The sequence below is a fragment of the Bos mutus genome, chromosome 19 (genome assembly GCF_027580195.1).
Source record: "Bos mutus isolate GX-2022 chromosome 19, NWIPB_WYAK_1.1, whole genome shotgun sequence".
NCBI lineage: Eukaryota > Metazoa > Chordata > Mammalia > Artiodactyla > Bovidae > Bos > Bos mutus.
In genome coordinates this window covers 9,763,493-9,833,762 of record NC_091635.1, presented here as the reverse complement: position 1 = coordinate 9,833,762, position 70,270 = coordinate 9,763,493, and the positions used below count along the sequence as shown (strand labels likewise).

The window sequence follows — 70,270 nt, the reverse complement described above, 5'->3', positions numbered from 1 at the left end:
TCAAAACTCCAACTGATTTCTATACATCTTAGGGTTCTTTTTTTTTGTTTTTTTTTCTGTTTAGTTTAAGCTAGAGCCCTTCAGTTCAGCCTGAGTCATCTCATTCACCTTTTTAGAACACACACTTCTCCAACAACCCCATCATCTGCCCTGGTCCTGGGCCTTCCCTAATCTTGGCCACTCTGCTCACCTGGGTCCCTCCTGGCCACCAGGTCCTACTGACCCAGCTATGCCCGAGTCACGCCATCCCCGGGTGTCTCCCCAACTCTCGGAGAAAGGCAGGCCTCCCTCCCCCACTCATCCCGCTGCGTGTTGTGTTTCCATTCTCGGCTCACAAGGAACCTGCAAAAAATATTTTCTTTGGCAGTCAATTAGAGAGTAGCAGCCCCAGACATGCCTTCCAGGCGACGTCCGAGCCTGGAGCGGCTGCTGCCCTGCCCTGCTGCCAGGAGACACGGTCAGAGACGAGGCCAGTGTTCTGACATCATCGCCTCAAATAGGGCTCTTGCCCCCATCAAGGTGTAAGCGATCTCAGGGCCCAGGAGGTGCAGCCCCCACAGGAATCCCCTGGTGGACCAAACCTCTCCGACCCAATGGCACAGAGCCATCTTCCTGGGTCCAGAACCTGACTGCCTTCTCCCACTACTGAAAGGTTCAAGGGTACGAGAGTCTCACCATCAGGGAGTCAAGGGCCCAACTGTCCCCTACCCCGAGTGTCTCCCTGGGGAGGGCCTGTCCACTCCAGAGAGGTGTCCCTTCCTCTTCCTCTTCTGGGCTAGCCTGTCCTTCAGACCCCAGGACCTGATACACAGGTAGTTGTTGTTCAGTCGCTACGTCGTGTCCAACTCTTTGTGACCCCATGGACTGCAGCATGCCAGGCTTCCCTGTCCTTCACGATCTCCCAGAGCTTGCTCAAACTCCTATCCATTGGGTCAATGATACCATCCAACCATCTCATCCTCTTTTGGCTCCTTCTCCTCCTGCCCACAATCTTTCCCAGCATCAGGCTCTTTTCCAGTGAGCCGGCTCTTCGCATCAGGTGGCCAAAGTATTGGAGCTTCAGCTTCAGTGTCAGTCCTTCCAATGAATATTCAGGGTTTATTTCCTTTAAGATTGATTGGTTTGATCTCTTTGCTGTCCAAGGGACTCTTAAGAGTCTTCTACAGCACCACAGTTGGAAAACATCAGTTCTTCAGTGCTCAGCCTTCTTTATGGTCCAGCTCTCACAGCTGTACGTGACTACTAGAAAAGAACATAGCTTTGACTATATGGACCTTTGTTGCCAAAGCGACGTCTCTGCTTTTCAATATGCTGTCTAGGTTTGTCATAGCTTTGCTTCCAAGGAGCAAGCATACCCAGGTAGTACCAGAAGCCATAGTCACTGAGCCAGGTATGGGTGTAGTCACCTGACCCTGCCTGGTCCTTTGATTCTGTACTAATAAGAATGATCTGGATAGAAGGGCCAAGAGGGTAGAGCAGTCAGGCCGAGCGGTGAAGATGCAGAGAAGTTTGAGGAGAGAAAGGAAAGAGAGGCAGGCAAATGGTTGAGATGAGCCATTCCTGGGAGTGAGAGAAGCAAGAGGGATAAAGTAGCTCTGAGGGCTCTCCATATTTCAGACGTCCAGGGGTTAACATGACATTTGCTGCACTGCCTGCAGAAAGCCCACTTTAGTCGACCCATCTCATCTGGGTATTTATTCCTTACAGCCCATAGATTCAGGGTTACACTGAGAGCATCTGTTTCCAGGTGGGAAAAGCTGAACCTCATCCAAGTGGAGGGAGATGCCCTCTCCTCGTCCCTCTCCCCACCCTCCTACAGGCTGGGAGACTCTATTTGCTGCTCATCCCCATGGGCCTTGAGTTCTTGAAGAAACCGCTTCCCCAGGACTCCCAATTCTGGTGTCCAAGAGAGGGGTGTTTCAGGGGTTCATCCAGATCATAACCAAAGTCACTCAATGGGCCCTAAAAACCACGCTGACTGGGTATGCTGACCATGCCCAAGGTATAAAGTAGGTAACAGGCTTTGGAGTCTGCAGATTAAGGTTGGTATCCGGGTTGCAGCAGCCTGCTAGCTGTGGGACCTGCTTTGTTTCTTGGTACCTTCATCACCAATATCATAGGGACCTGCTAGATGCCTTCCTGGAGGGTACTGTAGGCAGTAGTACCAGTGGGATCTCATTTTTCCAAACAAGGAAGCAGAAATGGGAAGAGGTGAAGCCTTGGACATAAGTCACACAGCTGATGATGGAGGATAAACCCCAGCTCATCTGATTCTGGGAGCTGGTTTTGCCCAAAGAGCAGAAAAAAGTCTTGTGAAAAACCCTCACAAAATGAAGTTAACACGCTTCCCTACCTGGGAAGAGAGAAGGGAGACCTTCAACAAAAATTGTCTTCCAGTGTTTACAGAGGAACTACGACGTCTGGGATTTGCTTCCAAACCATCCACGGGGGCACGTGTTGATGGGAGCAAATTGGATGAGCTGATCGTTTTCAAAGCTGAGCACTGGGGATGTGGGTGAGCATTACACTGTTCTCTCTCCTTATAAACATGTCTGGAAGTTCTCAGAATAAAAAGCTTTTTTGAATGTATCGAGTAGGAACTCAGCCAGAGTTGAGGAACGTTATCCGGCAGAGGAAGGCAAGGCACAGACAGTGGGCATCGAGAGAGAGCTGGGAGCCCGTGCCCAGCCCCGCCGACTACGCTCCCTCCCCACTAGTCTCCCTCTCGCCTCCCATGTGGTCCAGGAACCCTGGGCTGTGAGTAATGCATGCGCCTCTCTGCGGGACATGTGTTTCCAATCATTCTGCTCAGCAGTGAGTCACCACGGACAGCTGCTGGCTGTCTCGTCTCCCACCCCTCACCTCCAGATCCGCCCTGCCCCCACCCAAGTCTGAGCTCCTGCGTTCTCCTACCTCCAGGACCTTCTGCCTAGAACAGATGTCGTTGTTGTTTAGTCGCTAAGTCGTGTCCGACTCTTTGCTACCCAGTGGACTGTAGCCCCACCAGGCTCATCTGTCCACGGGATTTCCCAGACAAGAATACTGAAGTGAGTTTCCATTTCCTTCTCCAGGGGAACTTCCTGATCCAGGGATCGAACCCCCGTCTCCTGCATTGGCAGGCAGATTCTTTACTATTGAGCCACCAGGGAAGCCCATCTAGAGCAGCACTCCCCTTGGTCTGGATAATTGTGACCACCTCCGGTCTCTAGCCCAAGCCACCCAGACCTCGCTGGTGCCCTTGCTCCTCCACTGAGCCCCTGACACGCTTTGCCATCATCTCTGTCTTTATTTCTACTGAAGGGGGATCACGCTGTAGGAGGCAAGGCTCTACTTTTGTTCCATCCACACCCCCAGCACCTGAACGTGCCTGGCCCACAGCTGGGGCCCAACGCAAACTTGCTGAATGAATGAATGAGCTATAACCTAAAGAAGTCGGGAATCTTGGAGAAGGCAGACATGAAGATGAGTAACCTGCAAAAGAAAATGCAAGGGGTCTGAGAAATCCAGGTAAATGGGCTGCGGAAGGGCAGTTTCCATCTCTACCCTCCCTAGGGCAACCTGCTCTTGGCCCAACCCCAGCTGGGCACCTCCCTGGGATGGAAATCAATCACACGCCCCCTCTGGCTGGCTGGGCTGACTCCTGGGGCATGGTGAGGAAGCTCTGAGGCCGTGACCAGGCTCAGTGGGGAAGGAGTGCTGGAGAGCAATGTGTCTGGTGGGGGCCTGGAGTGGGTGGGTGGGGGGAGTGGACAGGGGGTCTCCTGGCCAGCCAGGAGGCCACATCTGGGACATCCCTCTGCTTGCCCCGAGGAGTCAGATCACAATTCAGTGGGGGACCACTGAGGGGGACGGACCCAGGGCACCCTCCACGTCTGCAGGAAGCCCAGCGTGCCTGGTGCTGGCTAAGACGCAGCCTCCGCACCCCTGGTGCCTTCTCTGTGGGCATCCAGGTGACCCGGCTCTGTGGTTGGTGACACCTGTCAGGAGAGGCTGAGCTGGAGGATGCAGGGGCCACTCAGCAGTGACTCGGCGTTGGCTGTGTTCCCAGGCCAGGGGACGCTGGGGCAGAACTGGGGCCGCGCGGGAGGAGGGGAGAAGCAGCGGGATTGGGGGGAGGGCTGCACAGGTGGTCGCACTTGTACCCGGGGTTGGCAGGCCCCGGGAGACGGGGTCCCGGCCACCTCTCGCCTGTGGGCCTGGGCTGCCGTCTCGTAGCTGAGAAGAGGGTGTGAGTGCCAAAAACCAGAGAGTCAACCAGCCAGACTCACAGCTCCACACACCAGCTGGAAATGGCGGTGGGATCCAATGAGTCACTTTCCAGGGCCTTTTTGCCGGCTCCACTTGCTGTCTTCTGATCTCTTTGTTGGTGACCAGAGCCACAAAGACCCTGATCTCTATCTTGTCAGATAATTCAGCTCAAGGTTGAAGGAGGGGCTGTAGGCATTCTGTCCCCTCGCCCTCACCCTGGACGCCATGGACAACCTCTAGGAGCTGGGACCTCATCCGTGTGCTCCGAAGCTGATCACAGAGGGAAGGAGGCGGGTTAGAATCTGAAGGTGATCAGAAACCGGACTGGGGATGCAAGGAGCTTGGTGATGCCGACCACCGGCTGGCCCCGCTGAGAACCTGAGGCACCCTCAGAGAAGAGAGACTTGAGGGGGCGAGAAGGCAAGGCAGGAACACAGAAAGAAAAATAGGATTGGGGAGAGGAAGCAGAGAGAGGAAATTCTTGGGCACAGTCCTAATCATAGCCTTGAAATGAAATTTACTGCTGCACTCAGCATGGGACGCCAGCCAGCGCCGCCAAACCAGCCCCCCTTCTGTTTGGATTAGTCGATGACATCATGGCCATGGGCCATCACTCCCAACACCGAAGGAAGAGCAGGATGGCGGGCGGGAAACCTGAGCCTCCTGCCTCTGGCTTCCAGGGAGGGGAACCTGAAACCAGGGAAACTCAACCGCAACCCTCCCCTGCTGAGCTGGGCAGCCAGTCCCCCAGCTGTCCCAACCCCCCCGCTCCTGGCCAGCCCCTGGTCCCCAGAACGCCAGCTGAGGCTGCTTCCGGGAGAAAGGCGGCGATGGAGGAGCACGGATCCCATCTCTGCTCGCTGGCCCTGCTCCCTAACCCGCCCATGAGAGGAAGCACATGACCGCATGCCCAGGGCCAGAAGGAAATGGCCCGGGCACCAGAAAATGCAGAGCAGCGCCCCGGAGAGAGCCACTGCTTAGCTCTCGTAGTCCTTTGCTTTCTGTGGAAAGGAAGCCTAAAGGGGGCTCCGAGGGGAGCCCATTTTGGGGATACCTGGGAGGCAGACAAGTGGGGAGCCAGAGGAGAAGGGCAGAGCTCCAGGGTATGGACTCCTGGGGCACAGACTACGCAGGAGGAACAGCTGTTAGGGAAATTAAAATGGACCAGGTCTTGTTCAAGGCTTCAGAAGCAGGGGAGCAGGCCTCAGATTTGTTTCTGAGCTGCCTGGACTCTGCCTGGATTCCACACCTGTCTGCAAGCACAACAGGCCAGGCAATACTTTAGATAAGAAAGGAAGTGAATCTTGGAATCTCTTAAGTCACCCTGGCCAGGTCCCCAGGTCTAAGAAGTGTTGTGACTCACAAGGTGAAACAGACAGCATGGTAAAAGTTAAAGCAGAGCTGCATTTTTTCCCCCAATGTGGGTGTGCTGGGTCTTCGTTGCTGTGTAGACTTTCTCTAGTTGTGGCGAGTGAGGGCTACTCTCCAGTTGCACTGTGTGGCCTTATCATTGTGGTGGCTTCTCTCGTTGGGGAGCACGGGCTCAGTGGTTGTGGCCCATGGGCTTAGTCGCCCTGTGGCATTCCCAGACCAGGGATGGAACCCGTGTCCCCTGTATTGGCAGGTGGATTCTTAACCACTGGACCACCAGGGAAGCCCAGAGCGGCTTTTTGCAGGCAAACTGATGATGATATCAGTTTGTGGCCTGGGATGATAAATAGGAGCCCTCAGAACTGCAATCTGAAATCCCACCTGTGGGGTGGACATAGCGCTGGGGGACCCTTTCCCAGTTGGGACTCCAAACTGCTATTAACAAGGGACCTCCCATCGCTGTTCAAGTCTGGATATAGGCTGGCTCAGCTTGGTGATGCATATGCTATTACTCGTCTCTATTATTTCTATTTCTTTTCCTTTAATGACTGTATATTGAAATCAAGTCAAATAATCTTCTATAAAAATTTGAAAATTGTTTATTTGTGTGTAGTGAATGGTTTCTTTTTTTAACAAATCCTTTGAATCTAAAAGGATTTTGGCTTTACCCTGGTGGCTCAGATGGTAAAGCGTCTGCCTATAATGCAGGTAGACCCTGATTCAATCCCTGGGTCGGGAAGATCCCCTGGAGAAGGAAATGGCAGCCCACTCCAGTACTCTTGTCTGGAAAATCCCATGGACGTAGGATCCTGGCAGGCTACAGTCCATGGGGTTGCAAAGAGTCAGATAGGACTGAGCGACTTCACTTTCAGTTTCTTTTGAACTTTCTGCTAAACAGTGGCTCCCTGGCCCTCCCTCACTCCAAGAAGGAGAGACGTGTCCTTGCTTAGAGGACTGGAGACCCCTCTGTGTCACAGAGGCAAAACATGGCCAAACATGGAGAAGAGGCTGAAAAGGCTTCCTGGTCCAGGGGTGGAACCACAGCTGTGCCAGAACCGCCTTCCTGGAAGAAGTATTTATGGGCTGTCCATCTAGTCTGTCTGTCTGCATACTTCAGATGTGGCAGTGTCTTCAAGCCAATGACTTACTTCACCGGCTTCCTGTTCACCACCTCTTTTCTTCTGAATCACTCTAGACGATCAGAGCAGCACGGTTGGTGTGGGGACTGTCTGTGAAGACTGTGCACAGTGGCGAGCAGGGGCTAAGGTGCGTGGAAGGGCATGCCCAGGTCAAGGCTGCCTTTGCCCAGAGGAGGGCCTGCCTGAGAGGGGAGGGAGGGGGTGTTGACAGGTACAGACGCAAGGAGTAAAGGAAAGAGGCCAGATGCCACCTTCTTAAAGATGTCTTATAGGATGGCATAAAGTATTAGCCAAGTGTTAGCCAAGGGTGCAGCCAAAAAAACCCCAATGGGAAGCATGAGTCAAGAGCAGTGCAGATGATGGAGCAGGGGCCCTGGGAAGCCAATGCCTGGAGGGCAGGTTTCGGTAGTGATGTACAGGAAGTGTAGAAAACTATCCATATTTCTGCCCCCAGGGGTTGTCCATTTTAGGGTCAGACCATCATCTGAAAGGGCTTCTCTGGTGGCTCAGTGGTAAAGAACCCACCTGCCAATGCAGGAGATGTGGGTTCAATCCTTGAGTCAGGAAGATCCCCTGGAGAAGGGAATGGCAACCCACCCCAGTATTCTTGCCTTGGAGATCCCACGGACAGGGGAGCCTGGCAGGCTACAGTCCCTGGGTTGCAAAAGAGTCGGAGATGACTTAGTGACTCAAGAACAACAACATAATCTAAAAATTGCTCTCCCTACACGACGAGCAGGATCTGACCTCTATCCTGTCACCTAAGTTCCTACCACTCAGAGACATGCATCACACTTTTCAGTGAACACATCTGTCTGCATCCCTGCATATGCATGCTGCTGCTGCTGCTAAGTCGCTTCAGTCATGTCCGACTCTGTGCGACCCCATAGATGGCAGCCCACAAGGCTCCCCACTCCCTGGGATTCTCCAGGCATATGCATACTTTTCCATAAATGAACTATCACACATTTGCTCCTGGACCCTTTTACTTTTTTTTTTTTTTCGGCTGTGTGGCTTGTGGGATCTTAGCTCCCCAACTAGGAATTGACCCTGGGCCCTCAGCAGTGAGAGTGTGGATTAACTGTAGTGCCAGGAAATTCCTGTGGGCACTTTTTAAACAACAATCTTCTTACTATTTCTTGCCTTCCCTCTCTCCCTGGAGAACAGGTGTGGGCAGAGTGCCATCTCCTAGCCTGTTCTCTGGGTGATACGTGGGTACAGGGACCCCCGCCCCCTCTGTATTACTATCTGCTCTACAGAAATGGAACCTTGTCGTTTATATCTTTGCGGTTGGTCTCAAGACCTATGGTTTTCAATCAGTTTCCCTAGTTGGACAGGGAATCCTGGAGTGCTGCAGTTCATGGGGTCACAAAGAATTGGACATGACTTAGTAACCAAGATCCCCTGGAGAAAGGAAAGGCTACCTACTCCAGTATTCTGGCCTGGAGAATTCCATGGACTGTACAGTCCATAGGGGTCATGAAGAGTCGGACACGACTGAGTGACTTTCACTTTACTTGGTGACTAAACACACGACCGTTAGGGGTTCTGCTGCCCCTAAGATGTTGGGCAATGTCTGAGGACAGTTTGGTTGGGGGTGGGAGATGCTATCACATCTCAAGGGGAAGACCAGGGATACTGCTCAATACTCCACCTGGCACAGGGACAACTCCCCCAGAGAAAGGTCTGGCCCCAAGGTCAACATTGCCAAGGCTGAGAAGCTGGCCTGGGCTGAAGAGGATTAATAATGAAATTAATGAAATCAAAATCAAAATGGCCTTGAGAGTGATCCTGCCTGATCACAGAGCTGCTTACGCAGACTGTGCAGTGACGTGCAGCCTGTCTTCACGCCGCACACAGCCCAGTCATCCTTAGTCACCTTCTCGTCACCTTTGGGATGTCCTATGATCAACAGCCCCACCACGGAACGGAATGTCAGGGGCTGAAGTCTGAGCTGGGTGGTACCACCCACCTACTGTGGCCATGAATCTGATGCCTGGATTTGACTGGGGTGGTGGCATGACCCCGATGCCAGCTGCCCATCCGTCTCCAGGGGCCGCATATCACAAACAGCTGGGGCACATGGACACATCTTCCACCCTTGCAAGCCACCCAACCCTGCTGACCCCATACCTTCCCAAGTGACGCCCACAGCCCATGGGGCCAATGTTAACTCTGTATACCGGAGTGCGTCTGGCTCTTCAGAACCTGCTGGAAGGAGTGTGGGGGCTTCATCTGTCTCTAGGGAGAGAGCACTTCAAGCTCAGAAGGAAATGGATCGTCTCCAAACTGGGAGAGTGGCTCTACCGAGAAGAGGCCCCGCTGATGCCCGTCCCCGTGCTGGGGGGACAGAACCTGGTTCAGCAGCGCCTCCTGCCTAGGGCCGTGAGGTCATTCTGACTCTGCTTACCTGCCAGGAGCCGGAAGGAGGCGGTGCTGGCACTTCCTCCTGGCCCTGGACGACGCTCACTCTGCCAAGCCCAGCCCAGGACATGCTTGCTGAGCGTGTTCCCATGTGGATGGGACCACCCAATAGTTCCGCTGGGTTCTGCCTTGAGACAGTCTCTTTAGGAAGGAGGCAGGGGCAAAGTGGGCGTTCCTGGTGGGAAATAGGGACCATAGGAGTGTGATCTGAGGGTCCTAGAAGCCCCTCCATCCCCAACTAGTCTGGTAGGTGCTGCCCCCTCCTGTCTGTCCTGAGTCCTGCCAGGAGCCACAGACCCAGGCCAAGGTCCGGCAGGCTGTGGTCAGCATGCATATGGGGGCCAGACTGGGGTCTCCGGTGTGATCGGGGTCTCCTGTTAAGGCTCCCCTGTTAGCCTGCCCCCTAGGATCAGGGTTGCAGAGGCTGGTTAGGAGAGAAGCCCACAAAGGGAGCTGTCAGCCCCAGGGTCCTCCTTCTTCCTGAGGCTGGGATGTGTCCTGACCCTGACCTGCCTCCTTGTGGCAGTGGTCAGAGTTGAGCCCTCTACCTGCACTGCCCCAGCGGCTACCTGAACTCACCCCCAGCAGCTGAGCCCTCTTGTCAGCAGAAAAGAGAGTGTATGAAAGGGCCACTGTTAAGTAATCTACTTCTTATGAGTATCTCTGGTAGATTTCTCATCAAAGGGCTCAGTTCCCATGGTCTGAAGATGGGAAGATTCTAGCTGGGAGCACAGGCAGAGGATAACGAGGAAGAATGGAGAGGTCAGGGCGGTGAGGCAGGGTGCCCAGCAGCCAAGGCCACATGGACACCATGAAAAGGCTGGGCAGGTCAGGGTGTGGAGAGCTTTCAGGGGCCATTCTGAGTGCCAAAAAATTGATGCTTTTGAACTGTGGTGTTGGAGAAGACTCTTGGGAGTCCCTTGGACTGCAAGGAGATCCAACCAGTCCATCCTAAAGGAGATCAGTCCTGGGCGTTCATTGGAGGGACTGATGATGAAGCTGAAATGCCAATACGTTGGCCACCTGATGCTGAGAGCTAACTCATTTGAAAAGACCCTGATGCTGGGAAAGATTGAGGGCAGGAAGAGAAGGGGACGACAGAGGATGAGACAGTTTGACGGCATCACCAACTTAATGGACATGAGTTTCAGTAAGCTCCAGGGGTTGGTGAAGGACAGGGTGTTGCAGTCCATGGGGTTGCAAAGAGTCGGACACGACTGAGCAACAAGTGGATTTCTGGGCATGCCTGACCATGCCCAGAAGGCTCTAAAATCTGGTGCAAGTGGTAGCTGACAGGAGGCACTGAACATTAAATGATTTATTGACTATCCCAAAGCCTTTGACTGTGTGGATCACAATAAACTGTGGAAAATTCTGAAAGAGATGGAAATACCAGACCACCTGACCTGCCTCTTGAGAAACCTGTGTACAGGTCAGGAAGCAAGTTAGAACTGGACATGGAACAACAGAATGGTTCCAAATAGGAAAAGGAGTACGTCAAGGCTGTATATTGTCACCCTGCTTATTTAACTTATATGCAGAGTACATCATGGGAAACGCTGGGCTGGAGGAAGCACAAGCTGGAATCAAGATTGCCGGGAGAAATATCAATAACCTCAGATATGCAGATGACACCACCCTTATGGCAGAAAGTGAAGAAGAACTAAAGAGCCTCTTGATGAAAGTGAAAGAGGAGAGTGAAAAAGTTGGCTTAAAGCTCAACGTTCAGAAAACGAAGATCATGGCATCCGGTCCCATCACTTCATGGCAAATAGATGGGGAAACAGTGGAAACCGTGTCTGACTTTATTTTTCTGGGCTCCAAAATCACTGCAGATGGTGATTGCAGCCATGAAATTAAAAGATGCTTGCTCCTTGGAAGGAAAGTTATGATCAACCTAGACAGCACATTAAAAAGCAGAGATATTACTTTGTTAACAAAGGTCCATCTAGTCAATAAAACAGAAATAGATGGTTTTCTGGAACTCTCTTGCTTTTTCGATGATCCAGCAGATGTTGGCAATTTGATCTCTGGTTCTTCTACCTTTTCTAAAACCAGCTTGAAGATCTGGAAGCTCATGGTTCACATATTAGGAAGGGGCTTTTATCCCCATGTTGTAGATGGGGAGGCAGAGCCTTGACAGGGCCACTGAGGCAGCTGGGCTGCTGCATCTCTGAGCCACAAGGTGGACCCTTTGCCCCCACTCCTGCCCATCCCACCACAGAAAGCATCCTTTCAGAGGGGATTGCTTTGCTCCTCTGCTGTAGAAGCTCTGACCTCAGAAGAAGATGAGATCCCCTCCCAGACCCTCAAAAGTCTCCTCCGTGGCTCCTCTCCCTTCATTTCTTTCCTCCTCCACCAGCTCAGGAGTCTCACTGGTCCAGGGATCGTTGTCTGTCCGTGGATGCCTGACTGTCCCACTCTTTGAACAGTGTCTGCTGTCGATGTTTAAGAAAGCACTCCTGATGGAAGGAAGGCCAGCCCAGGCACCTCCTTTCCTGCCTTGTGCCCAGCGTGGACCCTAATCCCCTCCTGTACCACCATCAACCTACCTGTAATGTACTTCTCATCCTCTGTGTACTTGATCATCTATGTGTCTACCTTGCCTAAAAGGCTGAAAGCCCCTAGGTTATCTATTTCTTTCATAAACTGACAAATGGATTTTAGCTTCTGTAAAGTTCAACAGCACTTTGTTCTACGTGCAATAACAAAGAAAGAAGAGGCCACAGACCGCCAACTTGTCATAATTTTCTGCATTAACTGTACTCACTGAGTTAGCATCAAACATCATTTCACAAATGATACTTTATTTTACAGAAACAGAAGCTGAAGCGCTGACTTTGGAATTGTCCGGATTCTAAGGTATTAATAACTGCTCTACCAGTTTAACTTTTCTCTAAGTTGTCTGTTTCCAAGTGATCCGGGGTGGCCACGGCTGCAATGGCTTGAAGCGGGGCTTTGGTTCCCAGCCAGAGATTGGCGCCAAGTCGCAGCAGTGAAAGTACCAAGTTCTAGCCACTAGACCAGTGGTCATTGACAAGGCTCTGGCGCTTCAGCTTTGCAGAAGAGAATCCCCACAAAGACAGAAAGTAGTGACTCAAAGGATTTATCATAAGGAAAAAGAGTACGGTATGTGCGGATAGAGACACGGGCAGACTCAGAGGGAAGGTCCCTGAGTTGCACCTTGTGGCAATTTAAATCACTTAAATGGGGCGTTTCTTTCTGGTTTCCTTTGGCCGATCATTTTGATTTGTCTGCTTCACAGTCTACATTTGGTGTGTCTCAGAATCCTTCTATATGGGCGCATGCATCTCTTAGCCAAGATGGATTCTACCAGGAAAACCTATGGGTAGCCTGGCATTAGGTTAGCATCACTCCGCTTTGACCTCCAACAAACCTTTCTGTGCCTATGTGGTTGGGAGATCTCCTGACCTCCAGAATGAGAATGACACAGCAGAGCCCAGCCTCCTCTCTTAATTATCCTGCTGTTCTCCTCTTGGTTTTCAGTCCGCAGGGAATGAATCTCCAATCAATTTACTCTGGGGGTGCCCATCTACTGGCTCAAAAGCATGCATAAACAGAAGGCAGCCATTTTTAAAATTTCTTTCAGTATTTTCCCGTTTCATATCTTAAGTCAGCATCACATAGTGGAGTGGACAATGATTGTTTGTGTCATTTTCTCAGTTTACAACTCCTGGGCTAGATGACAAGAATGAGGCCCTACGTGTAACAGTGCCCACCACAGAGGAGGCTCAGAGACAGACAGAGATCCCCGGGGGTCACATTTTCCATGCCATCCACACCTCTAAGACCCTCTGCCTTTCCTGGAACACAGAACTGTTTTGGATAAAGTATTTCAGCTTCCACATTTGTGGGCTAAGGGAGGAGAGCCCAGAAAACACCTTCATCCAACCTTCTTTTCTTCTGGGCCAGCTCCTCACTCTTGCCGGCTGGTCAAAATGACGGCCAGTTTATATGAAATCCTGTGTTGTTCATAGTACCCACATCCCCCCGCCCCGCCAAACTCCCCCCCACCCCCGCGCCCCCTGACTCTACTGGCCAAGCGCACTTAAAATTCTAAGGCCTCTAATTGAAAAAGGTGTTCTCAGTAAGTTTCAGGAGTCCACCCAGCCACAGGGGGAAGGGAGAGGGGCGGCAGAGAACGATCCGATCCGTGCTCCAAAGTGGCACATCCTTTTCCTCAATCCCTGGCCAGAATCGCAGGGATCCCAGGGGTGGAAGGGAATCAGGCAGTGTACACCTCCCGCGCCAAGCTGGAGGGGAAGGGTGATGGGTGGGTCGCCTGGTGCCCTGGAGAGGTGGACTGCGAGTCCCGAGTGCTGAGTCAGGGTCCACTGGGCGCTGTCTGCCTGCAGTGTCCTCCCTCCCCCAACCTCTGGCGATCTGGGAGGCTGCAGGGGTGCGGCCCCGAGCGGTGGGAAGCCAGGTGCGCAGCTGGGAGCCCGGGCCGTGCCAGGCTGGGCACAACAAAAGCCGGACTTGGGGGAGGGCCGGGAGGCGCGGGAGGCGCGCTGGGAGGGAGGCGGCCGAGAGCTCCCGGAGCCGGCATTGGCCGCCCGCCACCGGGGGGCGGAGCCAAACCGCCTCTGAGCGCAATAAAAGGCCGGCTCGGCCCGCACCCGCAGCGCACACATCCATAGAAGGCAGTGGAGCACTCGGGACCAGGTCCGCGGCGCGCGCACTCGCTCGCTCGCCGCCCCCCAGCCAGCTCTCGCTTCCGCGCCGCCAGCCGCGCCCCGCGCCCTCCTCGCTGCACCCCGCGACCTAGAGCCAAGAAAGTTTGTGTGGCGAGTGAGGGCCGGAGAGGAGAGCGCGCCCGCGGAGTGCCGTCCAGACCAGCGCGGCCCCGGCGCGAGAGGGGAGCGCCCCGAGCCCAGGCGGCGGCGGCTAGCCCGAGTCCGCGACCCCCGCCCCTCCGCCCGCCATGGGCGCCGCGGCCCGCAGCCTGCCGCTCGCGTTCTGCTTCCTGCTGCTGGGGACGCTGCTCCCCCGGGCCGACGCCTGCAGCTGCTCCCCGGTGCACCCGCAACAGGCGTTTTGCAATGCAGACATAGGTAAGGACGGCGACCCCGCCCCGGCCGGGCGCCCACCGCCCCCGCGGGGCGCGCGGGACCTCGAGATTTCGCCAGCGCCCCGCCCGCCCGCATCCTGCAGAGGGACCCAGCGCCCGCCTCCCGGGGGCCTTGGTGCTTTCTAGAATCCTGCAAGTTGACACCAAAATCGTACTTTCTTTTTCCCCATTCCCTCTCTCCCTTTCTTTTCCTCTCTGCCGAGATGCTTCTCAACCTCAAAATTCCACCGAAATTCCGCTGCATTTCCAGCCCCAGAAAGGGAGCCAGGGAACGGATTGGGTTTTGGCAGGCGGAGGGCCCCGGGATGCCAGCGAGGGGGGGCGGGGAGAGTGGGGGCCACAGCGCGGGGGTAGGGGCCCTCTTGACCTCGGTGGGTTGAAGGACGGGGGACCCCAGGAAGAAACTTTCACAGGTGAGATGGGACTTGGGCTCCTTTGGGCTTGGAGCTGGGTGGGGAAGAGCTACTCCGCCTGGGCCTCTGCCAGCAACCCCATGTGGGGTTCACCAGATCCGGCTGGGGCTGGATGGAAGCGTCCCTCCCTTGGGCAGGTTCCCCACGGGCTCAGTGGGGCAGCCGGAAAGATGGGCCCAGCCCCAGGGCCGGCTCCTTCCCTACTCTGCCCAGGAGGCACACCTCTGCAGGGACAGGCAGGATGGTCCTTGAGTGGGGACCGCTTTTTCTGGACATCCACACAAGCTTTGGTGACTGGAGATGGCAGGTAGGGTTGTCTGGCTGCCCAGAGTCCTCAGCGCATATCCTTTCCCCTCCAGATTCCTTGTCCCCCAAATACGAGAGCTGGCAAGGGAAAGAGAGCCCAGTTATTCTGAGCCACATAGGGGCAGGAGGCAGAGTGGGGAGAGAGAGCACCGCAGAATGGGGAGAACCAGCTGACCTTGGAGGTTTCCATCTAGTTCTGTCACTTGCGGGCCTCCACTGCCCTGGTTTTCCTGGGACAGGTTTCACCAAGACGACAGATGTACAGCAGGTGGGTCTCTGTGGCTCCCTCTCACTTCCACACAGGTTTATTTTCTGCTTCTAAGTCTCAGCCAGCCCCGCAGCCTGTTGCCAGGGGTGGGGAGGCTGGGCTGCCCTCACCTGTGCAGGCTCAAAGCCGGGGTCTCTGGGTTTCTCCCCTTGTCAGCCATAGTGCTCTGATCTCCCCACGACTCCTGGCCACACCCCAAGTGGCCCTTGGAGCTGCCACCACCACCTGCTCCAGGAAGTCTTAAGGTGATCCTACCTGTGCGAGTCACATAGCTCACGCCAGCCTGCACTTGGGGCCCGGCATGTGCTCCCAGAGTGGTTCCCTACAGCACCCCAACTGCGGGAAGCTCACCAATTTGGCTTCACTGCTCAGGAAGATTGGCATGGGGAAGAGAGGCTCGTGCCAGTGTGGGAGCCAGGATTGGCCCTCCAAGGGGTGTCCCCTGGGAGTCCAGACCTGTCCAGGCCCCTTGCAGAAAGAGAAGCTGTGTTTCTGGGACAGGATCAGGCCCAGGCCTGGAAGGAATCCATGAATTAGAAGATTCTAGGAGCAGGAAGGGGTTGGGCTTGGGACCACCTCACACTTCTCAGCTGCACAGAGAGGATGTCCAGCCAGCCACTCCCCTCCTTGCCCAGCATCAGCTGAGGCAGCGCTGGGGCTGTTTTCTGCTTTAGATTTGGATCAAGGGCAGCACAGGTCCTTCAGGGTCCAGGAGTGTCCATATGCCTCAAGGCTCCTTCTTGCTTTGTAGGTTGCCCTCTCTTCCACCTGCATCTCCTGGCATTTGTGTCTCAATCATTGCATCAGAGTCATCATAGAGCCAAAACTTTTCACCTCAGCCCAGCCCAGAGGTTCCACAGGGCGTTCTGATGCCAGGGTCCTGCTGCAGAGCCCAGTGTTTTTGGTCCCCATGGTTACTGTAACAAGTGACCACAAACGGGGGGCTTAAGACAGCATAAACTGATCTCTCACAGCTTAGGGGCGTCACGTCCAAAATGAAGCTGTTGGCCCTGCAGGTTCCTTCTGAAAGCCCGGAGAGAAAATCTGTGCCAGGCCCCTCTCCTGGTAGCTCCAAGCAGTCTTTGATGTCCCTTGGTTTGTAGACACATCACTCCCATCTCTGCTCTGTCTTCAGGTGGCCGCCTTCTGTGTGTGTGTGTGTTCTCTCCTCTTACTAGGATACCAGTCACTGGATTCAGGGCCCACCCTAGTCCACTGACCTCATCTTCGTTTGATCACATCTGCGAAGACTCTTATTTCCAAATAAGGTCACATTCACAGCTTCTGGGTGGACGCGAATTTGGGGGGAATGCTGCCCAGTCTTGTTGCTCGGGCAGCCCTTCTGTGCTCACTCAACTGGGGACATGTCGCAGAGACAGCCCAGGGTGTCAGACCTGGGTGGCTGTGGAGGAAATCTTGTCTTTCCACCTCCACTTTACATGGTACAAGTTCATGACTTCCTTGATGATGATTTCCTACTCTGACTGACAGCAGAATTGCCTGGGGTCTGGAGCTCTTTGCAGACACAAAATCTGGCTCAGACCTTGGCTTTTGTAGTTGTCAAGCTCTACAGGTGACTGCCACCAGGGAAGTGGGTCAGGGGTCCGGGAAGGGTGATGGCCTGTTGCACACTGGGGTTACCTAAAGACTGGTCTTCAATGCAGCGTCCCAGCTCCTTTCATTGTTGGCTGGATGCAGGCTTAATAAATGGCTTGGGGTCAGCAAGAGGCAGTTGGCTTAAGCAACAGTCATGTTTCTGTCTGCCTGTGTAGAGGTTACTGGGGGAAGGGTGGGGGACGGCATCTCCTTAGCTCTTGCAGCCTGTGGGATTGGAACTGGGGTTAGCACAGTTTGTTATGAGGTTGTGCAATTGAGGTGGAAGGGGTGGAAAGGGGTGACCGGGGCTCCTCCTGGGAGGCCCTGCTCCCTGACCTTTCCAGGAAAGTGGGAATGAGCCAGAAGCCTTTTGGGTCTCAGAGCCCTGCTCCAAAGTGCTGCTGGCCTGGCCCTATCTCATCTAATGGATGAGTCCTTCGCCATCTCCTGCAGGCCTGCATGGCTCCAGGAATCTGGCTGGAAACCAGCATTGGGCTTGTTCGTTGGGCAGTGCCACTGTGAAGGAGCATGGAGTTCCTTAAGCCAGCTGAGTGACTTGGCAGACCTGGGCTGCTCCGGCTGGTTTCTGGAGTCACAGGTAAATCCAGGAGCTCCCTGGACCCAGAGGGTAAAATCTCCACCAGTCCCCACCCACCCTGGCCCGGGTAGTGGTGCCCAGGGCCACTGTCTTCCAGAAGAGCGCCTCCAGTCCATCTTTCTCAGAACACTCCCATCTCCAGTCACTGCTATCTGCAGACCCTCCAATGGTCTCTAGCACCAAGTGGGGCAGGGCCTGCAGCCAAGACCACATGCTGGTTGCCAGGGCAAATGGGCTGGCCTGGGGCACACGCCGATGGGTTCCAGGTAGTGGGCTCTCGGGGAAATACACAGCAGGCACTCAGAAAGGGCAGTGCCCTCTCCAGACACGTGCTGGGGGAAAGCAAGGCAGAACTTCCTGTGAGCAGAGTGAGACCTTGAGTGCAGTGGGGGTGTGGGTGGGTGCTCTTTAAAGACACTGTTGGCAAGTCCGTTTGCAAAGTGTACAATCAGCTGTGTTTTATAATCCCAGTTTGCCTATCGGGCTTGCTCGTGTTTCAACAAGCAGTTACAGAGTGACCCGCTCCACCCCAGGGGATGGCAGGGAGATGCAAGGCATTTTCCCTGCCCTCGGGAGGGAATGCCAGGACTCCGGCTCCAGGCAGGGTGGAAGTGGGTGTAAGACTGTGTGGATCAAGGGGGACTGAAGCCCTGTAGACCCCCCCTACCCCAACCGACTGCCAGGGGATGGTTTAAAGTAAACCCGACTCCATGTGCTTCAGGCAAATAATGAACAGAGTAACTGGGTCACAAGATGAAAAGCATTTGGGGTTCTGAAGAGAGATTCCAAGTTCTGATGGGAGGAGGAGGAGGATACCGGGGCAGGGGTGGGGCACTTGAGTTCCTGGTCCTGGACAGTGTCCTTGGACGGATGTATTCTCCAGGGGGTTGACTAGAACCTGGGTTGGGAAGTGGGAAGAGATGTGTGCAGGGCTTAGAGGCTGTGCTGTGGGTGTGGCACGTGGCTGGGAGGGCGCTCTCCTACCATACATATTCTTCCCTCTCTGATCTGAGGGCATGGTGCCAGCTTGCAGCTTGGGGACTGCCGTGTCCTCTGCAATCAGTGGTCTTGGATGCTAGTCCTTGAGCTGCAGATGGGCTGGGATCCCACTCTTTGCCATCTCTGTTGAGTTGCCATATGTGTGGGTGTAGATGAGTCCCAGGCTTGGATGGGGGCATGCAGCCCTCCTCATCCTGATGCAGAGCCAGTGATCAATGCCCAAGGGGCTGTGGGAGCAGATGAAGCTCTTGGCTCCCAAAGCAGCTAAGAGATACGCTTGGAGGACCCCGGGCAGTCTAGACGATAGGCAAAAAAAAAAAGGCAGAAAAAATAAAAAGTGTGTATATTAACTGAACCACTTTGCTATACACCCGAAACCATCACAGCATTGTTAATCAACCATACACCAATGTAAAATAAAAAGTTTAAAAAATAAAAAACAAGTACTAAGGATGTAATGTACAACGTGATGCCTGTAGTTAAGACGGCTGGCTGATAGATAAGAAAGTTGTTATGAGGGCAAATCCTAAGAGTTCTCATCACAGGAAAAAAAATTGGTTTTCTTTTATTGTGTATTTATATGAGATGATGGGTGTTAATTTCATGATATATGTAAGTCAAATGATTATGAATGCTGTACACCTTAAATTTATACAGTGCTATATGTCAGTTATATCTCAATAAAGCAAAAAAAATACACGAAAGGAGATAAAGAGAAGGCAGACCGGGGGTAGGAGTGTAAATGCCACTGATTCTTCTCCCCTGTCCTGGACATGCCTCCACCCTGCATATATGCACACACACACCCGGAGCCAAGATCAGATGGTCTTGTGGCTAGGACGGGCTTTCTGAAAAGAGAAGGGCAGACTTAGGAAGCCAAGGTTGGAAGCATAAAGAACCCTAAAGTGGAGGATGGAGCTAGGGGAACATGGACTAGGCATGCTGCTGCTAAGTCGCTTCAGTCGTGTCCGACTCTGGCGACCCCATGGATGGCCTCCCACCAGGCTCCCCCATCCCTGGGATTCTCCAGGCAAGAACACGAGTGGGTTGCCATTTCCTTCTCCAGTGCATGAAAGTGAAAAGTGAAAGTGAAGTCGCTCAGTCGTGTCCAACTCTTAGCAACCTCATGGACTGCAGCCTACCAGGCTCCTCCGTCCATGGGATCTTCAGGCAAGCATACTGGAGTGGGGTGCCATTGCCTTCTCCGTGGACTAGGCATGGTTAAGTGCCATTTCATGGTGTCAAAGTAAACAGACAGGCTACTTGGGAAAGGTGAGAGTCTGGGTATATAGCAGGCTCTTGGGCAGCAGGGCCCAAGAGGACGAATGAGACTAGACATCTGGTTTATCACGTGGAGTTTGCATTCCATCTCGAAGGACCCGAGGAGAGGCATTGATGTTGTGCACCTGTGGCGACAGTGGGCATCGCTCAGGGAGTTTGCCAAAAGGCAGATGTCTGAATTAGCGTCCCATACTGGGGCTTTCCAGGTGGCTCAGTGGTAAAGAATCCGCCTGCCGATGCTGGAGACACGGGTTCCATCCCTGGGTCAGGTAGATCCCTTAGAGAAGGAAATGGCAACTCACTCCAGTATTCTTGCCTGGAAAGTTCCATAGACAGAGGACCCCGGCAGGCTACAGTCCATTGTAAAAGAATCAGACACGACTGAGTGCACACACAGACACACATGGGACCCTGGGGACCCGGGGCTTGGGCATTGGTATCTCACAGGGGATTCTGATGCCCGCCAAAGTTTGCACAGAGCATTCGTTTCCAAAGTGGGAACCAAGGCAACTTGGATTTGAGAAGAGAACCTCACAGATACTTGGTGTGCGGACTGACAGCAGCACTTGTGCCTAGTTTTAAAACGAGCGGGTAGATTTTGAGAGTGATTGGCTAGGTTTCTGTCTGGCTGCTACAGGGTCCGTAGACCATGAGACCACAGGGTGTCAGGGTACAGGAGGGGCATGCCAGATGCCCTGGGATGCTGGGAGGAAAGGCAGTCAAGGGAAGTGAGGCTGGGGAGGACTTCCAGCTTGAGAGATGGTCAGGGGCACCAGCATCTCAGAAAGGGCAGGAATGAAGCTGGCTTCCCCCAGCCCGGGGCCCACAGTCCCGGGCCCCCGAGGCCTGGTCTGGCTGGAATCTTGGAGCCTTTGGTGCCACCATCACTGCATGGATGTGCAGCTCCAGTGGAAAAGTGATAGAGACCCAGGGGAATACCATTTTGTAGCTGATAAAGTTGGGGTCAGCTGTGTGCAGTTAGCCTCCTGGGTTAAGCTTCTGGAGACCCCAGCAGGGTGGACTGGGTAAGGGTTTGCTGTAAAAATCAAATTGAGGGGCTTCCCTGGTGGTCCAGTAGTTAAGACTCCTAGTTTCCATTGCATGGGTTTGAACCCTGGTTGGGGAACTAAGATCCTACATGGCCTGCAGATCAGCCATAACAAATTTTAAAATATAATAAAAATTTTTTAAAAGTTTAAAATCAAATTGAGATGTTACCTCTAAAGAAGGGTCCTAACCTGGGGAGCAGGGAGCTTCCCAGATGCTGCAGTGTGGTAAAGAATCCGCCTGCAATGCAGGAAGCACACAAGACTTGGATTCGATCCCTAGGTCGGGAAGATTCCCTGGAGGAGGAAATGGCAACCCGCTCCAGTATTCTTGTCTGGAAAATCCCATGGACGGAGGAGCTTGGCAGGCTACAATCCATGGGTCGCAGAGTTGGACACGACTGATCCTTTGCATCCTTTGAACCCGGGGGGTGTGGATGTGTGTCCAGAGATGGGCCGGCAGGACAGCCTTGAGCCCTGAAGCAGTCAGCTCAGCTGAGTGTGTGCGTGCCCGTTTTTGTGGCTTCCACCAGATTCTCAAAGGCGTATGTGACCTCTAAAAGGTTGGCCACTGCCTTAGAAGGCGTTCTTATGGCCTGTGGGGGGATTAGGGGCTCTGGAACCAAAGGGTGGGCAGCCTTGAGCCCCAGCAGTGAGGACCAGGGTGAGGGTCTTTGCTGTCCTCCTGAGAGCTGTTAGACATGGCAGGGGGGGAAGAAGGAAGCTGCAGGCAGGAGAGCCGGGCTAAGGGGCTTCTAGTCACCCAAGTGAGCAGAGCAGGTACCTGATGGGGGACGAACTCAGGCAGGAGGGAGGGTGACAGGCTGGAGGGGCGGGGCGGGGTGCGTAGGGGGCCGCCTCTGGGGTCTGACCTCAGGGCTGGGGCCAGGCAGCCCCTAATGTGGTCAGGTGGTCAGCAGGGGTGCATTCCCTGCCGAGTTCTGCTGGGAAAGAGAGACAGAGGGGTCTCCAGCTGTAGCTCCAGCAGATCATGGGAATGAGTGAGGGGCTTGGAGGGAAGAGGCAGAGAAGGGGGTTGGGGCACGTGGGTTCGGAGCAGCGTGGTCAGGATGGCCGCTCTGCAGCCCACGCCTCGGTCCAGGGGTGAGACTTGGGCAGGTGCCCTGTGCCTCGGTTTCTCCATTTCTGAAGAAGCGATGATCCCTTCCTACCTCCTAGGGCAGAGGTGCAGTGCCTGGGACGGTGCCCATGGCGGCTGTCGGGGTTGGGGGGTATTAGCTCTTTTTGTGCTCGATGTTGTGCTGGGTGTGTAATCCTCCCCCCACCCCGAGAGCGGGCTGTGGCTCTCACACAGGTGTGGGGGGTGCAGAGACGCACAAGCTGGGCTCTGGTGCCTCCGGGAGGGCAGCCAGGAAACTGGGAGGGAAACGGCGATAGGTTTGTGACGGAAAAGTGACTGACAACGGTAACAGCAGCTGTCACCATCGGCGCTAAGGGCTCGGAACCGTGTTCACACAGTCTTCCTGTTAATTCACCTAATTTATAATTATCCCTGTTTTACAGATGATCAGATTGAGGCACCAGCTGATTCTTTTGCTCGGGTCACATGACTATCAAATAGCAGAGTAAGAAGACAGGGTTTTAAAATGAGACGAGGTGTACGGGGGAAGCTGAAGGCGACCATTTCGGTCCACCTTGGCTTGGAGGGGGTGGTCTCTGTGGAGCATGAAGGATGGAGGACCATGAAGGAGAACTCTTGAGAGCTGACCTTGTTCGGGAGATTTCCCCATCAACTGGAGATGAGCTAAATTAAATTAAGCTCTATCCTGACAGCAGAATATTAAGCAGTCATTTTAAACAGTATTATAGATTCATGATTATGACCTAGAAAAATGTTCAGAGTGCATTAAATTTAAAAGCCCAGTTACATCTGTATGCTTTTGCGTTTCAAACCCTGTCTAATATAATTTTTAAATGCACAGTGCATAACTGTACACTGTTAACAAAGTTATCAAGCAAATACTCAGGTTAAGAAAAACAAGACCCTGCCACCCTAAAAACTCTTAATTCTTCCTGGTCCCTAAGGAAAAGGGGACCTCCTTTTCCTTAGATAACCACTGTCCTGGGTTTTATGGTGAAAATTCCCTGGCTTTTTTAATGTAGTTTACTGATTCTGTATTTATCTCTAGTCTATTGTTTTTTTTTTTAATTATGCTTATACATGTAGAGAAAAGTCTAGAAGGATGTCTGTCAAAATTCTAGGCAGTGGGTGAGATCAAGGGTAATTTTTATTTCGTTTTGCTTATCTGTATTTTCTAAATTTTCTGTGATTAACATGTGTTCGTCGTATAGTTATTTTAAAGTGAAAAGGCAACAAGGAGACTGGGGTAGGGGTGTCTTCAGGATGGGAGAGGCGGAAGAGAAGGCCGTGAGAGCCCTGAACCTAGAGGGTGGGGCTCACGTCCAGGGCTGCCTCCCTTTTGCCTTATTCCTCCGAGAAGCAGATTCGGGAAGGGTTTATTGCTTCATGAAAAGAACTGTTAACCGTTTTTCTGCCTCAGAGACGTATGCTTTTTATCTGCTTTGTTGAGGTATGATTCTACTGTTCACCCATTTAAAGCGGGCAGTTCAGGGAGGGACTTCCCTGGCGTTCCCGTGGTTAAGACTCTGCATTTGCACTGTAGGGCGGCACAGGGGTTTGATCCCTGGTCAGGGGAACTAAGATCCTGGTATGCCGTGCAACATGACCAAAATAAATAAATTTCAGTTCTCCTTTATAAGTTATTAATTAATTTATAAATTAAATAAAGTGCAATTCAGTGGTTTTTTTAGTGCAGTCACAGAGCTGTGCAGCTTCACCACTATCTGATTTTACAGCATCCCAAGGACCCCTGTGCTGGGTTCAGTCTGATATTTCCGATGAGACTCAGGTAGTATGTTTCCACCTGGTGCTGCAGCAGCAAAGCCATGCCCTGCAACAGGACGCATAGAATGTAGCCTTTCAGGGCTTGGCAAACAGTACCCCCACTACCCCCCCGCCACCCACCTCTGATCCCCTATTACGGTAAATACGGTTTTACTGGAATGCACCCACACCCATTCCTAATACAAAGTCTGCAGCTGCTTACCGGCTGGAAAAATGGCAGCCTTGAGTGGTTGCAACAGAGCTACGTGAATTACCATCTTGCCCTTTATGAAAACTTTCCCTCACCCCTGGGTGTGAAATTCCTGGGGCCGACTCACCTCTCACCTGGTGGCCTGCTCCTTGCTTTCCAGAAAGATTGATGCCTTGGGGTATCATTCTCTGAACTGACCCTAAAGATGCAGTGAATCTTGAACCTATGAGCCCAAGAGAGGGAGAGATGAGTTTCAAGGCTGTAACCCTCCTGCTGTGAGACATTCTAGGGTGGAGAGTTCCCGGGGACAGAGCCTGGATTGGGATGAGTCTTCACTTGGCCCTTTCTCATCTGTGGTCTGGAGGTCTTGGTTGGGCTTCCTGGAGACCCTGTAGGGTCAGGTCATCTTCACGACTTGGCTCAGCACTCAGGCTCTGCATCAGGCTTTGCTTTGACTGACTGATGACAGTCAAAGGCTCTAGTTAGGAAGGACTTCAACAGCTGATTCTTAACCAAGGACAGGATGGGGAAGTGGACTGACATTTTAGAGGAAAAAAGATGAAGTACAAAATATCAGAGGAAAAGCCTGGGTCTTTGGAGCCTACTAGAGCTGGTTCTGAGCCCTGACTCTGTGCCTCTGTGAGCCTCAGTTTCTTCTGTAAAAGCAGAATTAAATGTCTCGGGGACTTCCCTGGTGCTCCAGTGGCTAAGACTGTGTGCTCCCAATGCAGGGGGCCCGGGTTCAGTCCCTGGTCAGGGAACTAGATCCCACATGCTGCAACTGAGTTCACATGTTGAGACTAAGACCTAGCGCAGCCAGATAAATTTAAAAAATATTTTTTGAAAAAAGAAACTCCTCAGGGCTGGGCCACAGCAGATGGTGAGTGAGTTTCTGATGAATGAGTAAAGTGTGCGAAAGCATGGGAGGGACTCAATAAATGTCAACCCCGCCCACTCCATCTAGATTTCTGAGATCCTGGATAATGCTTCTGTGAAACCTTGTGGGCCTCTGTCCCCAGAGCTCCTCAAGAAGAAAGTCATGTGCATAAAAAAAGAAATAAACCTCCTCTGACATTCCTGGCCCCCTCTGGTTTTTTTTTTTTTGGCTCTTCCTTGTTGTTCAGTCACTCAGTCGTGTCTGACTCTTTGCGACCCCATGGACTGCAGCACACCAGGCTTCCCTGTCCTTCACCATCTCCCAGACCTTGCTCAAACCCATGTCTATTGAATTGGTGATGCCATCCAACCATCTCATCCTCTGTCGTCCCCTTCTCCTCCTGTCTTCAACCTTTCCCAGCATCAGGGCCTTTCCTAATGAGTCGGCTCTTTGCATCAGGTGGCCAAAGTATTGGAGCTTCAGCATCAGTCCTTCCAATGAATATTCAGGGTTGATTTCCTTTAGGATTGACTGTTCTTACATGGAGAAGGAAATGGCAACCCACTCCAGTGTTCTTGCCTGGAGAATCCCAGGGACGGTACAATGTGGGAAACTCAGCCTGGTTTTTCTCTTCGGCTCAGCTCACTTCTGCTGCCCTTCCTTTGATCCAGATCAAGAATTCAGGGCCCCTGGATGGGTTTTTAGTGCAGGCACGTGATATGAGGGTAGTTGAGAATTCACTGTGCAGAGTTGGTTGACACGCCCCAGACCACTGTGACCTCACATGGGGTCACGTGACACATGAGGTAGTGAAGAACAAGGACCGGGAGAGGAGGATGCCAGGGATGCATTAGACACGGAGATGCGTAGGAGTGATCCTACAGGGCCCCAAGTCTAGAGCGTTTGCACACACACAATGAAGTGAGTGCCCCAGGCGCTGGAGTCCAGGAGGCTGTCAGCAGCGCTCCAGGGACTTCCTTGGTGGCCACTGGACCACCAGGGAACATGGAGTCTCCCAGGGCAGGGACCAGGGTTCAGTCCTTGGTCAGGGAACTAGATCCCCGCATATCACAACCAAGAGTTTGAATGCTGCAACTGAGACCCAGCGCAGCCAAATAAATAAATATAAATAAATATTAGACAGTGTTCCATGTATCTAGGAGAAAAGACTGGGGGTCACTCATGGACTTCAGGTCTGTGTGGATTTTTCCACTCCCAGGGAAGCGTCCCTTTTCAGAAGGACTGTTGACCCTGTGACAGGACGGCTTTGAGGGCAAACACAGTTCTCTCCTGGGAACTTTTCTCCGCAGCCCCTCCAGCATTTACCCTTTAACCCTCAGAAGCCCCTGCGAGAAATGGCCCCGCTAGGCTCTGCCCAGACAGAAACCAGGTATCTCGGGAAGAGAGGCATTGGAGCGGAGAAGTGATGAGCACGGCTGATTCTCTGTTGTGATGAGCACGGTCTCTGATTCTCTGTTGTGACGTCTTGGCCTCTCAGGCCCATTGGCTCCAGGAGGGGGCTTCCCTGGTGGCTCAGATGGTAGAGAATCTGCCTGCAATGCAGGAGACCTGGGTTTGATCCCTGAGTTGGAAAGATCTGGAGAAGGAAATGGGCTCCCCGCTCCAGTATTGTTGCCTGGAGAATCCCATGGACAGAGGAGCCTGGCGGGCTATAGTCCATGGGGCCGCAAAGAATCAGACACGCCTGGGGGACTGACACTAGGGAACAAAGGAACACGTTTAAGGAGGTGTTTATTTCTTATGCGCCAATTCTGGAAAGCAGGGAAAAGCGACCGGCAAATAGTCTCCAATCAGAAGTCCCTTTTTTGGTGCAAAAGGACTTTGTCTCTTCCTGTTGACAAGGACTCAGGAGGAAGGTGGTAGGTCAGGCAGGTGTCCTCCCTGTCTGGATGGGGAACAGTCGATGACTCACCCAAGGTCTCGTGGTCGACTCGGTGCCAGGACTCTAATGAGCCAGAACCTGGCTCAAGTCTCTGGAAACAGGTTGGACGTCACAGCTACGGCCTTTCCATTGCTCTGTTCCACGTGGCCAAGAAGCGTGTTGTCCTTGGAAGGGCTGACTCTAGGTGGGTGTGTTTTATCTTAACCTGAGCAGTTTAGAAGTTTGAAGGACATTTTGACAGCGCCGGTCTACAACTTTAAGTCTCCCCTTGAATGTAAATTGGTTCAATCTCTATGGACAACACTGTCGAGGTTCCTTAAAAACCTAAAAGTGGAGTTGCCGTATGATCCAGCAATCTCATTCCTGGGCTTGTATCTGGAGAAAGCTGGTTTGTAAAGATACATGCACCCCAGTGTTCAGAGCAGCACTGTTTGCAATAGTCAGGACATGAAAGCAACCTAAATGTCCAACAGATGAATGGATAAAGATGTGGTTTGTTTATACAATGGGGTACTACTCAGCCGTAAAAAAAGAATGAAATAATGCCATTTGCAGCAACACGGATAGCCCTAGAGATTATCATACTAAGTGAAGTAAGTCAAAAAGAGACAAATATCATAGGATGTCATTTATATGTGAAGTCTAAAATATGATACAAATGAACTTATTTACAAAGCAGAAACAGACTCACAGACGTAGAATGCAAACATGGATGCCAAAGGGGAAAGTGGGTGGACGGATAGGTTATATAAACCACTATATATAAAGCAAAGTCCTATTGTAGAGCACAGGGATATATTCAACATTCTGTAGTAAATCATAATGGAAAAGAATATAAAAAAGAATATATGTATAATCACTTTTCTGTATACCAGAAACTAGCACAATATTGTAAGTCAACTATACTTTAAGAAAAAGAAAGGGAGAAAAGAAGTCTCCCCTTTGGGCAAGCAACTCTAAATCTAGAAATTTTTCTGCAGAAAATAATAAAGGATGTGTGCTAGCATCTCATCACAAGGGTGCTCACCTCCATCTTGTTTATCTCAGTGTTAGATACATCATAGCCGCAGATGCTCTGCAGGACCAAAGGTTGCAGATTTTTTTTTTTTTTGGCCAAGCTGAGCGGCATGTGGGATCTTAGTTCCCTACCAGGGATAGAACTTGCGCCCCCTGCAATAGAAGCATGGAGTCTTAAACTCTGGAGTCCTCCTCAAGGACTTCTTACTGAATTGTAAAATGTTCAGATAAAGGAGGAGGAATTAGACTTGCTTCTGAAATATGGTTTTCTAATTTTTCTGTGTTGAACTTGAATGACATGTGTTGTTTTTAAAAGAGTTTGCTGAAGGATGGGTCTGATTGTGGGCAACAGTGGGATGGGGCCCAAACTTTTAAAGCTGGTTTGGTCCACTTTCAGTGATGGGCCCCATGAAGAAGGGCCCACTGAGCAGAGCAGGATCATCCAGAGGGTGGGAACCATGTTCTCGGAATCACTAAGCTGGAGAGCCTGGGCTTGGGAGAAATGCCTTCAATGCAGGATCATCTGCAAGAGGATGCCAGTGGTGGCTGTGCTGGGACATTCTGGAATGCCATCAAAGGCCCCACAGGCTGTAGGTTTTAGTCGTATTATCTGCCCTCCCCCCTGACCCCACTCCAAACTTGTCCCATGCTAAAGGTGAGTATCCATGACCTTGCTGAGAAGAGGCTAACAGACTGGGCGCTGAGTATGCTCTGGGGAAGGAGAAATAGACATAAGATTTTTGTATCTAGGGGGCCTGGAAGAGGGACCCAGAAAGTGGGTGGGGTGGGTTGTGGTTGAGGGGTTCAGAGGCAGAAATCCTCCCACCACGTGCCGGGTCAGGGACCAGATGACCTCTCCAGAGCCCTTCCAGCCCCACACAAAAGAGTTTCGTCCTTGGATCTGCTCTGCCTCCAAGATTCCAAGTTCCTGCTATTGACTTTGTCAAGAAACCAAACCCTGAGATCGGTTGCCATAACATCTCGGGACCAATATCACGTCCTCCAAACTAAATTTCTCAATTGTCATATTTGTGGTGAGTGCCCTTAGTCCTAGCCGTGAGGTCAGGCTTGTATGATTTCTTAATTTGGGTGCTCAGTGGGGGCCCCAGGCCAGCATTCCATCCTCCCACCTCCAGTCAGCTCGGCTCAGCAGTGGATCCTGGAGGGGCAAACGCCCCCAACCTGAGTGGGACCAGACACCCTCCCTGTGGGAGGAGGGGTGGCCAGTGTTGTCAGGGAGCGCTGACCTTGAGGTGCCACAGCTCAGAAGAGAGACGCCCTGACGAGGACCACTGTGACCATGCTGTCAAGCTGGAACAGGAAGGGTTTTCTCCCTGCCAGGCCGTCTTTAAACATCGAAAGCACGCAAGCGCGCTCTCAACAGGCATCTTCATGGTGCCGCTCTGCCATCCCTCTGCCCGTTGCCATCCCTCTGCTCGTTACCGGGCACTTCCCAGGTGGCGCTGTTGGCAAAAAACCCGCCTGCCAGTGCAGGTAGACATAATAGACATGGGTTCAATCCCTAGTTTGGGACGATCCCCTGGAGAAGGAAGTGGCAACCCTCTCCAGTATTCTTGCCTGGAGAATCCCATGGACAGAGGAGCCTGGCAGGCTACATTCCATATAGGGTTGCAAAACGAGTCAGACACAACAGAAGTGACTTAGCACGCACGCATGCTGCTCATTGCCCCAGCTGTTTAAGCCAAGTCTTCTGTGATCAGTGGACCCACAACCGGTGTGCTGACACATGCTCACCCTCTGGCTGGCCCATCACTGTCCCTGACTTCACCCCTGCTCTGATGTCACAGCACAGCAGCTCTGTCGTTTCCATGGCAGCGGCTGCCAGAGTTCACCAGCTAGGGCGGGTGCTGGGCTGCTGGCGAAGGTGGGGAGCTGCGATTCCAGCCAACTTTGGTCAGTGGGCCCCGGAAACCCTATGCAGACCACCCAGGGCCGAGGTTCTTGGGTCCGGCACCTTATCCATTGTGGGGGCGGTGTTCTCTCTGTGGCCAGTGGTTTGGTGAGCCTCTGAAGGGGGCCCTAGGAAGTGGGCCAATAAGGATGTCCAGGCCGCATGTCCAGAGGCTAACTGAAAGTCCTTGCACCACGGGGCTCTGCATCTACAGTTCGACTGGGGAGGATGGACAGTGGAAGCTAGTGGGACAGGGTTGGGAATGAATGTGGTGGTTTGCCGGGGGCGGGGATAGGTCATTATACAACAAGAACAGTTGTTGGCATGGGGGACCCCTGACCTAGGCGGGGTAGCCACAGTCATAAGGTCAGAGGGAAAGCGATTGACATTATCAAGTGACATTTAGCTGGATCAGCCATAAGCAACCCCCCACGCAGCTAGCCTGGTGTCTCCCGTAATTTTGGAAGAGTCTATGCCTTATGACTCTCTTAATGAAGCTGGTTGGGAAGGTAACAGACACAATGACCGAGGCTTGTTCTCCTAAGAGGTTGGCTGCCTGGCCATCTCAGCTTTCTAGAACTGTCCTGGTCCTGAATGTGCATCAGGGAGATGGTTAAACATACAGGTTTACAAACAGCACACCAGGAGAAACCTGTGGTGGGGCCTGGCCAGGACTCATGGTCTCTGTCCACGATCACCTCCTTGCCAGGTGATTCTGGTACAGCCGGCCTAACACCCAGCCGGCTTTAGGAACCACCACTTAACTGAGGGAGAGTTGGGAAGTGAGCAAAGACAGAAACTTCTGGGCAGGGAAGTGAGCAAAAGACGGAAACTCTGGGCAGCACCCGGGGTGTCACGAAGTGTGCTTTTAGAGGCTAGAACTCAGAGAAGTGGAGTTTAAAGATGTTTCTGATGTGTGTTTTATCCCGGCTTGACTTGGGTGTTGCCAGTGATGGGTGTCTCACTACCTATCAAGTCAGCCCAATGATTTCAAGACAGCCCTGTAGAAAGTGCTGCTTTCCATCTTGGCCAATTTCTGCCTCCCTGTAATGTGTTCTCAGTGGTCTGGTCCAGGCATCTGGAGACACGCACAGTAAGTACCACCCTCTTTTCTAAACAGCTCACCAAACTTGTGGGTGTTTCTGATAGTGATAAGCATCTGCCCAGATGGATGTTGCTGTTATCGTCCCCATCTTACAGGCGAACACACTGAGGCGCCTAGGGTTAAGAAACATGCCCTAGGTCACACAACTGCTCAATACTCTGAACCACCAGAGTATACTGTTCTAGACTTCTACCACCTGCAAGCATCCCTCCAAACATTCTTGGTTCCATAGGGCTTTCCTTCCTATGACCTGTTTTTGTCTATTTTTTTCATTCTCCTGAACTTTGAGGCCCTCCTCATCCGTAAGCATTCTCTGTCTTTCTGAACCCTATATGGGAAGAGACAGCCTCTCCCTTACTCAGGTTTTCTCCTTATCTAGTAAATGTGTCGTTCTTATTTAGTATTCATATATTTTTTATATATTGTTTTATTTATTTATTTAGGCTGTTCTGGGTCTTCGTTGCTGAGGGCTTTTCTCTAGCTGCAGTGCACAGGCTTCTTCTCGGTGCGTGGATTTCTCATTGCGGTGGCTTTCTTGTTGCGGAGCACAGGCTCTAGGCATTTGGGCTTCAGCAGTTGCAGCACGTGGGCTCGGTAGAGGTTACCGGGCTCTAGAGCACAGGCGCAGCAGTTGTGGCACGTGGGCCCAGTTGCTGTGCAGCATGTGGGACCCTCCCAGACCAGGGATTGAACCTGTGTCTCCTGCATTGGCAGGCAGATTCTCCACCATTGAGCCACCAGGGAAACCCTGCTGTATATTTTCTGTTAGGTGAATTCCTAAACATTTCAGTAATTATATTTTGATTTTGAAACTTCCGGACTATTTTGTTTGGATCCTCACACATCCTGTGGGGTGGGAATGGCGTGGGTATTCTTCCAAGCACCTATTTCACGGGGCTGGGCTGGATCATGGGAATGGCGTGGGTATTCTTCCAAGCACCTATTTCACGGGGCTGGGCTGGATCATTATCCTGCTTGTGTTTGGCACTTGTAGCAGAACAGGTAAAGATCACGTTGGCTGTTTTGGTGGCCACAGGTCTCTGCCGACTCTGAGCTCCTAGCTGGCTCAGACCCTCTCGTTTCCTGCTTTGCTTCTTTAGAAACTATGGTCTCCCACTTGGCACATGCAGGGTTGGACGTGGAGACCCACATGTGGGTTGTCAATGGGTTCCCAGGACACTTGGCCTTGTTAGATCTGACCAGGTGTTCAAACCTGTGCAAAATCTGAGCTGAAGCCTTGCATTCCAGCAGCATGGCTGGTGTTCCATCTCCTTGTGGGTTATTGTGTGCTGGGGATGTCCCATTCGGCGACAATGGACTTGGACTCAGACGCTTGTGCACTTGACTCATGGAAAGCCCATCAGAGCCCCAGACTCTGTTCAGTCTTCTGGCTTTAGACACAGTTTTAAGACACTTCTTTGTGTGAGTCCCAGTCAGTCCAGAGCAGTTTAGAAGCTGTATGAGAAAAGGGGGCTAAGACGCCGTCAGACCTCCCAGAAAGTTACAACTATGGAGGAAGCTGTGAAAAGGCGACTTAAATTATATTCTGGGGTTATTTCGTTCAGAGGAATTGTGTCATATATGTATGGTTTTTGATGTTGTTCAGTTCCCAAGTAGTATCCAGCCCCATGGACTACAGCCTGCCAGGCTCCTCTGTCCTCCACTATCTCCCCGAGTTTGCTCAAATTCATGTCCATTGAGTCAGTGATGTTATCTAACTATCTCATACTCTGTTGCCTCCTTCTCCTTTCGCTTTCAATCTTTCCCAGCATCTGGGTCTTTTCCAGTGAGTCAGTTCTTTGCATCAGGTGACCAAAGTACTGGAGCTTCAGCTTCAGTAACAGTCCTTCCAATGAATATTCAGAATATTCAGAAATGTTTTTTGAGGGGTCCTATGTATCTTCAAAGCCCTTGAGGGATTTTCTATATTGTAGTTCTAAAGGTAATCCAGAGTTCTAAAAAGGTCAAGTTATATCTCTTCTGTACACTCAGGAGACAGAGAAATGTTTAACTTTACGCGTGAAAGAGCTTTAATTACATGGAAAGGTTCTCTTTGGCCATGCCACTAATTGGGGGCCCTTTTATTTCTATTTTTAAATGTTTCAAAGAAAATGTGCTAAACCATGTCACCTGGGCGTTGAGTCTGTGAGCCTTGGGAGAAAAGCCAGAGCATTTTTCTCGTTGCTGCGGAAATCAGGGGCCACCTTGTCAGGGAGGAGGAACCAGACCAGGTCTGGGAAAGGTGGGTGGGTGGCATGAGGAGGGGTTCTGTTTGAGGAAGAAGGACGGGATTGAGCACGGTGAAGGCACTGGACTTGCGTGGGGGGCGTTTGGGATGGCTCGGAGCCTGGCTGGCTGCGGAGAAGGGGGCAAGATCATGAACTGCCGGAATGTTCCCAAGCCTGCAGATCAGGGATCGACCAACTGACTCTGGGAGATGGTTAACTGAGCACATTCCTGGGCCCCCTTCCCACTGAGGCTGGGGTGGGATCATCAGTCTGAGGCAGGGCCCCAGAATCTGCATTTTAGCCAGTAGCTCGGGCGACCTTGATGCAGGTGACCTCACATTCTGCTTGGAGACTTGCTCTGCGGACCAGGGAGCTGGTTGCAGATGCTGAAGGGACACAGCTGGCTGAGTCAGAACAGTGGCTGTAACCACAGTGCTGGGGAGGAGGGCAGGGGTGGCGTGGAGATGGGGGAGGTGACAAAAGCCTGGTTAGGAGGCTCAGGTGAGACCCTTCGATCCAGCCTGCCTGGCATCAGAGCCTCACCGCCTCCCTTGTGGTCACTATTCCTCCTCGTTGGACTGGGGTTGCCCTGGAGGCTCCGTTGAGGGGTTAGAAGGCAGGAGGGCTGCTGTGGGCCTGGGCACTTCCCGGTGGCCTGGGAGGGGGTCTGCCTTGGCTGAAGAGTCATCTGAGCCGCTGCCCAGGTGACCACCGAGGGCTGGCTCTGCGCACCAGGGACGGCAGAGGGTGAGAGGAGAATGGGCCCAGTGTTCCTCACGGCGGCTGTGCTGAGCGGGCCTTCTGTAAGGACGGGGCTGTGGCTTCCTGAGGGGTTGAGGGTGGCGGTCACAGCCCCGCCCGTCCCCCTCTGGGGGAGCAGGAGCAGAAGACCCAAGGGAGAACTGGACGCCCAGAGCATTCTGGTCTGGTCAGTGAGCAGGGCAGGGCTTGGAGATGAGGGCCTCAGGGAGCTGGGGACATGGGCAGAGGGCCCAGGTGCATCTGCCAGTTGCTCTAGGGTTTTCAGTTCCTGAACAAGGGAGCTGACTAATTTCTGGGCTTTTTCCCCAAGGTCACCATCCAGATGTTATAGGTTTTCATCCATTTGCATGTGTCTAGGAAAATCAACTGGCCTGCACTGGGGCGCCTGCCCCAGCCGCCCTGGCTTGGGCTGTAACGGGGTGATTGAGTGGGTGGGGGCCCTCCAGAGTGGGAGACGCTCGTCCAGGTTATGCTGATCGTCACCCGTTAGCAGTGCAATTTACGCTGTTCTCTCCAGCTGTCTTCCAAGATGGACAAAGAAACCTTCACAGCTCTGTCTCTCTCCTCATCTGTTTGGACACCCCTATGGGCATTCCTGTGCTGTGCTCAGTTACTCGGTCATGTCTGGCTCTTTGCAGCCCCATGGACTGTAGCTGGACAGGCTCCTCTGTCCATGGAGATTCTCCAGACAAGAATACTGGGTGGGTTACCATGCCCTCCTCCAGGGGATCTTCCCAAGCCAGGGATCAAACCAAGGGCTCCCTCATTGCAGGCGGCTTCTTTGCCATCTGAGCCACCAGGGAAGCCTGTAGCCATTCCTAAGGGTAGGAAAAGCTGTCTCTGATGTTTGGGACTCAGATTCAAACCCAGCTTGTCCCTGTGAGCTGGGACAGTTACTCAGTTTCTGTGCTTCCCTTTCTTCGTGTAGGGACATGATTTCCTTTTCCTTGGGCGTGTACTTAGGTAGATCTAGTTTTACCTTTTACTTACGGCTGCACTGGGTCTTCATTGCTTGGCATGGGCTTTCTCTAGTTGCAGTGAGCAGGGGCTACCCTCCAGTTGCAGTGCTTGGACTTCTTACTGCAGGGGCTTCTCAGTTGTGGCACGTGGGCTTAGTTTACCCCGAGGCATGTGGAATCTTCCTGGACCAGGGATCAAACCAGTGTCGCCTGCATTGGCAGGCAGATTCTTAACCACTGGACCATCAGGGAAGTCCCATACATTTACCTTTGTATAACACTGCGAAACTTTTTCAGAACAGCTGCAGCATTTTGCATCCCCACCAGGAACCAGAAGCCTGTGAGGGTTCCAATGTCCCCAGGCCCTCGCCAACATTTGTCATTGCCTGTCTCTTTCGTTGTAGCCATCCTAGTGGGTGTGAAGTGGTATCTTCATTTTGCATTTCCCTGATGAGGGTTGATGTTGACCATCTTGTTATGGGCTTTTATCAGCCATACATAAACCTTCTTTGGTGATGTGTATATTTCAGCCTTTTGCCCATTTTTAAATGGATTGTTTGTTGTCTTCTTACTGGGTTGTACGAGTAGTTTATACCAACTGATTCAGGTCTTTTGTTGAGTGTGTGATTTGCAGGTATTTCCTTCCAGTCCGTGTCTTATGTTTATACCTATTAACAATGTCTTTTGAAGTGCAAAGGTTTTTAATACTGATGATGCCAAACTTATCAATTTCTTACATTGTTTTTGCTCTTGGAGTTGTATCTAAGAATGTGTGCCTAGTCTGAGGTCATGAAATTACACTTCTGCTTTCTTCTAATTGTAGCTTTAGACTTTACATTAAGGTCTATGATCCATTTGCATTAATTTTTGTATATGATATACAATTTTGTATATGGTAAGACAGGGTCTAAATTAATCTTTTTTGTATGTGGATACCCGTGTCACTTTGGTTGAAAATATCAACCATTGTGTTTAACGCCCTAGCTTTCTCTTTCTCTCTCCTCTTGCTCATCATGGGGGTTGGCAGACTGGTAGAATATGGTATTAACCAGGTTTCCACATGTCTAACTGCATGATCACAGTTCCCAAAAGCTGGTGGCTATGTGACCATTGGTCAAAGACGAGATGTCTACCTGAGCAGCAGCTGCCACTTGCCAGCTGTGTGATCTGTGTCAAGTTTCTCAGTTGCTCCCTGCCTCAGTTTCCCCACCTGTGAACCAGGGGTGCACAGGTTCATTCACCCTTGCACCCTCGATAACTCCTTACCTCCAGGGTTACTGGAAAAAAGACGAGTGGAGGGCAGCCCGCACAGTTCACATTAGTTGTTCCAATTGATGCAGTGGGATTTCTGGGGACCACCATTACTTTGAGCTTAAATTTGCTCAGCCTGACTCCACCCCTCATACCCTAAGATGAAAGAAGGGAAGGGAATCCTACACCGCTGAAGTGGGCTCCGCCGTGCAGGAGGCGGCTCATGTAGCCCACAAATAATGGCGTTTTTGGACACCAGCTGTGAGTGGCCACAGGCTCCATACTCTTTTTTTCTGGTATAAATGCAGGTCCTTCTTTAGGAAGGTCTGGTGGAGCACGTGTCCCTGCCTGATGCCAAAGAGATGTGAAAAAAGAGATACCACCAGCTTAACCTCTGTTTGCACTGAATTTTAGTACAAACATTCGATCCGCAGTCATCTGTGCACCTCCCCCCACCCACGCGCACACACGCACACACCTTTCTTGCCGGGGTGTGTTCCTCCTACACTCCTTCCTCCTTTCATTTATAAGTAGCTCCCTCCAGAGGGCCAGGCATTTGCACACACCCCCCTGACCCGAGCCCTAACTCGTCTCCTAAGGTGGGGTCTTAACCTCAGCACTGTGGACATTGAGGGCCAGGTCCCTGCTAGTCGCAGGGCCACCGTCCTGTGCATCACGGGCTGTTTCATAGCAGCCCTGCATCCACCCACTAGATGCCTGTAGCACTGCCCCCTCCTCCAGGTGTGGCAACCAAAACTGTCTCCAGAAATGGCCACACGTGCCACTCTGAAGCAAAACCACCCTCTGCTGAGAATAGCTGCCCTGCAGGTCTTGTGTGGAGGCTTGTGAGACAGAAATCGGGAGCTGAGAACGGGCCCTTGCGGGTGGGGGTCTGGAGGACAGTCTGAAGGGACGGGTCACCTCCCCTAGGCACCCCCAGCCCGCCACACTCAGAGTCCCCCCTTTGCCTTGTCTCCAGGGTCTCGCTTTCCTTGGAACACTCAGGGCAGCTCTGTGCATCCTCCTTTTGGGTGGGCTTGACCCAGAACAGCCGTGGCAGCTGTGGCCTCTCGGCCCCTGGTGCCCTTGAACCTCCGCTCTCTCGGTTCCTACCACCTTCTCTCCAAAGCTGTGTGTGTACAAGTCCCTGACATGCGAAGAAGCTCGGAGAGAGCTGCTCGACAGAGCCCCAGTCCCGACAAGGAAGCCTGGTTCTCAAGGCAGAACCTTTCGGACAGATTGCTCCAGGTCCGAGAGAAGGGAGCCCTGGCCCCGCAGAGAAGACAGAAGGACCCCCAGCAGCGGAAGACACAGCTGCTCCAGCGCTTGGTCGAGGAGCTGAAGGCAGAGTGGCCGGAGGCCCTGGACCAGCAAATTCGAGGCCTGGGGCGGCTGTACTTAGCGCATCTGTTGGGCTCGGGGGGCGAACGGGCCGAGGACCATGAACCCGACTCAGAGGGCTCGGCCCAGCGGGGAGCAGCCAGGTTGCCCAGGGCTAAGGGGAAGCACAGAGTGGCCGCGCGGGAGGAGAAGGGACGCAGGGAGGAGCTGGCCCGACGGCAACCCTGGTGCGCCACGTCCCGGAGGAGAGCAGTGGACCGAGAGAGGCAGGGGGCCTCCAGAGCCACGGGCCCATGTCCCCCTTCCCTGAGCCCCCCGGAGAGGAGCAAAGGAAAACGAGCGCCTTCCACGAAGACCGGCGGGGGCTGCCGTCATGGGACAAATGTGGAGAAGCTCTTGGCTGCCCCAGAGGGGATCAAGCGCCTGGAGGAACAGGAGAGTGACACAGCCAGGGAGGGCAGGAGGCAGCTGGGGAAGCGGCCAGCTCGTCGTCAAGGCCCGAAAAACAACTGTCTGGATCAGAGCCCCGAAGGCAAAGCCGACCACCTGGAACAGCTGTGTCCAATCGGCTCGACCCACAGAAGGGGGGCCTCGCAGCCCGCGAAGCTCGGGAACAAGAGCAAGTGGCAGAGAGAGCTGGAATTTGCCTTCGAAGAGTTGTTTGATACCAACAGGAAGCTGAAAAAACACCTGACCTCGCAGCTGGATCTCAAGCCCGGGGTGGAGCAGAGCCCTGGGGAAGACCAGAACTTCAAGGAGGAGACGCAAGCACGGAGAAGGGAGAGCCAGAGAGAGAAGGTGGAAGGAGATGCAGAGATTCATGTGGTGTCTGCCGGGGAGCCCACGAATCCAGTGGGGATGGAAGCCCACCTGACGCCGTCCAGAACCAGCTTGCAAAAGTTTCTAAGCAAGCTCGAGAACCAGAAATACCATAGGATGGCCAAGGGCGTGGTTAAGAGCGACAGTACACTTTGGTCTCCTGGGGCAGGAACCTCTCTGGATGAAAAGGACTGGCTCTTCTGCAGCCCTGGATCCGGATGGGAACCGGCCCAACTGGATGCGCTGGTGCAGGGCTCCCTTCAGCTTCACCCGCAAGAACAGGCAGACAGGGTTGGCTTGATGGCAGCAATGCAGAAGCAGAAGATGCAGGTGGAGCAAAGAAGCATAAAGCAGCTGGACCTGCTCGAGCAGATCGAACACCACAAGGTGAGCTTGGAGGCCGACCTCCAGACGGAGCTGAGAGATGGCAGGAGGGGACAGAGGCAAGCTCGTCTGGTTCATCCGAAGCCTGACTCCCCTCCAGACCCAGAGAAGGAAGGCGGGTATGACCGCAGCCCCACTTCCCCCTCGGCTGCCATCGTCGACGATGACAAGCACAGTCAGATGATCCGTGACATTCAACAGCAGATTCTGGAGCAAAACAAGTTGCACAAGCAGTTTCTTAAAGAAGCCAGGAAACGCTTGCTGGAGTTTCAGAAAATATGTTAAAAGTGAGAGTCCCACCCATGGTAAATACATCACTGATAACTGGGCGTTCTGCCGGAACTGGTAGTACCCAAGCCTGTGCGATTGTATTTGCGTCATCTGCTCAGAAACCCATAGCCTCTTTAAAATGGGCCATCAGTCATCCTCCTGTGCTTTTGGCGCGAGTTCCTCTGCAGAAATCCTACTTACTCCCAATCTTGCCTTTAAAAACTAAGTCCTATTCGGAAAGAATCCTTAGCACGAAAATAAGAACCCGTGTAGGGCGCGGTATGTGGGTCTGGCCAGCGTTAGCCCAGAGGTGTGTCCTGGAGCTGAGGCTGTTTTCATGTACCGCGAGTGCAGATGGAAGTGCCAGGTACATTTAAGCGCTTCAGATGTTTTAGTCGAATAAACACTGGACTTTGAGGGGCATCCAAGGTCAGACGGGCGCAATTTCAAAAGATACATCATTGGTTGCTTAGCCAGTGGCTGAGATGTTCACGGAGAGGTCTAACGAAAATCTTTCCGTCTTTTCAAAGCAACGTCGTTTCATAGGACATCACTTGGTAACATTCTTGTAAATTTAATATTAGAAAGTGGCAGAGAGGGAGAGAAGGGGGTGGGAGCAAGAGGAAGAAAGAGGAAAGAGGAGAAAAGAAAGGGGAAATGCTTCTCAGTGACACAGCCCTACAGACTCCTTTGGGGCTGGCAGTGGTGGGGGAGGGAGGCGGCGGGGAATAGGGTGTCTGATCGGTTGCCTTTTTCCCAGCTGTACCCCTGACCCAGAAGCCTCAGTAGCCACAGAGACCCTACACTGGATGGGGCTTTATCTACCAGTTGCATACTTAAGGATTGGAATGGAGTGGACAAACCTTTTCTGCAAGGAGCTGAGAGTAGCATTCTAAGCTTCACTGGCCGTATCGTCTCTGTGGCAACTACTCAATGCCTGGAAGGCAGCCATAGACTAAATGAATGGGTGTGACCGAGTTCCAATAAGACTTGATTTACAAAAATAAGGGGTAGGCAGGCTTTGGCCCTCAAGCCAGCATTAGCTGACCCCTGGGCTTAGCATATCAAGGAGATGGGCCTCCCTCCCTCCCTTCCAGGAACCTCAGCTGTCCTGAGTAGGAGCCCCTCTTCAGTCATGGTATGTGGGCATCACTGGGCCATCAATGGCCTTTTTAATCTTACGTAGTTTTGCACCATAGCCTAGCTGTAGTGACCAACAGGGAGTGAAGGCAGGGTCTGTTGGGACCCCAGCCTGCCCACATGTAGACGGTATAATCATCACCTGTGAGCCCACCATTCAAATCTGAGATCTGAAATATTTGCCGAAAACCAGCTTTATCTGTGTGCCCCTTCCCTCTTCTGTATGCTGTTCCTCCTTAGCTGTATTGTGTATCCGCAGAACTTGGGAGTTGTCCCCACTTCACACACCAGAACACACCCTGTATTGTTCAGCTTTACTTACGCTTGACCCCTATAAAAAGGATGTTATAGCACATGTGGTCTTTTGGAAGCTTTTTTGGATCCAGCGTAGTGAGTTCGTCCATCTCACAGGCAGGTGTCAGGTTTGCTGCTGCGTCACGTTATCGTGGGAGCCTCTGAGCCTCCTTCCCACCGCTGCTTGTTTTGGGCCAGTTCCCGAAATGAGAATAACATCCCTAATGCACGGGGGTCAAAAGGCCTGGCATCAGAAAGTGCTTTGGGGATGTGTGGCCACCCCAGCTGGGACGGAGGTGTGGGAAAGGTCTCCTTCCTCCTTTCCTTCCCATTTTCACCTCTTTTTTGCCTCTGGAAAATGTTGGCCTGACCTTGCACCATTTTTTCCTGTGCAAATATTGACTGGCAGACACTGCCTCACAAGCCTGGAGGTGAACAGTGAACAACATGCACACGGAAACATTACATTCTGGTGGAGGATACAGGTAACAAGTGACCACAGAGACTTAGATGGCGATGGAAGAATACTCAGAGAGGCAGGGTGAGTGGCCGGATGCGTGTCTCTGAGCATCCAGCCCCCAGCCCCTGAACGTGCCCGTTTGTATGGAGCAGTAATGGCATCCAGCAAGGTGTTTGGTGGGTTTTTGTGTTTTTTTTGGTTTTGTTTTAAAATCAATAGTTTTGAGTGAGGATCCTCCCACCATCTCATGTCTCCAGCATGTGGGTCTCTGTTGTCTGTGGCTTTCCCATTTGAGGTAGAGAAAATGTTTGATCCCAGCCCCATTTCTCTGATCTGCTTCTGCAAAGTCATGGGTCAGGGCTGCAGAGCCGCTCAGTGTGGTCTGAGTCCAGCGTGAATAAAAACAAAAGTCCTGGGGCTGGGAGACCTTTGTCACTCCTGGGCCAAATGAGGATTCCCCCCGGGGAGGGGCACAGGCCTTCAGCAGGTGCTCAGCCAGAACTCCGTCTGTCGCCATGGGATTGCCTCGGTCTGAGGGTGGAGGGGACACCCTGGGGTCACCGGGTTTAAAGCCGTGGCCACGATGGGACCCAAACACTGAGTAATGGTGTTCTCCTGACTCGGCCTGGAAGCCACAGTCTGATGAAGGGGCAAGCCTGCCTTTGAGTGCGTTATTTTTGTTTCCACTTTCAAAGGTCGTGTTTGCGCCTCGTGTGTTCTAGGTGAGGAATCGTCCCCTCTTGGCCACACTTGAGCTAAAAGTAGGTGTCGGGGAAGGGCAGTGAGACATGGTGGAGGGTGACTCATCTCTGCCTGGACGGTCCCTCCCACACTGTCCCCCAGCAGCTGTATGAGACACCTTGCCCTTCTCCACCTGACCTGCGGAAGACCGAAGCGGGGTGGTCTAGAGCACCCTCTTGCCCGGACCAGCAATGTGAGCAACAGAACAGCCCTCCAGGACCACCTCCCCCCAAACAGGTGACCCTCCAGTGGTTCCCAGCAGAGGCGTCACCGGTCACTTTGATCTCAGTGGTGTCCCAGGGGCCCACTGTGGCGTCTGCGAAGACACCGCCTTCACTCCTTGTTGGTCACTTGATGCGACCGGATGCAGGTGCCAAGGACCCTGGGGCAGCGCCCCCAGGACAGTTTCCACCCAGTCCTTCCAGAGAGCAGTGGGGACCCCGACATGGTGGCTCCTCCTAGGGGGTCCTCCCTCCTTCCCCCATGGGCTCTTCCTCTCTGAAATTGCATCTTCTAGAACGTTCCCCTGGTTGTGTGCTTCCATCCCCACACTTGGGGCAGCTTCCTTGTTCCTGTTTCTCTCTGGGTCATCAGGTCACGTCCTTGCAGCCAGATGGTGGCCCCTGGGGAAGGCCTCCATGGCCGATGGGCTGGTGGACAGCCCCGTCCCCCCCACCCGTTTGCCCAAGCAATCTACACGGGGCAGGCAGCATCTGTGGTACCTGTCACAAGGTCCACTCTCCACGGGCACATGTGAGCCAGCAGTGACGGATAAGAAGCGGGACAAGGGACAGCAGTTCAGCCGAGATGGCGGGACAGGTCCTGCCCTGGTGGGGCCAGGGGGGCACCCTTGGTTTTGGATGTGTCCCCGCATTCCGTGGGTGCTGCCCTGGGGGTCCTCGTGCCTGTCCCCTCCCCCATCCAGCCAGGTGCTGGGTTGCAGCGTGCACGAGAACATCCAGAAACTCAGAAATGTAAAATGACGGGAAGATAGGTTTTTAAAATTGAGGCGTGGGGCAGGGGTGCCTCTTCCGGTGAGCCGAAGGAGGCCATAAGGAGCGGCCACTTCTTGCCTCCACGCTATTTGCTCTGTAACAGGATGGAGAGTCGATGGCAGAGCGTAGCCTACCCTCATCCTGGCCTGGAGACGAGGTGGGGGGGTGGATTGCACCCCACACACCACCCACTCCAAGGGGCAGGTGAGCTAAGCTCACGAGGACTAGCTGAGGAGTGGGCGCATGACCTCCCAGCCCGCTGGCCCAGAATCCCTCCACACTGGCAGCTGGAGGTGTGGTCCTGGGATTCCCGCCTTCCCATCCCTGCCCCTGGCTCCTGAGCAGTGCGGTGCGTCAGGGTCAGCCCACAGACCACGTGCTTCAGCATCCCACGCCAGGGCCGCCGCTGCTGCAGTGTCCACGCGGATGGGGCCTGAGCCACCGGCCCTCTGTGTGTGTTCACACCCTAAAGTGAGACCTGCCCAAGGTCCCGGCCCACCAGTGAGGATGCGACCTTTGTCTGCTGCCCCTTGCTTCTCTGCTTTCCATCCGGCCCCTTCCTCAGCCTGCGGGTGGGGAGGGATGAAGGCAAGGCGGGGTAGCCGGGAGTCCTCCCAGCGTCTCTCCCAGCCTCCCACTGCCCCCTGCCCCGCCCAGTCCTGCTCCTGCCCCCGCTCCGGGCTCCAGGCTTGGGTTTGCAGGGCTGAGCTTGGCTCCTCCTCAGGGTCTTGGCGGAGAAAGTGCAGAGCAGCAGTTCCCTCCACAAAGCCGCACTGTTCTCAGCAAATCCTCCCAGGAGCGGGATGCATTTTTTTCAAGTGATTCAGCAGCACGTGAATGGGAAGGGCCCCGAGCCCAAGGCTTAGGAGACCGTGATCAAGGCCTCTGGCGTGAGATCCCACTGGGCCGACAGCAAGAAAGGAGGAAGGGTGGTGGGGCTTGAGTCGCGGTTCTATCCGGGTCCTGGGCGGGGGGGGGCGGTCAGGAGGGCAGCTTGAAGTGGGGCAGTGAGGCCTGCAGCGTGTGTCTGCATGGCAAGGCTCTCCTAGAGTTGCTTCTCTCCTGCTTCCCAGGGGAGCCAAAGCAAACGAACAGAAAATGGAGATGGGCAAGCTGGTCTCCATGGAGACGGGGCATCCAGTGGACAGCCGCTCACGTGTGTGTGCTAGAATCTTGAGCAACAAGGGCGGGCCTGGCAGATCCTCAGGTAGCAGGCTCTCAAGCAGCGTGGACCAGGGCTGGGGCTGTGGTGCTATTTCCTGTTGTCTGTCTGCACCGTCCCTGCCCCACCCTCGATTCCCGAATAAACACATCTGCGATGAGCAGTTATCATTCCAGGAGTTTTTGACCTTGGCCTGAATCATGCTGGCCAAGTCTTGACCTCACCCTAGAGAGCCCAGCCCTGCTCTGCCCTGGACATCTGTTGGCTCCTGGAGTTGGGGAGGTCTGGGAAGCTTTGGGGGACCTGGTGGTGGGGGCAGGGTGCGGTCTCTCACAGCTGCTGCAGGGACAGATGAAACCCTCAGTTGCCTGCAGCATCTCAGGGCTGTTTCTGATTACTTCATTTCCCTGAAAGCAGCGAACTTTGAGGTCTCCCCCAGCCGGACTGAAAGGGGCCCGGCCTTGAGGCCAGGAAAGGCAGAGCTGAGTACCCGGGGAGAGCTCCCAGGGCTGTGTCCACCAAGGGACATCTGGGAAGGTGAGGGCTGGGTGCACAGTGAGGCTGGAGGGGAGGTGGGGCTGGATGCTCCCAGGGATTTCCAGGCACCAGGCCAGCGCTGACGTCATGCATTCCTGTGACATCTCCCAGGACCCGCAGCCACACCCTGTTTCCATGTGCTGTTTAGTAGGGAGGGGCGTGGCCCTGAAACGTGGGGCATCAGAGCAGTCTGCAGTCCCTGTGAGCATGACCCTGTCTCTTAAGTCACCATCTACCCTCCCCCCATCGCCACTCCAGCCAGAGAAGTTTGTCTCCCCTGCCCCCACTAAACAAGCAGATGCAACCCCATTCCCAAGGCTCACAGTGTCTTTACCACACACCCCATGGCCCCCTGAGATGATTTAGTTACATGCAAGCAGTTAGAACTCTTTCAGTAATACCAGGCCACAGCTCTGAAAAAATATAATCATTCCATTACAGCTTCAGAGGGCAGAGCAGCCAACTGTGTGTCTGGGATGGTAGATGCAGGAAGAGGGTGCCCCTCGCTCTCCTGACTCTAGCCTCAAAGGTTAGTGGCAGCTAGGATAGAGGTGCCCCCGTTCACATCCCCCTGAGACTTGGAACACGTTCATCAATCAAAGGTTAAGGGGCCTCAGCCAGGTCAACCAGCCTACAGTGTCACTGTGTTCACCCAAAAGGGACAGGAGACCGTCAGCTAAAGTGGCAGCCCCAGGATGTCACTGCAGGGATTAAGCAAAGACTTCGGTGGCTCTGTGATTTGAGGGTATAGATGTCTACACTCGAGGTGCCCATTCTCCAGTGAGTGTAGACAAAAGTGTGGAATCCTCCAGCCCCCTCCCAAGTACCCCAGTGGAGCAGAGCACAGCTGGAGAGTGGGGGTCTGGAGCCCAGCCTGAAATGAGTGGGGGCTAGGAAGGACTGATGCTGAAGCTCCAGTACCTTGACCACCTGATGCTAAGAGTTGACTCATTGGAAAAGACCCTAATGATGAGAAGGATTGAGGGCAGGAGGAAAGGGGGGCAACAGAGGATGAGATGGTTGAATGGCATCACGATTCAATGGACATGAGTCTGAGCAAACTCAGGGAGGTCGTGAAGGACAGGGAAGCCCGGCGTGCTGCAGTTCACAGGGTTGCAAAGAGTCAGACATGACTTAGTAACTGAACAAGGTCCTGTCTGGAGCAAAATTGTTTCTATCTGAACTGTTCTGAAATGGTTGGTGTGTAATTCTTCCCAGAGACAAGCAGATGGACCAGGCGACCCTTCTGTTTGCAAACCAGGGCTCCCATTCCAGGCACAGCAACAGAGCGGCCCCCCATCCACTCTTGACTGGGGCCAGTAGGGTCTTTGGCTGATGTGCTGGCCAAAGTCCCCTGACCCCTCCCCTGCAGTAGGTGACTCTCAGGCCGTGTGTCCCTCACCAGGGGGACCACTGGGCATTTTCCATGTGACTGTGAGCAAGATTGAAGAGCAAGGCAGTGGGGTCCTGGTTAATGCCATCTCCCTGGGCAACCCTCCCAGGTCCAAGCAGAGGCTGCGGTAGGTGCACTGGCCTGGGAGAGGACTGGTGGCTTCTGTAGACACTGAGCCACCCTTGTCAGCTTGAGTCAGTACACACGTAAGGTTCAGATGGTTCAGGCCGGATTTTGACCTTGTATTTAGATGGATGTTTTTCCGAATCCTGGAGATGCCCACAACTCTTCCAGGCAGACCCGTGATTTTTTTATTAAGCTGGAAGCTGTGCAAGGGCTGGCACTGGGCGCTTGGGATTCAGGGATGTTGAGTGTGTTGGGGCAAGGCTGTGAACATTTACAAGTCAGAGTCCTGACATCCAGGGGCTTACCGTGCTCTGGGGTCAGGAGCCCATGTTGGCAGAGTGGCCTCACTGGGAAAGGTCCTATAGTACATACACGTAGCATATGGGGTGCCTCCAGAGAGCATTTGGGCCCGTGGCAAGACAAGATAATTCAGTTTATTTCAGTGTGAAATAAATGAATTTCAGAAAGGCAGTTCTCCTTGGGGGGTCTGGCTTCCCCACAGACTATGTCCTTGGCTTATTCTTAGCCTCCATTGCTTCCCCGATAAGGTCCGCAGACACTGGAGGACTCATGTCAGTGGGAGAGACTTGAATCAACATGGGCCGGTCAAGTGTGCTGTTCTTCTGGCCACACCATGTGCTGGGGACACCCAAGATTTCCTGCCCGTCCTCTCCGTGTCCCCTCCCCGGCTCCCCACCCAGGGCAGTGGCACAGTCTGGCCTCCGTTGGTTTTGCCTGGGCTGTCGTCATCTCTCAAAGTCTGAACGTCGCCTGTGTTCCTTGGATGGTCGTCCGCAACCTTGACTTTCCATCCACTCCGTTCTTTTCCATCCCATATCTGGCTGGGCGGACTAAGGATTGTTTTTGCAGGCTCCTAGTGGGGGAAGTGACGTCGTGTGGTGTCCACAGCCCAGGGGTGGGGCCGGGTGCTCTGCGGTCGCGTGTGCTTTGAATTAAGTCCACGGTTGTGCATTCCAGTAGCCAACATCTGGCGGTGAATTCATCAGCCAGCAAATCACCCTTGATCTCAAACCCAGATGTTGTGTTCACAGCCGAAGGGAAAGAAACAGAAATTTGAGCAGCCTGGGGAGAGGCCATCATTTTGGGGTGCAGAGCAGTCAGAACAGGGATCTTTGTAAAGACCCTTCCTCCTGCTGCTGCCTTTGGTTCTTGAGGGGCAGGGCGGTGGAGCAGAGCTGTCTGCTCGTGGGGGTAGACAGGACATAACCTGATCCCCAGCCCCAGGGCCAGACATTGGGCTCAGCACGCAGCAGGTGTTTGGTAAACAGGAGTTCATGCCTCGATTTTAATTTCTTCCCGGATTCTTTGGGTCTCTTCGCTACTCCCCAGCCCTGTCCTTTGGGCCTGGGTGTCAGAGAGGCCCTTCCCTCACTTGGAGTGGCTCCAGTCCAGAGCTCAGGGTGATGCCATCGTTCTGGGTGCAGGAAACGTGTTTCTGGAACGTTCTCCTTGTGTCTTCCTCTGTCTGCCGTTGGCAGGTAGAGATGGTGCTCCTCTGTTTTCCAGCCCATCATCCATCTGTCTTGCCTGGGTTGGATCTTCTTGAAGGCAAGCTTTCTTACTGAAGACTTTCCCCTACCTTGCACCTTTTTCCCTTTGGACAACAGAATGGGGGTCCGGGTTTGTTCTTAAAAGGTAGCCCAACTCTGAGCTTGGCAGGGAAGACAGTCCCCACTCTGACTCGTGCTGGGGGCAGAAAGCTGAAGGTCAGGATGTCCGTGGATGAGCTGGCTGGGGTCCACTGAGATGCCATCTCGCCCTCCCTCTCATGTGGGGCCTAGACATCTGTTTCCCTTTGGGTCTGCTATCTGTAGCTTGCCCATGGGATCCTCTGGTTGTAATCAGTTCCTTTGCCAATACTTACATGTGTCTCCCCACCCCCACCCCATGCAGAGGGTGCTGAGCCCAGATGGCACCTCGCATCCAGGTGGACAGGAATGTGCCCAGCCTCTCTCCTTCGTGGTTGGAGGGTGTTGATGCTTTGGGGAAGGTTTTCCATAGAACTGAGCTCTTTTTTCTCTCTTTCTTCTCACTTTCTTTCCTTCTCTTTGTCTTTCATTCTGTAAAACATTGAGACTCAGTTCACAGACCCTGAAGAATCTGAACTCCTGTTCCGTGGTGACAAGCCCAATCAGAGATCCTCCCCACCCCACCCCCGACCTCCCTGCCGGGAGCTCAGGGGCCAGTGAACATTATAGGCTTAACTCTCTTCTTTTCTGACAATTTTTTGAAGACGAGCATGTGGTCTGTAGCCGCAGAGCAGGTCCTCCAGGAAGCTGTTACCAGACCCAGATCTGGCGTCCGCGATGCCCAGGGTGGGTTCCCTGGGCCTGAGCAGTGAGTGTGGTGCGGGTCTCCTAACTCCTCGCCCCCCTGGGGAGTGAGAGAATCGGTGCCATTCTTCCCCGTGGGGCTGTGTTTGCGCTGAGCTGCGCATGCATTGTGTGCCAGGCATCTCTTAGGCCCAGCTCTTCCTCCCCTCCCTCACCCTGAGGGTGTGCCCATTCTGGCGATGGTGGTGTTTCTCTGTTTCAGAAATGAGTAACTGTGTCCCAGCAAGGCCAGGGAGCTTCCCTGAGGCTGTGTCGCAGGGAGGGGCTACGGCAGGATGGAGTCCTGGTGCTGCCCACTTTCAAATAAGGACCCAGACTGCCCGAGAGCTTTAGGAGCTTTTACAAGGGAAAAATGCATGGACCTTATTGTGTGGAATGGAATGGGGTCTCTTGGCTATTTGGGAGTACTTTTTGCTTATTTTCCTTTAAAAAAAAAAATTGGTTTCAGTGTAGTTGATTTAAGTGCTGTTAATTTCTGCTACACAGCAAAGTGATTTGGTTATATTATATACATTCTTTTTCATATCCTTTTCCATTAATGATTTATCACCAAATATTGAATATTATTCCCCGTGCTGTATAGTAGGACCTTGCTGTTTATCCATCCTGCATATAATAGTTTACATCTGCCAATTTCAAATTCCCAATTCCTCCCTCCCCCCACACCCCTCCCCCTGGACAGCCAGAGTTCTGCTCTCTCTGTCTGTCTGTGTTTCATAGATATTGTTCATTTGTGTCTTTTTTTTGGATTCCACATGTAAGTGATATCATATGGCATTGGTCTTTTTCTGACTTGCTTCACTTAGTGTGATAATCTCTAGGTTGATCCATGTTGCTGCGAATGATATTATTTTATTCTTTTTTATGGTTGAGTAACATGGATGAAATGTTACTCATCCATTCATGTGTCAGGGGACATTTGGGTGGTCTCTGTGTCTTGGCTACTGTAAATAGTGCTGCTTTGAACATGGGGGAGAGTCTGTGTATCTTTTTGAATTTCAGTTTTATCCAGATATATGCCCAGGAATAAAATTGCTTGATCATAGGGCAACTCTAAGTTTTAGTTCTTTGAGGAACTCCATCCTGTTTTCCATAGGGGCTGCACCAACTTACATTCCCACCAGCAGGGTAGAGGGTTCCCTCTTCAGCATTTGTTATTTGTAGACTTTTTAACGATGGCCCTTCTGACTGATGAGCGGTATTACCTCATGGTAGTTTTGACTTTTTGCTTGTTTTCTGATGGTCAGCAGAGTGTTCATTGAACACCTGTGATGCAGTAAGCATTGTGCAGAGTGCTGGGCCTCTGAACAATAGTACCAAGCAGCTTCAAAAAGCACGCAGGGCTGGGTACACCATAACACAGTTCGGCATTGCTTCTTGTAGACTCATGATCTCCTTTGGATGTTCCTGGTTCATTTGATAGCGTGCGCTGAGGACGACACTGTGGAAGAGCAAACTTGGGACAGACTGATCTGATGTTTGCTGATGCGCAGAAAAACTTCCGTGTAGTGTGGCGATAAGGTATAGACTAGGCAGGCTGTAAGAGGGACCAAGACAAACCTCACCTGTGTTGCCATCCAGTTATCTCAGGTTCAGCTCAGCAAATAGAGCTAACTGTTCTATGGTTAGAACATAGCTTCTGCCTGTTAGATGCTCCCTGGTCTCTGCGTAAACAAGGGCACAGGTGTTTATAGCAAAATGGATGAGAGGTGTGGGATATACATCAGGTGCCACGAGAGGACAGGATTTCCCGACGGAAGATGGAGAAGGGCTATTTCAGCTGGGTCTTGAAGGATGAATAGAAGTTCTCCAGGCAGAGAGGAGATGGCATTCAGGGCTGAAAATATGGACACCTCTGGGCAGGTTCAGATTCAGGAAGTATTATGGACTGGCGGAACAAACAAGAGCGGGTGACCCCCAAGGCAGCCAAAATAGTCACTGGCTGGTGCCAGGTTGCCAGGAGGATGTTTAGAGGGCAGCAGCGGGCGGCCAAGGAAGATGCTTGAGCTGGATGGGGTGTGGCCGTGAAAAGGCAACACGTGCTGGGGTGGGAAGATGGGTGGAGGGGTGGGAAGAAACGCTGAGATCAGGACGACCTGCTACAAGGGCAAGGCCCTCTGTTCTGGCGTGGCCCACCGCTTGGCATTTCCTGGATGTGGCTTCGTAGGTTGGGGCCTGGCTCAGCCTGGGAAACAGGAACCTGTGGCCTCCACCAGTCATGACTCAGCGCCAACAGAAGGAAAAATAAGGATGGCTTTGCGCCGGGGCGGGGAACTGGAGCTGGGGCGGGGCACTGGAGCTGGGGCGTAGGGCTCTGGTGCCAGGCTGGGATCCAGAGAGCATTTGGGGGATCCAGAGGGGTGGGCACAGATGGGGGTCTGTGTCCTGGACCTCCCTGCTCTGTAGGAAAAGACCGCCCTGACCAGGGGCTCTGGAATTCCAGCCGCTCACTGGGGTGGAGGGTGGGAGGCTCCTCCAAGCCAGGCCCTGTCTGCTCCTTGTTTCTCTATCTTGCTCACACCCATGCTCACGTGACACTCATCCACAGTGACCCTGAACAGCCAAATCTTGAAGGACAAAGCTTTTAAAGCCATTAGAATGGCCTGTGCCACCAGCTGACGAGCCTCAAAATGAAAAAAGGGAGGGAGGGCTCTGCCCAAGTGACAGCGTGAGCTGCTGATCCCCGCCTGTCAGGTTACAGGGCAGAGCAGGGTCCCGGCTTAATTGCTGGTAGGAAGCCCTGGGTTGCAGGGCCTGCGAGCAGCCTCAGGCCTTGGGGAACATTCCGGAACCTTCCCAGCCTGACCTCTTCCCCTCTCCTCCATCTCGTGTCAAGGTCCAGGACCATCCTTCTTTGTGTTTTGGCCTTTTCCCTCGGCATCTGTCCCTTTTTTCTGCCACGGATGCTCTCAAATGTTTCCTTCTCCGTTCCACGCACTTTGGGTTAAAATGTTTGACCTTTCTCTGCCATTGCCTCTGATAGAATGTGTGTTATTACAAAAAGCAGCCCCAGGATGTTTCTCAGGGACATGCAGAGGACGGATTCAGAGGCTGGCAGGATAGACTTTTTTGATGTCAGACCCCCAACCTAAATATGATGGGGCCTGTTGCAGGAAGGTAACTCCCCCTCTACCTTCAGCCTGAAAAAGCCTGACTGACCGTAGGCTATGGGAGGAGGCGGGCAGGGTAGGACTTTCACCATCCTCAACTGCGTGAGCAGGATGGCAGGCCAGTCAGTGTGCTCATCTGCTTTCCCAGCCACCGGTACGTACACATTGGAGAGAAAAGGAAAAAAGCCCCAGAGTCCCATTGTGTGAGATCCACAGTGATCCGTGTTCAAATCAGTGATGGCCTCAGCCACCCCCAGGTCTTGAGGGACAAGAGCTGCTCCGGGGTCCTGTCAGCAGAGGGCTCTGGCGTCATTCCTGGTCTGCCCCCTCTGGATGGGGTCCAGTGCTGTGCCCAGGCTGGGATTACCTGCCCTTGCCTCCTGCCTCCCTGCTGCCACCTCCACCCTGCCGCCCCAACCTCGGAGCCAGGACAGTCTTGTGGGGGACTCTGCTCACCTTTGCATCTTTGTTTTGCAGTGATCAGGGCCAAAGCAGTCAATAAGAAGGAGGTGGACTCTGGCAACGACATCTACGGCAACCCCATCAAGCGGATTCAGTATGAGATCAAGCAGATAAAGGTAATGGTGGCCGTCCTGGGCTTGCTGTGTCCGGCAGAGCCGTGGGAGGTTTGGGAGCACGGCAGGGTGTCCCGCTGTCTCAGTGCACCTCTAGGTCCCTAGAACTGGCCCAGCCATGCATGGGGCGGACGGTGAGGAGCAGGGGCGTCAAGCTGCAGGTGGATCTGATTCTCCTTAATCTGTAAATGCCAGAGAACTTGGGTGTACATGGTATATTCCCATTGGCTCAGTTCTTCCATAAATGTGTTATCTTCATTCTGATGGCTATAAATCAGTGGCAGAGCTTCAGTGTTAAGTCACCAACTTCACAGCTTCTGTGGAACATTCCATGAGTGCCTCTCCGCCTCTTCCATGGTGGGTGGGTTCATAGGCAGTGGGAACTTGGCCATTGTTTCTGGGAGCCCACAACCAACGGGGCAAATGACCTAATTCCCCAAAAGTGCGAGTGGGCTCCGGTCTTGCCTGGTTAGCTTTACTTTCAAGAGGAGTGAGGATTTGGAGAGAGGCCGGCTCCTATGGAGAGATGTGCTGGGACATTACCTAAGAGAGGGGACTTAGGGAAGAAATGGACTTGGCAGCCCAGCCGGTGATGGAGAAGATGCTTTGCCAGGCCAGATAGGACCAGAGGCATTGAGAGCTGTAGACCCAGTGGGAGGTGACTGGTATTTGTCAGTTTTTCAGAATGTGGGTTGTGTTTAAGGTAATATGGCAAGGAGCCCATATTTGGGAGGGAGGGAGGGAAGACACGGGGCAGGTTGGGAGGACAGGACCGGTGCAAATGGAAGGTTATTACTGACAGTAACTAATGGAAAAGACTGTGATACTGGAAAGATTGAAGGCAAAAGGAGAAATTGGTAGCGGAGGACAAGATGATTAGATAGCATCACCAACTTAATGGATGTGAATTTGAGCAAACTTGGGAGATAGTAAAGGACAGCGGAGCCTGGCTTGCTGTAGTCCATGGGTCGCAAAGAGTCAGACATGACTGAACAACAACAAAACTTGGTCTGTAAGAGGGAAGAAGATTCTAGGCTGTAGCTGGAGAGACAGCTTTGTGACCTGGTTAGTCATTGTGGCCGTCCATATTGTTACAAAAATAGAAAATACATGTTACCAGAAGGTCAGCGAAATGCTTAATCATTATGTCTGTGTCATTTAAAGGGGTGCCCCGGTCTCTCAGTGCCAACGTCTCTATTTATGAAGCAGTTAAGACAGTATCTCTGCTCTAATGACCCACTGTGGGGTTATGAAAAGGGAGGTGTTGACACCGAGGTAGCACTTTCAGCCCTTGGGTGACAGACATCATTCATAACCTTCCTTGGCATGGGTTGGGGTATAGCTCTTGCAGAGCTGGTTCATTGTGACATTGGGATGACCCTGTTCCATTTGGGTTTGCTTCTTGAAGCTCTTCCCTCCCCCCAAACCAAACAATACCATTAACCTGGGTTTAACCACGCAGCAAGAGTCCTGACGCGGTTCGTGTGGAATTGTGAAGCCTCAGTGGTGTGTGTTCCACGGTGCTGTGTGGCCGCCTGTGTTGTGTTGGTCCTGGCACGTGTGCCCTCCCCTTTCACCAGGCTGCAAGTGAGCTGTACCCCTAAAATCGGAGTGGAAGGCAGTTCTCAGCCCATGCTCACGTCCCCGCCTGTCACTGGCCCTGGTGGGGCAGCAGGAACCCCCTGGCTGGGGCTTTCTCACTTCCTGCCCAGATGCTGGAACAATGCACCCCTTCTGAGCAACAGGTCTGTTCCCCAGGGGCTCTAAGGAAATCACAAGTTGAACTCCTTTTGCCCAGAGTTACATCCTAATTAAGAGGTGCCTCTCTGCTCTGGAATCAAGTAGCCAGTACTTGATCAGAATTCCTGGAAAGAGACGAAAGTGGCTGTCCTCCGTGGTGGGTCAGAATCACCTGGAGGTATCCGAGCCCCTCCCTGGAGATTCTGTGATGACCTCACGCATGTTTGGGAAGGCAGGTGTGTCTGAGGCGGGTCCTTCTGGATGACCAGTTCATCCCCAGCCTGGTGACAACTGCCACCCTAGGCAGTGAATCACAGTGACTCCGGAGAATCCTGTGCGTTGGGAATAGTTGTCTTCCAGCCTGTCTGACTGCTGTGTCCCCATCCCCTTTCCGTGCTGGCAGTACCCCGGGTGCAGGTTGGGGCACGTGTTCAGGGAGGCATCCGGATTCCTGGCTGTGCTGCCCACGTTCACTTACGTTCCTCATCCTCCTTTTTCCAGATGTTCAAGGGACCTGATCAGGACATAGAGTTTATCTACACAGCCCCCTCCTCTGCCGTGTGTGGGGTCTCGCTGGACATTGGAGGAAAGAAGGAGTATCTCATTGCAGGTGTGTACGCGGATATGGGTGTGGGCTGCTCTTCGAGGGCTCCCAGGGGAGCGGAGGCGGGGTGGCTGGAGGTGAGCCAGAGCCTTGACGACATGCATGGTATACACAGTGCTACTCAGAAGTCTCGAGGATTCCCTGCTTTTTCCCATCAGAGGACTGATGAATTTCAACCGTCCTCCACATTCCCCTTGTTAGAATAGTGGAACCAATGTGACTTAAGAGAAAGAATAGAGTAAACCAGTGTTCATAGGAAATCTGAGGTCAGATGGACACGGATGAGAGGCTGGAGGTGCTCAAGGCTGGGCAAGAGGCGGAAGGCAGAGTTGAAACCTCGTTTTGTTATTTTTTTAAGTAGCTTTTTATTTATCTGGCCATGCCAGGTCTCAGTTTCGACCATGCAGGATTTTCGACCTTCGTTGCAGCACACGAGATCCTTAGTTGCGGCATAGGGACTCCTCGCTGCAGCATGTGGGGGCTAGTTCCCTGACCAGGGATCGAACCAAACACCCCCCTGCATTGGGAGCTTGGAGCCTTAGTCACTGAACCGCCGGAGAAGTCCCAAAATCTTGCTTTAAATCTCTTAATATTACTGTGTGTGCTACTCTCCTGTTCCTTTGTTCATCGTATCCCTCTTTCATTTATTGTGATAAAACATACATAGCTTATGGAGAAGACAATGGCACCCCACTCCAGTACTCTTGCCTGGAAAATCCCATGGATGGAGGAGCCTAGTAGGCTGCAGTCCATGGGGTTGCTAGAGTCGGACACGACTGAGTGACTTCACTTTCAGTTTTTCACTTTCTTGCATTGGAGAAGGAAATGGCAACCCACTCCTGTGTTCTTGCCTGGAGAATCCCAGGGACAGGGGAGCCTGGTGGGCTGAAGTCTATAGGGTCGCACAGAGTCGGACACGACTGAAGCGACTTAGCAGCAGCAGCAGCAGCAGCAGCAGAACATGAAGTTTACCATGTTAGCCAGTTTCAGGCGCCTAGTTCAGCAGCATGAAGCACGTTCACACTGTTGCACAAGCATCACCACCATGTGTCTTCAGAATGCTTTCATTTTCCCAAACAAACCCTTGCACGTTAACCTCCCCTTCGCACAGCCCCCTGGCAAAGTTCTGCTTTCTGTCCCCGTGAAATCTGACTCCTCTGGGGACATCATAAAAGCGGAATCGAGCACCCTTTGTCCTTTAGTGATTGGCGTATTTCACTGAGCGCAGTGTCCTCGGGTCAGCCATGTTACAGCAAGTGTCAGAATTTCCTCCTTTTTTCAGGCTGAATAATATTCCATTGTGCGGATAGACCACAATTTTATCACTGCATTTCTTTTAAAGTTTTATTCTTTTAGTCTTACATAAAATGACTTCTCTTTTTTTTTCTTATTATTATTACTAGACTTTATTTCTTAGAACAGTTAAAGATTTACAGAAAACTTGAGCAGGTTAGTACAGTATAGCCAGCTCCTTTAGGTCTTCCTACAGCTTCCTCTGTTATTAATGTCTTAACATTAGTATGGTACATTTATTACTATGCATGGACCAGAATTGATACAGAAATCCCTTTACATCTTTCCATTGCCTCCTCTGCCTGCCCCACTAGCTTGCACCCCAGGATCCAGAACAGAGCTTCTCAAAATCAGTACTATTGATATTTGAAATCAGATCATTTTTTGCTGGCAGGCTTGTCCTATACATGGAGAATATTTAGCTGCATCTGCAACTTCTTGGAGTAGGAAATGGCAACCTACTCCAGTATTCTTACCTAGAAAAATCCCATGGACAGAGGAACCTGGCGGTCTTACAGTCCATGGGGTCGCAGAGTCAGACATGACTGAGCACACGTGCACACGTGGTTTCTACCCACTGATTGCTGCAACATCCTCCCCCGAGTCATGGGGTCTTCCACATCACCAAATGTTCCCTGTGCGGGGAGCAGAATCACTCCCAGTTGAGACCCACGGGTCTAACCAAACCTCCACTGATGCCAGAAATGCCCTATGTCCGAGCTGTTCAGTGTGCTACTGAGCACTTGAGAGCTGTGGCTGGTGCAACTGAAGAGCTAGGGCTTTAATTTTATTTATTGCACTTGATGTAAGTGTGAAGGTGGGGCCTTCTCTGGTGCTCCAGTGGCTAAGACTCTGAGCTCCCAATCAGGGTGCCTGGGTTCAATCCCTGGTCAGGAGCTGGATCCCACATGGTACAGCTAAACACTGAAGATCCTGCGTGCTGTAACTAAGATCCAGCCCAGCCAAAGAGCTGAACTAAACAAAAATAAATATTTAAAGAGATTATATTTAAGGAGTTTTTTTTTTCCTTCTCTTAAAGGGCCTTCTGAACTTCCTAAATGTCTTATTCTGAGCATCTGTTATTTAAACTGTATTAATTCAAGGGTCAGGGTGTATTTATTATTTAATGTATAATTCAGGGGTCAGAGTGCAACCATCACCATGGTCTAAAAGCAACCCTGTACCTTTTAGCTATTACCTTCCTGACTCCCATTCTCCCCCCATCCCCAGCTCTCAGCCACCACTAATCTCTAGATTTCTTTACTCTGGAGTTTCTTATAAGTGGCCTCATGTAATATATGGTCCTTTGTGTCTGGCTTCCTCAGCATAATGTTTTGGTGTTTTAAGTTTTTAATGTTTTACTCATTGTAACATGTATCAGAAGTTCACTCCTTTTTATGGCCAAATAATAGTCCATTGGATGGGTGTGCTACATTTTGTCTATCCATTCAGCATTTCACTGGGGCTGTTTCTACCTTTTATGTACTGAGTGATGCTGCTCTGAGCACATGTGTTCTAGTTTTTGCCTGGATATATGTTTTCATTTCCCTTGGGTAGATACCTAGGAGTAGAATTGCAGGACCTATGGAAACTCTTGTGTTTAACCATTTGAGGAACTTCTAAACTGCTTTCCAAAACGGCTGCACCATTTCACACTTGCAGTATCTTACTGTTTTTACAATAGGAGAGATAATATTAAATAGAAGGGAACAGGGACAAAAATCACAATGCAGAGAGCTGACGATCAGACTCTGAGATCACAGTAGCCCAACCTCTGTGGTGTAGAGACCTCATTGCCCTAACAAATCAACAGCTTCTAGTTTTCTGAGTCCTTTTTTTTTTTTTTTGGTCCTTTTAAAGGCTATTGTTTAGTTGCTAAGTCATGTCCGACTGTTTCGCAACCCCCTGGACTGTAGCCGCCAGCCTCCTCTGTCCATGGATTTCCCAGGCAAGAATACTGGAGTGGGTTGCCATTTTCTTCTCCAGGGGATCTTCCTGACTCAGGGATTGAATCTGTGTCTTCTGCATTGGCATGTGAATTCTTTACTGCTGAGCTACCAGGCCATCAGTTCAGTCGCTCACTTGTGTCTGACTCTTTGCGACCCTATGGATTGTAGCATACCAGCCTTCCCTGTCCATCACCAACTCCCGGAGCTTACTCATATTCATGTCCATTGACTCAGTGATGCCATCCAACCATCTCATTCTCTGTTGTCCCCTTCTCCTCCCGCCTTCAGTCTTTCCCAGCCTCAGGGTCTTTTCAGATGAGTCAGTTCTTCACATCAGGTGGCCAGAGTATTGGAGTTTCAGCTTCAGCATCAGTCCTTCCAATGAATATTCAATAATCAGTCCTTCCAATGAATATTCAATAATCAATCCTAAAGGGCTGATTTCCTTAAGGACTGACTGGTTGGTTCTCCTTGCAGTCCAAGGGACTCTCAAGAGTCTTCTCTAACACCACAATTCAAAAGCATCAATTCTTAATTCTTTGGCACTCAGCTCTCTTTATAGTCCAACTCTCACATCCTTACATGACTACTGGAAACACCATAGCTTTGACTAGATGGACCTTTGTCAGCAAAGTAATGTCTCTGCTTTTTTATATGTTATCTAGGTTGTTCATAGCTTTTCTTCCAAGGAGGAAATGTCTTTTAATTTCATGGCTGCAGTCACCATCTGCAGTGATTTTGGCTGTAACACCCTTTAAAATGAGAGCCTCAGCCATCCCTCTGGGTCTCCACACTGCCCTCTAGGGGCTATGTGGCCAAACCGCAGAGCTGCAGAAGCCCTTATTCAGAAGGGAGAGCCCGCATCCTGTTGCTGGTGGCTCCTGGTGGGAAGGTAACTTTGGTCTGGGCCAGTGTCTGCCTCCAGACATGCACAGATGAATCTGTCTTAAAGGATTCTACATCAGGCCCTACCAGCTTCCTATTAATAGAAATAGGAGTGCCCTTTTCCTGGCACTGATGTTCTTCAAATGCTTTTCATGGGGGTTCCATTTAATCCTCACTACCCTATCACGAGAAGGAAATGGCAACCCACTCCAGTGTTCTTGCCTGGAGAATCCCAGGGATGGGGGAGCCTGGTGGGCTCCCGTCTATGGGGTCGCACAGAGTCGGACATGACTGAAGTGACTTAGCAGTAGCAGTAGCACCCTATCACGAACCCCATTTTATAGATGAGGATTGGAGGATGGAGCCATGTGCTCAGGCCCCATGGTGTGTACCTGAACCCACTTTCACTTTCAGACCGATGATTAAACTTTGGTTGATGTCATGTTGGTAGCTTGAAATTGCCCAGGGTAGGAGTATTGATACCACGGAATTCAAATGCTACACAGTTAATCCCAGGAGAGCTACTGGTTAGGCGTTTCTCAACACATCCCTGCTGGCGTCACACTGCCAGGGAGTGGTGCCATGGAGCTGCCAGAAATTAGACCCTGACTAGCCTAACCCTGGGCTTCCCTGGTGGCTCAGCTCATAAAGAATCCAACTGCCATGGGGGAAACCTCAGTTCGATCCCTGAGTTGGGAAGATCCCCTGGAGAAGGGAAAGGCTACCCGCTCCAGTATTTTGGCCTGGAGAAGTCCATGGGGTTGCAAAGAGTCAGACATAACTGAGCAACTTTCACTTTCAGCATAACTCTTGGTGGCTCAGGGGTACAGAATCTGTCTTCCAAGGCCATGTTAGATTCCTGGGTCAGGAAGATCCCCTGGAGAAGGAAATGGCAACCCACTCCAGTATTCTTGCCTGGAAAATCCCACAGACAGAGGAGCCTGTTGGGCTACAGTCCATGGGGCTGCAAGAGAGTTGGATACAACTGAGCAACCACACAACAACACAGCCTGACTCCCGGGTCTATCACACTCTGCTTCTTCCATCACTGGTCCAGGTTTAGAAGTCTCGCTGCCCTGACGCTTAACCCAGTGGTCCTCCGCCTCCGCTGCTCCTTGGAATTCCACAGGGAGTTTGCAAAATTCCTGATGCCCAGGCAGCTCCCCAGACCAATTCAAGCACCATCTCTGGGGGTGGCTTCCACCCCCAGAGCATTGGTAAAGCTCCCCAGGGGAGTCCAGTGCACAGCCAGGGCTGAGAACCTGCCCTGCTCTAGGTCAAAGGCAGACCTTTTGTTCTAGAGGTGCCAAAGAGCCAGTCTGCACACACTCAGGAGGGCCGAGCCCTAGCAGCCAAGGTCAGTCGCCCCCCTTGCACAGTGGCCTCTGGGCATGATTTTCATCTGCTGGGGCCCTTCCCGGGCGGTCAAACCTGCCTTTGGCCCAGAGATCCTGAGGAGTGTGGCACTGCTCTTTTATTCCACGAGATCCAGACCGCAGGGCCCTTTGGCTGGATCCCAGGGCAGGACAGGGAGAGGGCTTATGTCCAGCAGTCAGGAGCCCTGGCAAGGTCTCTCTGGAGCATGGGGCTTGGGTCCCCTCCTGCCCTGTTTATCACTGGAGTGCGAGGAAACCACGGGGCTGCTAAGAAGGTGGATCCAGGACAGGCGTGGAGGGTGGTGCGATGACTGTTTTGCTGGTAGTTGCTTTTCTTTCTCTTGGGAGATGTGATAGGAACATCCATTGTCCTCAGACCCTTTTCTGAAAGGGAGAGGCTTCATGTCCAAAGGGAAGATGGTGAATCAAACGCAGAAAGCCCCATAATTTCAGTCATTCTCTGATAACATTTCTTTTCACTCACGTGTCAGCTCAGCTGTTCATATCTGCCATCAAAGGCTATTTAACATGTAATATGTACGTGACCTGTGAAACTGCTCCCACACCCAAGCCCCCTCAGTTGTCCCCAGGCTGAATGAGAAAACAGTTACATGAGTAACTGCCACACACATCTCAGAAATTTCAGAAAGCATCCAAATTGTAGCTCCACTTACAGGGAAAACTAAAAATGTTTGCAGACGCACTCAGTTGATAACTGTGTGCCTGTCACCTTAGTGCGAGCACACTCAGTCGTGTCCTGCTGTTGGCGACCCCGTGGACTGCAGTCCGCCAGGCTTCTCTGTCTGTGGAATTTTCCAGGCAAGAGTACTGGAGCAGGTTGCCATTCCTTTCTCCAAGGGATTTTCCGACCCAGGGATCGAATCTGCATCTCCTGTGTCTCCTGCATTAGCGAGGGGATCCTTTCCCCCTGTGCCACCTGAGAAGCTGTCATCTTAAGCTGCCATACATTTCACATCGGAAGCAAGCAACGTGGGGCACAGTTTAGTTTCCTGACTGGCCGTGGAGCGTAAGATTAATAAAAGGCCCTTCCACTGGCTGCTGACTCACCCCATTACAGAGGAACCTCTCTAAGCCGGCTTCGTTCCCTGGCTCAGTGAGACGGCTCTGGATTCAATCTGGTGTTTACTTTCTGAAGCACAGAATCTAGATCTTGTTTTCCTGGAGTCACAACGGGCTAACCAAGAATCACGGGGCACAGAAATCACTCAGCCGGTGCTGGCTGCGGCCCCACGAGTGACCACACAGCTTGGGGCAGCCCACCTCCTCCTGGGCTGATGACTCAGCCTCACATGTCGAGTTGGCACCGCGAGACGCTTGTGTTCAGGAACTGTTAGAGATTCGGCCCTGTCATTTTCTTCTCCAGTCCTCATCTCCGGGAAGAAAAGTAAACATACAACCCTCAGTTACAAATTTTAATTAATTCCTGTTTTTCTGTGTCCAAGAAAGACTTTGCTTTTTTTCCAAGGCAGACAGATGCTCACGTACCAAATCAAGTCTTAATTATCTCTACCGAAAGGCATCTCTTCTTAACATTCTGAGATGCTACACCATTTACACTTGACATTTAAAAGCTCATGGGAACTGGGAACTGGGGCCGTTGAAAATACACAATTTCAGACTTCCTCGGTGGTCAAGAATCTGCCTGGCAATGCAGTGGACATGGGTTCTATCCCTGGTCCGGGAAGCTCCCATATGCTGCAGAGGACTAAGCCCATGTGCCACAACTGCTAAGCCTTCATGCTGCAACTTTTGAAGCCCGTGCTCTGCAACAGAAGAAAGCACTGCAGTGAGAAGCCTGTGCACTCTCTGCAGCTAGAGAGTAGTCCCTGCTCGCTGCAACTACAGAAAACCCGCACGCAGCAACAAAGATCCAGCACAGCCCAAAATAAATAAATAAACATTTTTTAAAAAGAAAAAAATCTGCATTTCATCTCCGTGCCCTGCCTTTGCTCACTCTCTGTGGAAGCTTGAATCGGTGGTGAAAAGGTTTAACAAGGAAGACAGCAAAAAAAAAAAAGATATTGGAACACATTGTTAGAACAGATAACCACGTCATCATCAGTAAACTTTTACTGAGCCATTATTCTGTCCAAGGAACTATGGATAAAAAATGATTAAGACACAACCATTACCCTTTGTGCTTATGACCTGATTAAAGAACACGATATGCAAGAGAGGCAAAGAACAATGTGATGTGGTAGACTGATGCCAGTCACGTGACGCAGGGGAAGTTGCTACGTAAGTTTGGAGAGAGGAACTGGAATGAGTACTCAGCCTGCCTCTAATGAATGACCAGGCCGGGCAAGGTCAATGCCAGAAGAAACCAAGATGTAGGAAAGAGTTATTTGCCATTGTCCATTTAGCTCCCTGTCTATTCTGTACTCTTTAGAGAATGGCTGTGTGTGTGTGTTGGGTTGTCAAGTTGCGTTCAACTCTTTGCAACCCCACAGACGCCAGGCCTCCCTGTCCCTCACCATCTCCTGGAGTGTGCCCAAGTTCGTGTTTGTTGAATTGGTGATGCCATGCAACCATCTCATCCTCTGTCACCTTCCTCTCCTTCTGCCTTCAGTTTTTCCCAACATCAGGGTCTTTTCCAGTGAGTCAGCTGTTCGCATCAGGTGGCCAAATTATTGAAGCATTAGCTTCAGCCTCAGGTCTAGGAAAAATTACAGCTGTTTTTGAAGCTTAAGGTCACCCAGATACATCTTTTTTTTAGTTATTAGGATCAGAATGAATGCAATCAAGGAGTCCTCCTGCTTCTTGATCCTTTTCTTTACCTGAAATGTCAGACAAGTCCAAGAAAAAAATAGAAGGCTTGAAGGTTAGAGGCGTGGTTAAGACAGAAAGAAGAGCAGGAGAATTCACACCTGGGGAGTGCTGCCTGCCACCCGCCCAGCACAAAGGGTGTCATTGGTGCAACTTGCAGCCTCAGGCAAGCCGGTGTCTTTCCCCTGATGACAGGTTTCTGTTTCACTTCCTCCTGACGGGATGCAGTGGATAAGCTAGCTGCGTCAGCACTTCCTTGAGCTGTATTTCTGTTATCGATTGTTGGTGGCCAGGGCTGTGCCTGAGATCATTAAGCTGGACGCACTGCAGCTTTGTCAAGCCAAGATGCCCAGGGTGCAGCCCGGGGCTCCTGTCTGCCTCTCGGGGAGGCGCGTGTCACTCTCTGCCAGGCTCCGGTGTCATCACTGGGCGTCTGTGTCTCTTGACAAGGTGCCATTGTAACAGGAAAGACAAGATTTTAGACAACCTCCCCGGCCCTCATTAGGTCCTGTCATTCACCAGAATACACTGGTCTGTCTTTTTCTTCTGCTCTGCTAATGCCTGGGCTGTCACCAGTGAGAACTCTTCACAAAGGGAGGAAGGGGGCTGAGTTAGGAGTCTAAGGTGCGAACAGAGTCTTATCAAGCGTCTCATCATGCTCAATACAGGGAATTTAGGGCAGATTGCTGATTTTATAAAATTCTGCTCTTATTGTTCATAATGGGACCACCCAGAATTACAAGTTCAACATCAAATGGAGGAAAGGCTTGTGAATAAATATTTGGTGGGAAAAAAAAACCAAACAGGAAACAATATAATCTGCATACAATAGTGACGTTTTTCACTTGAATACATGTGCATAAAAGAATATTGGAAGGAAATGCATCAGAATGTTAGCGCTAGGTAATGAAAAGAGAGACGCTTTAAGAAGTTACTTTCTTAAGTTTTCTACAGTGAGCTTGCATTCTTATACTCAGAATAAATATTCCATGGTGTATGAGTCTTCTCAGGCTGCTATAACAAAAACCGCAGACTGGAGGCCTTAAGCAGTAGAAATGTATTTTCTCACGATTTTGGAGGCTGGAAGTTCAAGATTAAGATGTTGACAGAGTTGGTTTCTTCTGAGACCACTCTCCATGGTTTGTAGATGGCCAGTTTCTCCCTGTGTCCCCATGTGGTCATCCCTGTGTGTCTGTGTCCTAATCTCTTCCTCTTACAAGGGGACCTACTGGATTCAGACTCATCCTAATGACCTCATTTTAATCAATTCTTTAAAGACCTTGTCTCCCAATAGAGTCACACATCCTAAGGTGCCAGGGTCAGGACTTTAACCTCAGAGTTTTGGAGGGGACACAAAATAGTCTACGCCTCAGGGTACTGTCAGAACTAACCCTCCCCATGCCTGAGCCTCATCCAGATGCAGGAAAAAGAGAACGTGTAATTTCGTTCTGAGCTTGGTGACCCCTGTCTCCTCAGGGAAGGCCGAGGGGAATGGCAATATGCATATCACCCTCTGTGACTTCATCGTGCCCTGGGACACCCTGAGTGCCACCCAGAAGAAGAGCCTGAACCACAGGTACCAGATGGGCTGTGAGTGCAAGGTAAGCCGCCGCCACCTCCTCCAGGTGGACTGCCGGGCTTTGATGCCACTTTCCCAGGGCCTCTCAATCCACAGGGTCCTGACTCAGGACAGGGCTCTGGGGAGGTATGACACACCTTGCCCACAGGTGAGGGTGTCCGTCCAGGGACTTTGGGGAGGTAAGGGGAATCTGACCACGTGGGCTGTAGCTTCTAGGAAGGGAACCTTCTAGCAGGAGGAGTTTCGTGAGCAGAACATGGGCCTTAGGAGTGTCTTTCTACAAACGTACAAGTGCAGAGACTTGGCGTGCCTTGTGAAAGAACATCCCAGGTGTTATGGTTTTGCCAGTGTACCAGCCATTTCCACGCATGGGTCCATGTAAACATGGGGTCTGTGTGATAAGAACCCCTGAAGCCCCTGCCTTTCTTCTTGAAAGCGCCCCAGAGGCGGTGCCAGGCACAGTCACAGCAGTGCTAATGCTCAGATGCGGCATAGACGGTGAGATCTCCGTGGCCCCCAGGGTCCCATTTTGTTGTCTCCTAACGTCCCTCGGTCCCCGCCGCCCCTCCCCCAACCCCAGCACAGCGTGTGAGTCTGGGCGCGGTGTGGCCCAGAGATTGGCCTGTGCCCGTTCACACTGCTTGTGTGGCCTTCTGCCCATCCTGGTAGATCCTCGATAGCCCACCCCTTAGCTCATTCATAGTGTGAATTCTGACTCACAACTACTTGTAAGTCTAGCAAACTCCCCCGTGCCTAAGGTGAAGTTAATAAAAAACAAGTTCCACCTTTTTCTTTGAGCTCCCTGAAGGTTTGCACCCTCCTGTGAACTCAGGTTCTTTTGCCAAGATGCTATTAATCCTTGCTGATCCCCTCGAAGCATCCATGTGCTTGGGAGCAAGACGCTGTTCTTTTTACCTGAGTTGAACCTGTCTGATAGTCAAAACTCTTTATTGTTTTTTGTTTTATTTATATATTCTGAGACGTCCACTTCCGTATTTGTGGCTGTGCCATGAGGCATGTGAGATCTTAGTTCCCTGACCAGGGATTGAATGCATGCCCTCTGCCGTGGAAGTGCAGAGTCTTAACCACTGGCCCATGAGGGAAGTCTCTCAAGGCCCTTTATTGTTGTTATTGTTATACTCTCTGGAAGGCTGGGACTAAGCTGAAGCTGGTTTGTTGTGCTCAGAGAAGGTAAACCAGATGGCCCAAAGTAGAGGGCGTGCTTGGTAGTTGGGGGGTACAGAAAGGTTTCTGTCCTATCTTGGACAGACTGCCTGCTGCCATTTGGAGAGTTTGGAGCTCAGGAAAGCCTACTGGTGGAGCAGCTCCATCCCTCCTTCCCTGCTGCACTTACCTGATCATTCATTCTGCACATTGCCCTTGAACACCTTCACCAGGTGAAGGCCAGGTTCTGGAGACACCCCATGAATGGCCTCGGTCCCCAGCTGAATCCATCTCCTGTCCCCCTTCCTAGATCACTCGATGCCCCATGATCCCATGCTACATCTCCTCTCCGGACGAGTGCCTCTGGATGGACTGGGTCACGGAGAAGAACATCAATGGACACCAGGCCAAGTTCTTCGCCTGCATCAAGAGAAGCGACGGCTCCTGCGCCTGGTACCGCGGAGCAGCACCCCCCAAGCAGGAGTTTCTGGACATCGAGGACCCGTAAGCAGGCCACCAGCACTCCTGGGGCCAATTGACAGTGTCCAAGAGTTCAGACTGGTCCAGCTCCGACATCCCTTCCTGGAAACAGCATGAATAAAAACAGTCATCCAAGTGGCTTTAAGTTAGTGTGATTCTCCTCTCCGCCCCCATCTTCCTTTTAAACACACAGCTGTGGGTCTGGAGGCAGAGATGGGTCCCACACCCCATCCGCCAGCCTGGGCACCGTGCGTCTCAGTCTCCCGTCCCTGGGTGCGGGCAGGGGCCAGACGCACAGGCGTCCCTCCCGGGCCCAGCCCTGGCACTGTCACAAACTCTGAGCAGACAGCACTTGGGGTCCCCAAGCTGGTCAGGGCAGAGCCTGGAAATGTACATTTTGCAGGAATTTTCGAGGGTCGTTGCCAGACTGTGTAGCAGGCCTACCAGGTCCCTTTCATCTTGAGAGGGGCATGTCCCTCGGTTCCTGCAGTTTCCACACCTCTGGCCCTAGGGTAGTGGTCCCTGTGCACCCCCTGTCTCCCCTACGCCCACCATGGACTCCCAGCGTCTGACTTCGGGAGCAGCCCTGGATCAGTGGCTTGCTCTTGAAGGATCCCCAGTTAATCATATTAATCTGCAGGATTCCAGCAGGAGCCTCCCTCCCTGGCCTCGTAGAGACGTGAGGGCGGCAGGCGTCAGCTCCAGCCAAGTCCTTTCGGTTCCATCCCTGGCCCACAGGACCCGCCCCAGCCCTTGAGGGAGTCTATGACATCATGCCCTGACGCAGACGTTTGGCAGGGAGGCCTGGCTGCCCCTAGAGTTTGTTCCTGAGCTGCTAAGGCCCCTCTCTCGCCCTCCTCTTTCTGGCCTCAGGCACCCAGGTGGAGGGACATGAATTGGCTTTGCAAGGGGTTCTGTGTGGCTGGTGGCATGAACTCCCCCTGCTGTCTGGCACATCTTGAAGACGTCAAAAGCTGGGTCCTGCCCTGTCCCCCAACACACCTCAGAGCCCCCCAAGCAGGTGCCAGAGTTTTAACAGTGTGAGCTCCCTGGAAGACTGACTTGTCAGTGTGCCCCGGGAGTGCAGGGGTTCCCCAGAGTGAAGTCAGTGAAGCGCAGAATGAAGTCCTCCCTTGGGAAGGATGAATTTTGGCGGGGAGGTAGTGTCAGTAAAGCGCTCATGGCTTTTCTGGGCCTCCAGAACACTGTGGCCGGCTTTAAGAGACATCTCATTCTGCTAAAGATGAATTCTTAGAGAATAGGTGAAGCCAAATTTACCGGTGTACCCGCCCTCCTCTGCTTATATTTCTTGTATTACAAAGATCTCCAAGTAAGAAACTTCATAGGGAGCTAAGGAGCCTAGCTGTTCCCTAAAGGTAGTTTCCTGATGCCAGTAAATCGGGGGTTAACGGAGGCAGAAATTTCTCAGTAACAGTAAAGATAATCTCCTTTTTCTCCCCACTTGTGTTGTGAAGGTCAACTGCCCTGAGTTTATCATGCACGCTATGCAAACACACACAATGAAACTGGAGTCTGTTGGCCCAGGAGTAGTCATTCTGCAGAGTTCTTCCAAAGTCATCTTCTAAGCCTGCTCTATTCTGTGGTGACCCCAAAGCACCTCTAAGACTCCTGACCCTCCCCCGCCATGGCATGCAGCCCGCATGCCCACCCGGGGGTCTGGTCAGCACAGATTTTGATGACCCCCTTTCTAGGGCAGACTAGGGGACTCTCCAGGAATTCGGCCCGCTCCAAGGGGCATCTTCATGTTGTGCAGTGATAGAAAGTTTGTAAGATGTCATAATGGACCAGTCCGTGTGATTTCAGTATATATAAGAACACCAGACCCTCCAGTCAATATAACACCCCACCCCCGTCTGCTTCCTGTACGGTGTTATCATATGTAACATTTACTCCTGTTTCTGCTGATTTTTCTTTTAATGTTTTGGTTTGTTTCTGACATCAGTTGTAATCATTCCTGTGCTGTGTTTTCTATTACCCTCGATAGGGGTTAGACTCGCACCTTTTTTTTCCCAAAGGTTTCTGCATCGTGGGAGCTTTGGATCCAGAGTGGAAATGGCATGGTAGCTAGCCTATGATGGTGATTCCTTCAGACCTTTTCTTCCGTTCTTTGAGTATCATTGCTTTTCTGTCTCCTATTTTTTGTTCTCTGGTTCCAATTATCACAAAGCAAAGAATCTTTGTGTAGGTTGGTTCTAAAAGATGGCCTTTATATTCAGTCCACACACATTGATCTTGTAGCCATGCTGAGCAGGAAAAAAAAAATCAAGATGAAGAACACAGTGGTGGCCGAGAAGCCACTCAAATACCCTCACAGTCAATAATTGCCATATATATATAGTTTAAGAAGGCTCTCCATTTGGCATTAATTTATATGTTATGTTCTAAGCACTGCTCTTTCCTCCCTCTATTCTTGTCTTCAAAATATTTAAAATAAAGTTTACATTGTAGTTATTTCCAAATCTTTGCTTGATAAGTATTAAGAAATATCGGACCTGCCGCCGTAATTTAAAGCTTTGTTGATCTTGTTCGTTTTTGTTTGGATTTTTTTTTTTTTTTCGTTTGTTTGTTTTTTCAATTTTGGGGCAATGTGATTTTGCTGGAATATGAAGTCTTGAGACCTTCCTGTGCTGGGAACACGCGAGAGTTGTTGAAAGTCGACAAGCAGACACCGCATGTCTCCGATGCTTTGTGTCGTTCTCCAGTGGCCGCTCGGCCTGTGGACAATAAACAGTATTATCAGTGAGAACGCTGGCTGTCTCCGTGTGCTCATTTTCGACGTTTCGAGCCACCCCTTTCTAACTTTGGAACGGGGGAGGTGGGGCTGGCCTGTTGTCTAAGTCATGTCCAACTCTTTTGGGACCCCACGGACTGTAGCCCACCAGGCTCCTCTGTCCATGGGATTCTCCAGGCAAGAATACTGGAGTAGGTAGCCATTCCCTTCTCCAGGGGCATCTTCCCGACCCAGCGTTGGAACCCGTGTCTCCTGCATTGGCAGGCAGATTCTTTACCGCTGAGCCACCAGGGAAGCCTGTGGGTTGGTTTATCTCCTGAGCAACAGGCCTGAGGGCTTGGAGGTCTACGTGGGATGTGGCAGACGACAGTGAATGTGGTTTCTTAAATTGGCCAAGAGGCAGGACAGGGTCCCTTCGTTTGCCACATACATCTCCCTTTCTGTTGTGGAGCATATCTTAGACACACACACGCACACAGACCTACATCCGTCTCGCCTCTCCCACCATCGACCCACTGTTTTCTTTCTCTGCACCTACTTGCCCAACCACCTGCCCAAGGTTATCAGGAAGTTTCTAGACGTCAGTTTTGTCTGTTTTCAGTACGTATCTCTAAAAACAAACAATTTTTAAAACCTTTCCAAAATACTTAAATCACAACTTGAGAACATAATTCATGAATGTCATGGACTAGTCGGTGTTCAGACACCTCTAATGGTCTCATAAATGCTTTTTTACAGTTTGTTGCTTTGAATCAGGATCCAAGTAAGATCCATACGTTGCAGTCGCTCCCTCAAGTCCCATGTTTACAGGTCTCCTCCTTGCCCCCTCCCTCCTTGGCATCGGTGCCTGTTCTGACCTGCAGGCCACATTTGGGGTCTAGACACAACCATTTCATTTATTTTATGTATTTAGGTCAAAACGTGACTTTTTAAAAAGCACTTCTTATGGAAATTTTCAAACACATGCAGAAATGCAGAAATGACATCATAAACTCCATGCATCCATGATCCAGTTTCAACAATCTTCCCTTTTCTTGATCTTCGCAAACAGTTTTCAGTCCATCTGAAGACCCACATATGGGGTAAGCAGATTGTTAGGGATCCTACCAGACACCACTGTTCCCCCACCTCAGCTTTGCTCATTCTGTGAAAGAAAAGCATTGGGGGCAACTGAGGACAGCCTGGCGCTCGGGTCGGAACCCACAACAGACACATGTGGGTTAAGAGTGGAAACACAGAAGCCTCTGTAGGACCCAGTTTAGGATGAGGGTTGGGGGCAGAGGGTGGGAAGGGGGTGGGGAGCCACCCGGGCTGGTAAAAACCCTTCAGATATTTTCTTTTCCCCCCTAAATTATTCCTGGACATGTTTATCTGATCTAACTTAAACCAAGTGAGCAGAACTTGAATAATTTTTTAAAATAATTTTATTTATTTATTCTTGGCTGTGCCTTCCATTTCTAGGAAGGGCCTTGTAGTGAGTGGTTTGTTTTTAGTGTGTTTGTTTTCAGAACAAAGGCAAATTTCTCTCCTTTATTTATGAATTTTGCAGCAACGATGACAGCAAAATCCTAGTCTCAGTGAGGACACTTGATCACATCAAGATGCCTTGTTGCGAGTTGTAATTTCCAAACTTAAAGGATAAAGTTCAATGATCTGGGAAATTCATCTCTATATTCTGCATCTTCCAAACCAGGACCCTTTTGACAGAGAAAGGGGGTGCTGTGAACAATTAGTGGGGCCAGTAGGTGTCCAGCCTCCTGTCCTGGGAAACTGTGATGCGGGGTCACCCTGTCATTATGGGACATCTTCCAAGCACACAAGGAATACCACCCGCCACCCCATGCTGTATTCCCAGGTGCTAGGGCTCATCCTCAGATGTAGCACTCCCACAACCCTGAGACCCAAAAGGCTTGCCCTGTGGTCTGGGAGAAAGCTTAGCGTACCAGCTAAGGCAGCTGCTAAGGCAGCTCTGGATGCCAGAACAAATGACCCCAGAAACCCAGGGACTAACACAAAGGAGTTTATTTCCTGCCAAGACCAATGGAGATGGTTTGGCAGACTTCCTCCATGGCTGATTTGGAACCTGGA

The 70,270-nt window shown here is 51.9% G+C and overlaps 2 protein-coding genes across 2 annotated transcripts; both read left to right on the top strand.

Moving 5' to 3' along the window:
- The first annotated feature begins 13,821 nt into the window (after positions 1–13,821).
- TIMP2 (TIMP metallopeptidase inhibitor 2) lies at positions 13,822–68,197 on the top strand. Its single transcript, XM_070389200.1, has 5 exons — positions 13,822–14,257; positions 51,476–51,576; positions 53,815–53,923; positions 63,684–63,808; positions 65,261–68,197. Exons 1-5 carry the CDS (start codon positions 14,128–14,130, stop codon positions 65,456–65,458), a joined length of 663 nt encoding a protein of 220 aa, XP_070245301.1. The 5' UTR covers positions 13,822–14,127; the 3' UTR covers positions 65,459–68,197.
- Positions 21,699–39,320, top strand: CEP295NL (CEP295 N-terminal like). Its single transcript, XM_070389199.1, has one exon. It carries the CDS (start codon positions 37,025–37,027, stop codon positions 38,699–38,701), a length of 1,677 nt encoding a protein of 558 aa, XP_070245300.1. The 5' UTR covers positions 21,699–37,024; the 3' UTR covers positions 38,702–39,320.
- Positions 68,198–70,270: the final 2,073 nt, after the last annotated feature.

Coding starts and splice junctions, on each gene's coding strand:
- TIMP2 (XM_070389200.1), top strand. CDS start 14,128: ATGGGCGCCGCGGCCCGCAGCCTGCCGCTCGCGTTCTGCTTCCTGCTG. Junction 51,577..53,814: donor ATGAGATCAAGCAGATAAAG/GTAATGGTGGCC, acceptor TCCTTTTTCCAG/ATGTTCAAGGGACCTGATCA. Junction 53,924..63,683: donor GAAGGAGTATCTCATTGCAG/GTGTGTACGCGG, acceptor CTGTCTCCTCAG/GGAAGGCCGAGGGGAATGGC.
- CEP295NL (XM_070389199.1), top strand. CDS start 37,025: ATGCGAAGAAGCTCGGAGAGAGCTGCTCGACAGAGCCCCAGTCCCGAC.